At 39.5% G+C, this 70,530-nt stretch overlaps 8 protein-coding genes across 8 annotated transcripts in view; 6 read left to right on the top strand and 2 right to left on the bottom strand.

Moving 5' to 3' along the window:
- Window positions 1-569: 569 nt before the first annotated feature.
- On the bottom strand, window positions 570-6,273 carry LOC149104002 (uncharacterized). Its single transcript, XM_089273358.1, has 5 exons — window positions 6,080-6,273; window positions 3,885-4,159; window positions 3,422-3,536; window positions 1,792-2,042; window positions 570-1,199 (listed from the first exon to the last, which is right to left on the bottom strand). Exons 1-5 carry the CDS (start codon window positions 6,177-6,179, stop codon window positions 831-833), a joined length of 1,110 nt encoding a protein of 369 aa, XP_089129484.1. The 5' UTR covers window positions 6,180-6,273; the 3' UTR covers window positions 570-830.
- An 8,531-nt stretch (window positions 6,274-14,804) lies between these two features.
- Window positions 14,805-15,909, top strand: LOC149104003 (uncharacterized). Its single transcript, XM_089273430.1, has 2 exons — window positions 14,805-15,002; window positions 15,417-15,909. The coding sequence occupies exons 1-2, from the start codon at window positions 14,808-14,810 to the stop codon at window positions 15,777-15,779; spliced, it is 558 nt and encodes a 185-aa protein (XP_089129556.1). The 5' UTR covers window positions 14,805-14,807; the 3' UTR covers window positions 15,780-15,909.
- Window positions 15,910-18,012: 2,103 nt separating this feature from the next.
- On the top strand, window positions 18,013-22,482 carry LOC110063179 (contactin-associated protein-like 4). The gene is made up of 5 exons (XM_089274216.1): window positions 18,013-18,049; window positions 18,366-18,643; window positions 19,966-20,080; window positions 20,856-21,106; window positions 21,854-22,482. The coding sequence occupies exons 1-5, from the start codon at window positions 18,013-18,015 to the stop codon at window positions 22,220-22,222; spliced, it is 1,050 nt and encodes a 349-aa protein (XP_089130342.1). The 3' UTR covers window positions 22,223-22,482.
- Window positions 22,483-27,387: 4,905 nt separating this feature from the next.
- On the top strand, window positions 27,388-28,587 carry LOC149104004 (uncharacterized). The gene is made up of 2 exons (XM_089273359.1): window positions 27,388-27,528; window positions 27,936-28,587. The coding sequence occupies exons 1-2, from the start codon at window positions 27,418-27,420 to the stop codon at window positions 28,293-28,295; spliced, it is 471 nt and encodes a 156-aa protein (XP_089129485.1). The 5' UTR covers window positions 27,388-27,417; the 3' UTR covers window positions 28,296-28,587.
- Window positions 28,588-32,990: 4,403 nt separating this feature from the next.
- On the top strand, window positions 32,991-42,035 carry LOC110063171 (uncharacterized). The gene is made up of 5 exons (XM_089273141.1): window positions 32,991-33,122; window positions 35,247-35,506; window positions 37,071-37,185; window positions 37,915-38,165; window positions 38,796-42,035. The coding sequence occupies exons 1-5, from the start codon at window positions 33,044-33,046 to the stop codon at window positions 39,162-39,164; spliced, it is 1,074 nt and encodes a 357-aa protein (XP_089129267.1). The 5' UTR covers window positions 32,991-33,043; the 3' UTR covers window positions 39,165-42,035.
- A 6,195-nt stretch (window positions 42,036-48,230) lies between these two features.
- On the bottom strand, window positions 48,231-55,231 carry LOC149104005 (uncharacterized). Its single transcript, XM_089273140.1, has 5 exons — window positions 55,057-55,231; window positions 52,964-53,238; window positions 52,502-52,616; window positions 50,862-51,112; window positions 48,231-50,259 (listed from the first exon to the last, which is right to left on the bottom strand). Exons 1-5 carry the CDS (start codon window positions 55,154-55,156, stop codon window positions 49,891-49,893), a joined length of 1,110 nt encoding a protein of 369 aa, XP_089129266.1. The 5' UTR covers window positions 55,157-55,231; the 3' UTR covers window positions 48,231-49,890.
- Window positions 55,232-61,009: 5,778 nt separating this feature from the next.
- Window positions 61,010-64,791, top strand: LOC149104006 (uncharacterized). The gene is made up of 5 exons (XM_089273523.1): window positions 61,010-61,085; window positions 62,006-62,277; window positions 63,037-63,151; window positions 63,758-64,014; window positions 64,429-64,791. Exons 1-5 carry the CDS (start codon window positions 61,010-61,012, stop codon window positions 64,789-64,791), a joined length of 1,083 nt encoding a protein of 360 aa, XP_089129649.1.
- A 2,103-nt stretch (window positions 64,792-66,894) lies between these two features.
- LOC110063178 (uncharacterized) overlaps window positions 66,895-70,530 on the top strand; it is a 3,754-nt gene continuing 118 nt past the window's right edge. The window contains exons 1-5 of the mRNA XM_089273599.1: window positions 66,895-67,065; window positions 67,382-67,659; window positions 68,250-68,364; window positions 68,876-69,120; window positions 69,870-70,530. The exon at window positions 69,870-70,530 is cut by the window's right edge and continues 118 nt beyond it. Coding sequence (XP_089129725.1) covers window positions 66,984-67,065; window positions 67,382-67,659; window positions 68,250-68,364; window positions 68,876-69,120; window positions 69,870-70,238 — 1,089 coding nt within the window. The 5' untranslated portion in view covers window positions 66,895-66,983 and the 3' untranslated portion in view covers window positions 70,239-70,530. The remainder of the gene's footprint in view (window positions 67,066-67,381; window positions 67,660-68,249; window positions 68,365-68,875; window positions 69,121-69,869) is intronic.

The raw sequence follows: 70,530 nt of genomic DNA on the forward strand, positions 1-70,530 counted from the left end.
ATAGCTCGTATCAATAATACAAAGAAGTCTCAATTGCTGCCTTGGGCGGGAAATATCCTTTGCAAGATCTGAATTCCATCGCTCGTGTGCCCAGGTTGGTGAGAATATAATTTTCGCTTGTTTCTTTCTTTCGATTTTTAATACGCCTTAGCTTAGTTTGAGATGCTGCAGACAACGAAAGAGCGCACTCGTAAACAACGTGAAGGAAACCCACGAGATACCGATTGAGTTGAAATGTTACTGTTACCGCTTCGAACGGAGAAAGCGCAGCCAAAGAAGCGATGCTTAGAGAATATCAAACATCCTCCTCATCCAGGGCAAGCAACTTTTCCTGCTTGAAGCAGGAACCTTTGTCGCTAGCAGCCAACGCATCAGCCCTATTCTGATGGAATGTTTTTGAAACCTTTTCCCTCTGACTTTTTCCTCCGTGGTAATTCCTTGGCACTTGCAAATGGACATGAACTTTTGCCCTTCTTCCACGACATATCAGCAATCTACAAACTGAGAACACTCAGAACAGCTCATCGACTACCAAACACAAACGTTTGACAATCGTACGTACGCGGCAATCTGTGAAGCAAGTTTTTAATGCAAATTTATTCCTCATGACAACTTGTTGACAGCTATCAATTAGAGGTAATAATGCAAAGAAAAGTTTTTCGTATATAACTTTGCTTAGAATCAATCCTTTTTCATATTTTTTTTTCGCTGAAGCGCTAACTATGGCCGAAGCGCCTACCAAAAGGAAAATTTGGCGGTTAAAAGATTTGTCATGATTTTTGCTAGCGCCAAACAAAGTTCATCAGCTTTGTCTGGGGTGTTAACGGGACTTATCGCAGACCAACGCTAATGAGTCTGTTGCTAAGGGGGCGATGACCATTCGTGTTGAAAGCCACGCCCAGGTAACCTGCACTAGTTGACGCCGTACGGAAGTAAGGCGAGTTTCCATCACCGCACCAGGAATTGCAGTCCTTGTAACAATTCTGCGTGTGACCTGAAACGAAAAATCCAGCGTAGAACGAGGTATGGCAGATCAACAGCTGGTAATCGTAAGCGTTATTTGCTCCCACGCTGTTCCACTTTCCATAGGTGCCAGCATTTTTCCCATAGTTATCAGCGGCCGTTATGGACTGGTTGACTAATCGCTTGAAGTAGGTCTTGTTTCCAGTTTGATGATCAACAAAAATAATTTCTGTAAACTGAAACAATACCAACAAAAACAAGTTGTTCCTTATTGTTTTTAAACTTGTTTACACGTCCGAGAGAGAGATTTTGAGCTTGTAAAACCAACAGTTTCCAAATTTACTTTCTAAGCAGTGAAATAAGTTCCAGTTGGCGGTACGAAAGGAACATACATAGATTTCTTATCAAATTTTGACCATTTTGTTGTTCATCCGCTGAGTGAGTCTTTGCATAGAAATGTGTTTCAGAAGTGATTTCGCATCCCTGTCTCAGGCTAAGAATTTTAAGACAAAGAAGTGTAATTTTTGCAATTTTATTTCTTCTTTTTCTCTTCAGGTTTGGTTTCAACTGAGAAGATATGTCAAAAACTGGAGAAAGAGTCTCATCACATTTCCAAACACCTGCAAGTTTATCAAAAATATTTCGACTCGCTTCTCCGTGTTTTGAAATGCGATGAAACGCTCTCTTTCGTGGTTGGTACATTATGGCAAGGAGAAGAGTAGTGCATAACCATTTTAGGTCGTTCGGTTTTATCGCTTTAAACTTGCCAAGATAAAATGTACTGATAGTAAATAATATGTTGTTACTGAAAGAAATATATTAACTTACCGGGATGTTGTTACAGTTGGTCCTGTAGCCGTCACTTCCATAAGGAAACCGAGCGCTGTGTGTGACTTCAGTCTTGGGTTTGACATATTCATCAGTAGTGTAACACATGGTCCATCCTCCATTGTATGACGTCATGTCACAGTAGGCCAGAAATGCATTTGAATGGCTTCCTCCATCCGGATCCAACCAGTACATGCCATCTCCCTCGGATTTCCCCCGGTTCTTGATCTCCTCACAGGTAACTCCGACACCTGGTCACAAAACAAATATAACACGACTGCAACGAGATCATCAAGGAAGAGTTGTGAGAGCCCTATCCTTCATTAAAAATTAAGTTACAACACATGCAGAGAGGAAGCCACATCTGCCTTAGCTGGGCTACATACGGGCCCTTTATCCAGCTCTATCGGAATTTGGAAATGCTAGTTTTTCAGGGGGGAGGTAAACCGGAATATCGGGAGAGAAACCCACGGGGCAAGCGAGAACCAACAATAAACTCAACGAACATATGATATTGATAGTTCGTATAGAGTGATCGTCCGTGTAACCTACAGCTACGTTACGACACACACTTACTGACCAACGTGAAAGACAGAGACGAACCTAACAACAGACAGGGAGCAGTTTACAAGATCAAATGCTCCGACTGCCAGGCTTCCTACATTGGTGAGACTGGCAGAAACCTTAACACGAGACTGACTGAACACAAACGAGCCACGAGAAATGGTGACGCCAACAGTCACATTGTTGTACATCATCAACTAACAAACCACAACATTGACTGGGAATCTGCTGAGTGCTTAACTTACAGTACAAACTATTTTCAACGACTGACTCTGGAAGGCTGGTACACTAACCTAGAACAAACGCCTCTTAACAGATGTCAACAACTACCGGCGCCTTACAAACGACTTATCCATGACGGAAACGAAACCGACAAACGGACTTCTAACAGACCGACTTAACAATACACGGACCAAAACCCGACCTATTTGACTACAATAGACGGATCGAAACCCACCAATGACTGATGACAAACTTTACACGAGTCTTTCAGCCAATACCATCATGGCTATACTGACCAATCACGTTCAACGGACCAGACTTATAACATCACCGACTGACAAACACTATTCACTTGACTCTGAAGATGACTTCCGCTCAGGTTGTCGAAACGTCAGTCACCAACAACAGTTCTTTTCAGAACTACACTCACCCGGACGATCACTCTATACGAACTACTGATACTCCTGGGTTCAAACCATTTACTATGATATGACATTGAGCTGGAAATTGAACTAAGGTCACCCTGATAGGTGGCGAGGGCTCTCACCACTGCCTTATCGCTGCTGCCCAATGATGAAAAGACTGTTTACTAAGTGTCGCTCCTTCTTAGTCAGATTTGACTGGTCACCGTATCTGTTACAGGCACGATAGTTTGCGGAGCAGACCTCGAAAATTAAGGAGTCTTGCCTTGTAATATAATAGCAAGCGAAATTAATGAACAAGTTTTCGATCTACAAAATGACGATGACGCATACCGAGGGTGAGCTGGGATGAAGTGAGGTGATATGATATAACATGAAATAATATTAAATATAACACGTCAATGTGTTACGTGTTAAAATACCCGTTTCGCAGTGTTTTCCAAAATATCTTGGAGCGCATGCGCACTGATAATCGCCATCTTCGTACTTGGCCACACAAGTTGCATTGTTCATACAAGGATTACCGGAACAAGGACTCTGTTTTCAGGGGGAAAAAAAACATGGTGTTGACATGTAAGCGCTAATAGTCTGTTTTTAGATTAGATTTACGCCAGTTGAGTAAATCCAGTTTACGCCAGTTTATATCAACTGACATGACTTCAGTCATCCATGAAGACGTTTTGTAAAAACTGTTTGTAAGTGTCCAATTTAGAGAAACTATCATCTTATGGATAATCACAATTTTCAATCATTAAACCTGTGAACATCTTCCATTGCAAGAAACTTTTTCGCAGATCTGCGAAAGTTTACGAACTTATTTAGACCGTTCGCGTTTCTCTGAATGCATGTTGTTTAATATAAAAACAGAATCAATTCTTCGCTTACCGAAATACTGAAGTGATGGTAAAACGGACTGCCGGTAAAATTGTCCGAGTTGTTGAACTTGTCAGATGGGAGCAGTTCACACAAAAATTTTCCGTTGATATCGGAGAATGCAACCACGTTATATGAAAAACACGACGGAATTTCTAAACAGGTAAACCCGCAGTCGATGCTGTCGTCGACGAGGTCAGAACCAAGACTGGTAATGTTCAAGAAACTGAACATGTGAAGCTTGTAGTTAACAAACGCCACACCTGGTGGAGAGCCTCGGCTGAGACCTAAGAAAAAAATTCAGGTGTTCTAAGTGGCTAATACTTCTCTCGTTGGAGGCGTGGTGGCCTCATGGTTAGTGTGCTCGTCTTCGGATCGAGCGGTCCGGGTTCGAGCCCTGGCCGGAGACATTGTGTTGTGTTTTTGGGCAAGAGACTTTACTCTCACAGTGCCTCTGTCCACCCAGGTGTATAAATGGTTACCGGCAAACTTAATGCTGGGAGTAACCCTGCGATGGTAAACCGGGATACTGCTCCGGCCTAATGGGCCCCTTAGCTCTTATACAGACTTTATATGCTATTATTGTAAATTTAATTCTAAACCTCGGATATGTAATTCTTGTTTTTTCATTGGTTCGACAAATCTCGCTTACACAACTGTGTTTGACCTTACATGGAAAATTGGTGGCAGCAAGTTTCGCTAAGCTTAAAAAGCAAAAATTGCTTCGGGGAGCTTTTTACCGCATAAATACAAGAAATAAAAAGCAGCGCAATTCCGAAAACTACAGAAAAGCTACAGAATTTCAAAATTAACTTGGTAACGTAGAGTTTTATACGCAATGTTACCGCATAAATATAAGAAATAAAAAGTAACGCAATTCCGAAAACTACAGAAAAGCAACAGAATTTCAAAATTAACTTGGTAACGTAGAGTTTTATACGCAATGTTTAATGCGAAAGGCTTGAAAAGGTACGACAAAAGCGACTGAATGAAGAAGAAAGGGAGCTAAATCTATGGGAAGATCAAATTTCGTAAGTAAGTTTAGCATTTCAGTAAGTCTGTTAGCTTACATTTGGGCCTTATCCATTCATATTTCATAGAATACTGAATAACATCAGTGAACTGAAATTAAATTGATGGATTCTGAGCAACACAACTGCTGGCTATTGATGATGACAGACGCGTAAACAAGGAAATTTTCGATTCCGCCGTTTCAACGACTTGCACAGGACGTACAAATTTAATCAAGGCTATTATTTCGGATCTATTCGTAAACCCTTCTCGTTTGTCACAATTTCTTAAAATATCGCCGAGTTAAGAGGATATGGTGCGAGGAATATTGCAGAAGAAAGCTCTATTTCGCTCGCTTTACTGACATGCTTCATTCAGCACAAAAAGTGAACAACGCGAGGGAAATTTTCACGCCTTCTTCTCTTCTCTCTTCTTCTTAAGTCCACATTTTCCAGTCGATTGAAGAATTAAGAAAACAGTTATTCCATTGGCTCTTTTGGACATGAGAAGATTATAATAAACTCGACGCTACGCGCTTCGCTTGTTATTTAATATCTCATATCGCGCGAGTATCGTGAAATACTTGTTAAATATCCTTTTAGAGCGGAGCGCATATGACTAACTTTAATTCAGTAATCAATGTTTTCAACAGTTCCTCATTAAGCAACTGAGATATGCCAACCAAATAAGCTAGCACTTTCCAGGGTTAATTAATTTACTATAATCATTCTTTCCTTATGAGGAAAGCGTTAGTCTCTTGCTTTAAGACACCTTTGATTTAGAAGTGTTTGAAGTCCACTATTGCAATAGCAAATTCTGTAACAAAAACTAGAGTACCAGTTTGATTATCTCCCGGCAGACGAGTTGTATGTTCGCTCGCTTTCTTGTGACGTTTGCCAACTTTTATATGAAAAGTTAATAATATATAGAGCGTATGAATTAAAAATATAAGCAACCACAATTGTAAGGTTTAATTTTCATGGAAGAGTTTTTTCTACCCGGAACCCAATAACTGCTCTTATATATCATACCCTAATTTCTAGCATTCCCTGAGTTACCGTACACTTACAACATCTACTGTTACAAAATTTGTGAAAAGTTCTGGGAGTAATAACAAATTATAACAGCGAGTTCCTCTGTAATAGAAGTTAATACAGACAATGACAGTTATAATAACATAGCAAAATCCTACGTACCTGAAGAATGCTTTAAGGAAAAGGCTAATACCATCATTGCAACAATACGTCTGCTTAACACTGGGAGCCCAAGCTCCCAAGCCCAAGCTCCATTCTCCATTCTTCCAAGCTGAACGGTATCAAATAAATCTTCTCTTATCTCTTAGCAAGCTTTTGTGTTTTCTTTAATACTCTATATTGGAGTTCCCGTTAGAAATTAAATTAAAATTTCAGAACTCTGAACATCTGCCAAGTTTATTTGTTTGCTTGAGGTGCATAGGATAAAAAAGCTAGAAACGCTATTGGTTATTTTGAAAAATATATCGTATAACCAAATGACATGTTTTTCCTGATATAAAAACATTGCATTAACGAACGTTTCTAAATGTTAGCAATTGCTATTATGTCTGTTGCTGTCCATCAGAGCAATCGTCATACATTTTGTTTTAATGCATGAGCGTATGGTAACGCTTCAAATTGGAAATTCAGATTATCCTCACTGCAAATATATATTAGGTCGTTAATAATTTAACAAAAATGAGTTGTAACCAAACATTTACTCATCACAAACCTTGCAGGAAATAAATCTGGCTCATGATTTTTCGATAGAGAACAGTCTTATGGGCATCTCAAACAGTTTACATGTTTCATGGGTAACTCATCCTTCTTCCACATTTTTTGTCCGATTAGTGTAACTGAAGACTACTGCGACAAATTTGGCTTTGGTGCTGTCATTTTCCGCTTTTGTCTCGATGATCATTTATAATTCATCCCACTAAGTAAATTCCGCCCAACCGCAATAACAAAATAGCAAAATACATTCGCTCTGTTTTGCAAATAACACCTTCATGTTATCAGTATAAATTTTGTAAATTATAATAACAATAATAATAATAATAATAATAAGAGTTTTGTAGATTGCTGTTAACCACAGAACAACCCTCACATGTGGGAGGGCTTGGCAAAGTCTGGGTGTTCTGCGAACAATTCACTGCAGTTGACTCATTTGAGGCCGCGAGCGGACATTGCTGAGTGTCACAGCTCGGTTGAAGAGTAAGCAGGTTTTCCTTCGATGCAATGAAGTTGCCTAGTTTTTCTCGCAAGGTAGCGTAAACAGACCCTTGGGTTTGGACGGTATGAGTTGAAGAATACCACTTCTCTATGATATCACCAGCCTTGAATGAAAACATTTTATGGGCTGGACCTTCTGAGATTTCGCCATCTTCCGTAAACTCGAGTAATGTCTCGACCAGGCAAATCAAATCTTTAAAATCCCCATACCACTTGAATTGATTCTTCTTGTCCAAGTACTTGAGTCGACTAGTCAAAGATGCAATTCATGATGAATTCTCGTTTGCAGGGGCATTTTTAATGAATTGAAAACCGGCTAGAATACAAAATAGCGGAGGGCGATAAAATACGTGAGAACTCTCTGAGAGTAGACAAGGGAAAAGAACCTGATCTCCAAAGATTACAGAAGAAATACATTATAACCGTCACTAAAGCACATCCTCCGATGTCCATTTTCTGTAATCTTAATTGTTCTAAATCTGCCGAATATCACATGCTACATGTAGCGACCGTCGCGGAAGTAGTATGTGTCAGGTGAATAGCCCGCTTGGTTCCACATGAACTGATTTAACGAGAAATGGTTGCAGAACCGATTTAATGAGATGCGTTATCATTATTAGCTCATTCAAGAGACCGGTGACATACCCTGGTATTCGATAATGCAAATTTTTAACAAAACGAGCGGCTTGTCGTTGTGCACCTTAGATCTGGATGTCACGGATTTCCTTTTAGGTATGCGAATCACATACCCTGGTATTCGATAATAAATTGTATACCCAAGATCTGGATGTCATCAATTTCCTTTTGGGTAGGTGAATCCCACACAGGTGGCCTGTTACTAATGAATAACAAGAGTTTTCTTAAATGTGTTCCAGATTCCCTCGGATAAATGCAACACAATAAAGTAAAACTTTATTTAGCCACCGGGTCAGCCTTCATGATAATGCTAGTAACATATAAAGAATATAAAACTTGATCGAGGTCTGTAAAGAGTTCCACTTCTAAATATTTATTTTGTTTACGGTGTTTATTTGTTGTGCATTTCTCCTTTGCGCGGGACCTCCTTCGACTTTTTCCTCTTTGGACTCATTGAAGAGCGCCGTCTGATAATTGACTTCATTAGGAGCCTAGGAAGCTTAAGCCCAGTCGTCCACACTACACCGGAGGAATTTAAAAACGCATTAATCATCGGTCGGTTTTTTTTTTTCTTTTTTTTTTTTTTCAGGAAATCTCGGCTAGGGAAATCACGTGGTTTTCCTGATCCTATCGAAAAGGCCCGTTTTATATGTTTCCGTCCACACGAAAACTCAAAGCCGGCGTTTTCAAATTCCTCCGGTTTGAAGAGCGTTTTCGAAAAGCTCCGTTTTCGTGACGGATTACTCTGGACCGTTGGCCAAACCGTGGAAATAAAGCTGTATGCGTTTTACAATTCCTCCGGCGTAGTGTGGACGGAGTCTGGAGCAAACCATGACGTCAATGAGCACCACCAAACAGAAGGTTTAATGAGCAAAACAAAGGCTGCACAAGTGTGTTCAGTAAACCTTTGTACATTTCATAGCCGTCCTCTGCAAAACAACAACGCAAAATGACCGCGAACGCGAACGATGAGTCGAACTGCTAATTTTTCGTATTTCCATTTAGAATTGAACGCAGTTATTACATATTTAGCCTGACGGAGGTTTTAAAAGCCATAGGCATCCCGGACAAATTCAATTTTACAAGGCGTTGTCCTCGGCGTCGCCGTCGTCATTGTTAAGATCCCAATATTTGCATCTCGGATGCTGGAAGGTCTATACACTTGTTTAACGCGGGGTCTGTAATTCTAAGTGGCTGCTTTGTGCTTTTATCCCAAGACCAGTCGAACGCAGATGACAGTGTTGTGTAAAAACCGTAAAAAATCACATAAATTGCCGTTCTTTGCCAAGGTTCTTTTTAATTCAGCGATTAAGTTGTCGAGCGTTTCGGTAGGAAGTTTTTCCCTCCTGCTGAAACAATCTCGTTTACATGTACGTTTACTTGGCCGCTGCAATACCTTCTCATCTTCCCCATTACCACACGGCGATCGTTTGCATCTTCTTCTTCTTCAGTATAGCTTAAGGCTTTGAATACTTAAAGGCCATCGTCATCAATAACGTCCTTGAACATTGCGAGTTCATACTCGGAGCTTTCCCGCCCCAAACCAAGTAATTATTACCGTATTTCTCTTTCCATAGCTTCCAGTTCTCGTGGATCTCGCTACTTAATTGACCTCAAATCTAAATGTTGCGGAGACAATGATATCTGGTGAAATTACGTTGAAAATTGTGATGCTTTAGGCGGCGAGGCACCGGAAGTTGTTTTCGCTCGTACTTATTCGTAGACGGTAGACGTTGTCGACGAATTTGAACTACCCTTTCGCTGCAACATGTAATATTAGATAGCAGAGAAAACTTTAAACGAACGTCACCAATCAAGGCTTAATCTGACTACTGTAAATCAAGGTACACAAGGTGAACGCGTATTTTAATATATAACAGTATGTATAGCATAAATTACAAAGCCGTTACAGAACATAAGGAGACATAAGCGTGCGTATAAAGAATGTTTGACAAATTAGCATATGATAACCTTAAATTAAGGTATGTCCGCCATTTTGAATAATCAAATCCAGCCGGTGTCAGAAACTCGTTGTCCAGTTTGGCTATGACGTCAGTGCTTTGTCATTGGCTCACAGCCAAGCCTCTTGTTCTTTCGCTTTATAAGTGCGACACCACCCGGATGGTTGGGCGGTCACTTAACTCCACTGTAATGTACACATCTCTCTTAATCTCTCTTAAAACAATACCTCCTGGATATCATATAATTAAGTATTCTTCCTCTACCACCCCCTAAATATTCCCCCAAGATCCCTTAAAATACCCCCGCATTTCATAAATCCCCTAGACAGCCCACTTCTCATTAATCCCACACATATACCTACACAGCCTGCATCTCATTAATCCCCCACATATATACCTACAAAGCCTACATCTCATTACATACGTAGACAGCCTACATCTCATTAATCCCCCACATATACCTACACAGCCTACATCTCATTAATTCCCTACATATACCTACACAGCATACATCTCATTAATCCTCTACATATACCTACACATTCTACATTTCATTAATCCCCCACATATACCTACACAGCCTACATCTCATTTATCCCCTACATATACTTACACAGCCTTCATCTCATTAATCCCCCACATATACCTACACAGCTTTCATCGTGTTAATTCCCAACATATATCTACACTGTCCACATCTCATGAATCTCTCACATTTACCTTCACACTTTACATTTCACTAAATCGTTTCTAAAGTCATCTCATCATCTCATGTAGAACCAAGTGGTCTTAAGATATCTTAGAACAAATAAACTGACTATCGCTATGCAAATTGTCCGTTCACTTGTAGCCTGCGGACAGGCTCCCGGAATGGTGACGAGGGGGAGCGCAATTCGCGGAATTCTTTTTTTCGCGCTTAACGGTTCGCTTTGCTCGCCGGATTTTTTTTTTCCGCCCCCGCCGGATTTTTTTTTCCGCCCCCGCCGGATTTTTTTTTCCGCCCCCGCCGGATTTTTTTTCCGCCCAGGCTGGAAGCCTCTTCGCAGGCTGTTTCACTTGCCGTGCGTTCAGCTATTCGAACGCATACCGTAAAGAACGTTTTCGCGTGAGAGGTCACATATTTGCCGATGCATTTTTGTGGTTGAATCGGCATAGCTCTTCTTTTAACGACGCTTTCCGGGTCGAAAAAGTAAAATCGACGATCTACTTTTTACGTGACGCGTGATTGGTGAAAAGAATTTTTTGTGATATGTAGTTTAATAGAAAAATTCAGCGTGATGCTTCATTGATACCCCACCTTTGCCACCCTCCCATAACTTAAATAACGATAAATCAAAGCATAGTATATATGTTTCAGCATATGAAAGCCAAGATAATGTCTCAGATTCTAGAGAATACCAATATTTTTAGCTATTTTACTATTTATATGTTGCAACTGTGGTTACCAGTTGGGATGCTTGTAAATATAAACTCCTAAATATTTAATACAATTCAGTTTTCTTCTAAATTGTCAATATTTATCCTAGGGTGATACCTAGGCGGTGAAACCAACATATAGTCAGTCTTTCAAAATTAATTGATAACCTAATTACAAATACTTGCAGATAAGTTTAGACTCACAATAATAGATAGCTTGTCAATTTTGTTTCTCTTTCAATGTGTTGACAAAAGATACGCGTATTTCTGTTACGTTCGTCTTCCGGGAAGCATTAAGTGGGACACCCTTGACTCTATTGGTTTTGGCATTTGACTGTATCAATTTCCCGCTCTTTATATAGATTATAGATGATCGAAACTCCAGCAGAACAATAGCTTGTAAGAAAACTTAATTTTCAGAACTTCACCTTTAAAAATATTACGTAATCAGCCAAGGTGGTACTTCCTTTCAGGCTGGATTAAAGCAATATATATAATTTCCTCGCGATCTTTGGCATTTGGGTGATTATTACTTCTTTTGAATATATATAACTTTCAAAAGCTCTAGCCCAAAAGAAAATGTAGCAAGACTTCTCCGACTTCGTTACAAATGCAAAATTAAAAAAAAAAAATTCAGTCATTTTATTAGCATTGCTGGAGGCCTCAGACACCAACCAATAGCATTGCAGACTCCCTGTAATACCACAGTAAACAATCACCTTAACAAATATCACAGGTGCAAAAGGCTTTGAAACAGACTCTAGAATTTCACACGAAAATCTAACAAAGTAATCAAGCTAGGAATTGCTTCAGTCACACGTCAAGTCTTTCAACATCGAAATTAGTAGCAACCAAAAATGGGACTTGGCCAACTGAGCGAATGTCTGATTTCAGCGGTGATAATCTTAGCCTTCCTTTCAAAGACTTCTCAAGGTACATTTTATGGGCTATTGGTAAATTTTTGTTTTTCTTCCTCTTTCCTGTAATTATTTTTTGCAACATGAAAAATCTTTAGTATTACCGCAATTTCTGTTCCTGCTCGATCCTAAGCTGTACGCCATTTCACCCTGTTAACTACAGTCCGGTTAAGGTTGCCATGCCTTACACCGCTAGAAAACGCTGTATCGTATCATCTTGGAAAACAGGAAGACCAGAAAAAGCCATCACCTTAAAACATTCAGACTAACGAACAAATACCAACTTTGAGCCAAAATGTGCTCGGATATTTGTCTTTGGACATTAACTGTTCCTCAAAGCTCACAATGCTTCGAGCTACGCTTTCGGAAAACTGTTCGCTTCTCGAAACAGGTAATGTCCGTGGACAAATATTCGAGCATATTTTCGCGCAAAATGGAGGCTATTGTTTATATCAAGCCATGCTTGGTGACTCGAGCTGCGCCCTCGTCAACTATCACGCAATAGAAATCTCGAGCCTATAATACAGTTGTTAAATATGGTGAGTCTCAGATTTCAGCTATCAATTAATTTCGAGTTATTTATCAGCAGACACCAAGAGATTATCAAGGTAAGAGGGTCAATCCACCATATAAGCCTCATACCCAAGGTAATTCCCCTTAAGTTATTTTTAGCAAGGTACCCTAGTCCTCCACGGATGGTACTCGCGCGTTCCGTGGATGTTTTAGTGGAGGATTTATTTCTGTTTCGCTTCGTTTCGTTTCGTTTCATTTCAAAGCCAAGGAAAACCTTAAACGCTAGGAGAACGTCTTCTAATTTAATTTCCTTTTGACATTTAATATTTTGACCGCTAGCCATCATTTAAACCCCATCCAGACGCATTAAGTGGAGTTTTTCTTGTTTTACGGGTCACTGACTTTCTAGTTTTGTTTTAAAGGTCTCAGCCGGACTCCTAAAGGCGTGTCATTTATCAACTTCAAGGCCGAAGAGTTTTCGTACCTGAATATCACCAGCCTTGGCTTAGAGCATGTCCTAAACGACACTGAGTGTGGGTTTGCCTGTTTAGGAATCACCTCATGCTTTTCTTATAACCTGGCTGCATTCTCTGATATCAACGGGAAACTGTTGTGTGAACTGCTACCATCTGACAAGTTCAACAACTCGGACAAATTCACCAGCAGTCCGTTTTACCATCACTTCAGTATTCCAGTGAGTGCAAACTGATTATTGCTCTCGCTTTTATTCCAAAGGGATCAATATTTTCCTTAAAATTCGAAAGCCAGAAGTGCCATTGTTTTTTACTCACGGCAGTTTGTGCACGATGTTTTATTGCTCAGAATCAGGCTCGGAAAATACACCGAGTGTCATATTCAACTCTGAGGTTGTGTAAAGGAATTATCTCATTAGGTTGATGCCGAGGAAAAACGCTATGATTTTATCAAACAGGGTCTTGAAAAAAGGTTTTTTAAACACATATATGTTAGCATATCACTCTCGGGTGAAGTAGGTATCCTCAATTAAGATTTACTCAATCTTTGATTACCAAACCAGTACAAGACAAACGTAAAACGATAAAATCCAAATAAAATGCTTCTTCCACCTTTTTGATACACTAAAACTGTAAACTTTTACAAAATTGCTCCTTCTTAACTGGTTGAAACCAGCGGAATAACAAATAACGAGTACCTGATACCTAATACTTCGGCGGCATGTCTGTGCACGTGAGTTTGGTCGAATCATTGTTCGCATTTTTACGAGACGAAGTCAAGACGAATTACTCATTTAATCTACTTAAATCCGGTCATATCAGGGCTGTCTCTTTAGTTTTTTAACTTTCTTGCCCTAACTAGAGCTTAATTATAATCATGACCGGACCAGGTGATGCCGATTAAGAGATTTAACCTTTGTCTCTTAGAACTGACTTTTCCCAGTTTAACAAGTATGAAATATTTTTGGTAAAAACAGAATCCCTGCTCCAGTGCTCCTTGTATAAATAGTGCAACATGTGTGGCCAAGTACGAAGATGGTGATTATCAGTGCGCATGCGCTGCAGGATATGTTGGAAGGCACTGTGAAATAGGTATTTCAACGCATTAGTTTGCCATACTTGACTTTTTTTTATCGTTTCTTACTGTTATACCTTATCTAGAGTCATCTCGTGCGTCTTACATGACCTCCTCTATAGCCCACCCCATTTTATTAGATATATTTAGGACCACATACTCTCCAATTAGGAAATAATTGGATAAACAAATTTCGAGGACTGCTTAAGCTCGACAAACCCTCGAGCCAATTGTAACTTGGCAGTCAAAGGAAAAGGCCACTACCGAGTTGCCTTTTGCCTCGGTTTCAAAACGAGTCTTCGTGCGAAACCATTCATGATCATATTAAAAAGTGTTCCGTCTACATGTTCATTTTCATGTAAATCCTAACACATTTTCTTTTCAAAGGTTTTGCACTAAGACCCGTTTTGAGACAGAGGCACAACGTCACTCTAATGTGGCTTATTAATTGGATTCAATTACTACCAACTTGGACTAGAGCGCAGTCGTAATATCTGTTATTTATACTGCCCTCAGAGCGGTCCAAATGCACTTTGTTAATTTATATTTGAACACTGTCCACATTAAGGAGTAATCTAGACATCTTAGGGTTTTGGGATTATAACATTTTTATCCATGTTATCAGGTGTGGGAGTTCACACCAACTGCCAGGATATCTTGACATTAGGACATTCTAGAGGAAATGGAATGTACTGGTTGGACCCGGATGAAGGAAGCCATTCAAATGCATTCCTGGCCTACTGTGACATGACGTCATACAATGGAGGATGGACCATGTGTTACACTACTGATGAATATGTCAAACCCAAGACTGAAGTCACATACAGCGCTCAGTTTCCATATGGAAGTGACGGCTACAGGACTAACTGTAACAACATTCCGGTAAGTTGATAGAATTCTCCTCCTTTATGAAATTTTAAACAAATGGCTAAGGCGGTATTTATATTTTGTCTTACCGTGTCCAAATTAGCCAATCAGAAGCCGTGTCTACTGATATGCTGATATCCTGCGATACCAAGTCACTGACCTGATATTTGAAACCAAACTGATATCTGAAAACCATGGCAAGACCAAACTCGCCTGATATGACATCGAAGCGTAACAAAAAGGTACACTTCGCAGTCATATTAGGCAAGTTTGTCTTAGCTATAATTGGTAATATGGCGAAACACAGTCGAGCTGAAATATTTGAGGAAGACACCAGACAACCCTGATATATCCCCGAAGCGTGCCAGTGTGGATTGAACAAGCTTGAATAAATTGGAAACCATTCAGTTCATTTGCTTTTTCGTTCAGTTCACAGAAATTATCTTTGTTGATCACCAAACTGGAAGCAAGGTTTACTTTAGGCGACGAGTCAACCAGGCCATAACGGCCGCTGATAACTATGGGAATGCTGCCGGCACCTATGGATTGTGGGACGGTTTTGGAACAAACAACGCTTACTCCTATCAACTGTTGATCTGTGATCATTCTCGCTACTACGGCTTCCTCATTTCCGGTTACACGGGTAAATGTTACAAGCACTGCAACAATTGGTGCTCGGATCATGTTTCACCTTACTTCCGCACGGCTACCTCCAGTTATACGGGCGTGGCTTTCAACAGCAATGGCCGCCGCACCCACAGCAAGAGGGTTATGAGTGTTGGTTTGCGTTAGGGTATAACTTTGACTAAACAGTGTCCCAGAGAAGTACTTTCTCATATAAGTTGTCTTTATATGTGCGGCACCAAAGAGTATGGTTTCTTGAGCCGTTCTGGTCTGAAAGATGGTATCGATCATTTGACCATGTTGCTTTTGAGTTGGGTCGCCCTAAGTTTGAATTCGGGATGGGTTTTTTTAGGCTCGATTACCAGCCGCTGTTCGAGAAAGGAGCCCGCGTTTCTCTAAGAGGGATGTTGACCAGACTCAAGTGAGTGGCGGAAATCGAGCCTAAAGTTTTTGAAGAAATTATAAACTGTATTTCAATCATTAATCTAACGATTATTTGATCAACATTCAATTGACGAGGTTCTTTAAATCATGTTCAAAATTTCAAACTGATGTAAACTTGATTCTTATCTCCGTTTTTTAATTGCATTACTGTTATTTCTTGTTTTGTTAAGTTGCACACTTTTGCGATACTGTAACATTCATGGTCACGCAAATACAGCTGCTTGTTGTTGAGAAGTCCGATCTGAAATTGGGTATCGAAAATCCCATATCTTAATCTGAATTAGAGGGTAATGATTAAAAAGAAGCCCCCTATATACCCCCACCAAAATTTTTCGGGGAGAGCCCCTTACCCCCACAAGTTTACTCAACCTCTTCCAAATGAGGAGGGGTAAGCGCACAAATCCAATGGGTCACCCTGGATAGCATAAAATTAAAAATAAAAGCATCGTATAAACCAGTACACAATAGGCCACGATCGATATCAATATTCCAACGTTGCTCCGAGACTTTCGGGTCAAAATTGGCAATTGTTTTGTCTCTCAATACCCAAAAGAGACTTGGATACAAAGAAAACAACACCAAATATAGAAGTTTGTCCTGAAAGCCTCAGAGCCATGTTAGAATATTGATACATCGAACGTGGCCCATTACGGTCGCTTATATTTACTCACTAATAAAAGGAGTTTAATTTATTGCTAGTAGCTTGAATAAAACAACGATAACAGTCATCTTTAAAAAGTTACACACAAAACAAGGCAGAAATCTATTCAGCAATTTTCGCAATAATTGGGTGAAGGAATCTCAGTTAAACTTTCGGTGAGTTGTTGCAGGCTGTACCGCTGTTTCAAAATTTCGTTCAAGGGTCTTTTTTAGCTCACAAGACAAAACTTGTTGTTTCTTGCCGAAACAATTTCTTCATGCCTTTTCAGCGTTAAAAAATCTCACATATCCATGACCCTGATAAATATTGCATTTTTCATTTTTCATACAGCCGACTTGTAGACTTCTCCGCGATCGGAGATACCCATGGAACCCATAATAATTTAGTTTTACCTTTCGTATCTAATTAAGTCGGAGTATTTTTTTGATAATTGCAAGGTAGCAGTGGGTAACTACTTTATATTTCACATCATATGATCACATCCACACTCTGGAAAACAACCGCGTGAAATAATAAAATCCTGCATTTTGTAGAGAATACATAATTTATTATGGCGATAACATTTTCCGTGTTTCAATCTGAAGTGCCTTTAAATATTAAGATATAGGATAACCCCAGAAACCTAATACAAGTCCTCCATTTCTTTGTTACTTGAGGCCTGATAGTGTTCCTGGTGTTATTAGAATCTTTGGAAGCTCGTAGCGGACTTTCTCATATCTTCGATCAAACACTTTTGCATTGTTTCTTAACATCCATTTTTCCTTTGTTATTTTAATTTAAATCAACCTGCACGTCACACTTTTTCGCTGGCGCGGGCGAATATAATTAAGCAGGCAAGCAAGAAAAAATTAAGCAAACGGATGAAAAATAGTAATGTCTACTTTCTTGAAAGTAAAAAAAAACTGGTCTTAAAGAAGACATGCTTATGAATTGTACCCAGGCGTTGTGTGTATAATCCATAACTTGTTCTGCAACCAAAAAGAATGGCTAGTTATATTTTAAATATTATTATTATGAGTTTCACCTGTTTCATCTTTGTTTGTTTTTCTATTGAAAACACAATATTGGCCCAGTTGAGCCCACATCAAGCCGTAAACCAATATCATTGCTAGCAGTCTGTAACTCTATCCTAGAACTTATAACCAGCTTCGACAGACATTACAGGTGGCAGTTTCAGCTTGATTTAAAACACACCAATACTTGACATTAAGAATTACTTAGAAGGTTGAAGCCACGACGACAAATGCATGCATGGAGCTCGGCCCCCAAAAGCGAAAGAACTGTCTGGTTCTTACAATGGTCCTAGCCTCTTTTGGATCACAGTTTATTAACGGTAGGCCTCAAATTAATTCATGTATACAAAAAGAAGTGAATTCACGGCTTATAATCGCTATAACTTGCCACTGTTAAAGCGAAAAACCGCCAACAACACAGACTAACAGTTTAAAAGCACGCTTTCCGTTTTCTGCAGCAAAATAAAAACAATTCATAGCACCATGTCAAATCCTTAACAAACGTTGAAGAGCTCGGACGAGAGATAAAACGTGAATTTCTTGGAAATTTCTAAATGAGCAAAGCATGCATTAATAAAGTACTATCTGACCGAAAATGTTAACAAAACTCGGTTTTCTGTAAACTTATTTCACAAGGTTTCAGCTGGAGTTCTTCTGAAGATGCAGTGAGCTTCATCAACTTCAAGGCCTACGAGTTTTCGTTCCTGAACATCACCAACATTGGTTCAGAACTTGTCCAAAGTGATACCGAGTGTGGCTTTGCCTGTTTAGGAATCACTTCATGCTTTTCTTATAACCTGGCTGCATTTTCTGACATCAACGGAAAGCTGTTGTGTGAACTGCTCCCATCTGATAAGTTCAACAACTCGGACAACTTTACCAGCAGTCCGTTTTATCATCACTTCAGTATTCCGGTAAGTACAACATTGAAGTCAGATATCAAACTATTTTTGAAGGACTGGTCTACATTTTTCCATGATTTAGAAGAACTTATAGGAGTAAAGATGATGTAATCAATTGCTCTTTCTATACAAGAGTCGAACAAAAAAGTCAGTTTACTTTCGTTTTCTCTGAGCCTACAAAAATAAAAAAAAAAGCATGCATACTCATTAAGTAGAATCATTAAGCCTGAACGTTTTGTTTTTCTTCTTCTTCTTTTTTTTGTTTCCTCTTCATGAACTTTTTCTGCAAATAATAGGATAACGCCTTCCGCAACCCTATTTCACCTTCACGGCGAATTTTGGAGAAACCTTGGGCGCTTACCATTCGACCACAAATTCCGAAATTTTCAGGAAAAGCTCCAGAAAATCCGGAAATTGTTGAATTTCCGAAAAGCGAACCATTCAACCGAAAATTCAGGAAATTCCGGGATGAAAATCAAATGGAACAGAAATTTCCAGGAAAAATTTATCGAAAATTTGGGTATACCTCAAGAGGTTGTCCTCTTTTCGGAAATTATGTAAATTCGCAATTTTCTCTTCAGCGCTAGTTCTTTTGGCCGCGATCACCACGATCATCCCAGACAAAGATGACGGCGACGTTCTATTCGAAAATGGATTAATATTTTACTTGCCACTTGTCGGTCGATAAATACTAACTTAAATTCGTCAAGGAAGCGTTTAATTCCAACAAAAATAAAGCCCCCGTGTGTACTTGTTTGTTTTGTATAGGTTGGCTAAGAAATGTACAAAGACTTATAACTCGTGCAGAGCCATTGTACAACTCATTAAATCCTTCGTTTTGCGACGTTTTCGCTGCGTTGTGGTTTGTATAAGGTCCCTGCCGTCATGGGCGATAAAAAGTCACTGTGTCGACGTATCAGTCCTTTGTACGCTTCTAAAAAAAAAATTTGAAGCGAACAAAAGTGTGAGGGCGCTTTCCACTCTGGCGCAGCCACCAGAAAAGTCTGTCCCATTCGCCCTAGAAAATATTCGGAAATTCATACCGGAAGTTTTGGTCGAATGGAAAGCGCCCCTTATCCCTGTTTTTTCACTGCACCCTGGACTCTACCAATCACTAGGCGGAAACTAAAAGAGCTGTTAAATAAATTATGACCCTAAAAATCATTATGCAACTGACAAGATTATCATACATTAATAATTTAAGAAACAGCAGATGGCGCACGTGTAAACAAACACGCGAGGCTTTACCATGGGACACGGCTAGTTGACCCATCAGAGAACACAATCTACAGTTCTACAGATATATCTTAAAGGAATGCTTATTGTTGAAACAGACTCCATGTTCCAGTAACCCTTGTGTGAACAATGCAACTTGTGTGGCCAAGTACGAAGATGGCGATTACCAGTGCGCATGCGCTGCAGGATTTATTGGAAAACACTGTGAAACAGGTATTTTAGCTGAATTTGCCTTGATTTTTCTTCTTTTTAATGGCATCTCTCGATTCAAAAGAGACATGTTATTCATTCCTTCAATTCCATGCTGGAGTAATAATCTTACATTGCTTTCCATTAAACCCTTAGTAAATATGTCAGTTCTAAAATGCCTTCGAAGAAAATTTACAATTACGTTTTTGCGCCGAAGATTTCGATTAACCCCATGTAAAAAGAAAACTCTGAAAATAACGTTCTCAGTAAGCCTAGATGCAATTCACAGGCACAATTGCAAAACCAATTTCGTTGGTGAGGAAGATGCAAATTTGACGATGTGATAGTCAGGAAATTCTTTAAGTAGGCTGTTGTTGTTGTTGTTTTTATGCTCCCTACAGCTGTAGCGTCTATCTACATTCGAAGCGAAGGTTGCGATGATCCAGGAACGACTCCTTAGGGAGATAACTGTGGTACTGCAGTATATCTTCGTAAATGGAAAGGATCATTCACCTGGTGATAGGGGACATAATGTTGTCATTGTGGATGCCTAAAAGATGCATTGACCGCTAAGAATAGTGGCGTTTCACCCTAATTAAGTGCCACCAAAATCCGTGATTTAAGACCCTAAGCGAGACGTTGAGCATCCCCGTCCTTCTCACATGGGTGTCCCCCTCCCGGGCTCGTATGCTTGTTTTTCTACGGCAACGGGGTTTGTGGCGATACCTAGGGTGAATCCTTATGGAAGAGGTGAGGATGTCTTTGCAGGCATGTGATGATAATTTTTCTTTGTTATCAGTTTTAGGCACTGATTGTCAGGATATTGTGAAACGAGGACAATCTCAGGGAGACGGAATGTATTGGTTGGACCCGGATGGAGGAAGCCATTCAAATCCATTCCTGGCCTACTGTAACATGACGTCATACAATGGAGGATGGACCATGTGTTACACTGCTGATGAATATGTCAAACCCAAGACTGAAGTCACATACAGCACTAAGCTTCCTTATGGAAGTGACGGCTACAGGACCAACTGTAACAGCATCTCTGTAAGTTGACTAATGTTTTTCAGTAGTAGCAGTGAGATTATGTGCCATGATAATTCGATTTATGGCCAGGGGCGCTAATTTACTCTTGGTAGCTCAAGGAAGGGCGCTGCTTGGAGAAGAGCGCTTGTTAGGGACTGGGTCCTTATTAAGTTTTCAACACATACATCGATATCTAAACGATACTTAAATGAAAAACAACGGATACTGTAACTCAACGCTTGTAACAACAGGGGCTCGAAAGCAGACATCATAATTCATTTGTCTCATCAGTTTATTCTATACTAATATTATTAATGATATAATGATAATGTTTACCTTTTTGTATGTCACTGTCATGAACGTGTTGAATCTCACTTTCGCTAGGGGGTGCTTATTATAAAAACGGCACTCGATGGGAAGGGGACCTTTTTGGATGGAGGGCGCTAAATCAAATCATCACCATACTTTCTTTCATTTTCTCCCTAAAAACTCAAAATGTAAACGAAAAAAACACTCCAAATTAGTTATTTTCCCATAAGACGATACAGGAATAAACTGCGACAGAGAGGTCTAGATTTATGTGTGCGTATTTGAACTCTCTGTATGTGTACTGATGTTACCAAGGGCAACTACTTCTCCGCAGTTAAACTTCCTCGGGCAAATACACGTTGAAGATCGAAGACGGGGAAATCTCAAAGTTGTGATAAATTCACCAACAATGGAATAACCCACAGTGACTTCATATGCTGTTTGTTACTGATCTTTCAGTTCACAGAAATTATGTTTGTTGATCACCAAACTGGAAACAAGATCTACTTTAAGCGATTAGTCAACCAGTCCATAACGGCCGCTGATAACTATGGGAAAAATGCTGGCACCTATGGAAAGTGGAACAGCGTGGGAGCAAATAACGCTTACCATTACCAGCTGTTGATCTGCCATACCTCGTTCTACGCTGGATTCTTCGTTTCAGGTCACACGCAGAATTGTTACAAGGACTGCAATTCCTGGTGCAGTGATGGAAACTCGCCTTACTTCCGTACGGCGTCAACTAGTGCAGGTTACCTGGGCGTGGCTTTCAACACGAATGGTCATCGCACCCTTAGCAACAGACTCATTAGCGTTGGTCTGCGATAAGTCCCGTTAACACTCCAGACAAAGCTGATGAACTTTGTTTGGCGCTACCAAAAATCATGACAAATCTTGTAACCACCAAATTTTCATTTTGGTAGGCGCTTCAGCCATAGTTAGCGCTTCAGCGAAAAAAAGTATGAAAAAAGATTGATTCTAAGCAAAGTTATATACGAAAAACGTTTCTTTGCATTATTACCTCTAATTGATAGCTGTCAACGAGTTGTCATGAGGAATAAATTTGCATTAAAAACTTGCTACACAGATTGCCGCGTACGTACGATTGTCAAACGTTTGTGTTTGGCGGTCGACGAGCTGTTCTGAGTGTTCTCAGTTTGTAGATTGTTGATATGTCGTCGAAGAAGGGCAAAAGTTCATGTCCATTTGCAAGTGCCAAGGAAGCAGCACGGAGGAAAAAGTCAGAGGGAAAAGGTTTCAAAAACATTCCATCAGAATAGGGCTGATTCGTTGGCTGCTAGCGACAAAGGTTCCTGCTTCAAGCAGGAAAAGTTGCTTGCACTGGATGAAGAGGATGTTCGATATTCTCTAAGCATCGCTTCTTTGGCTGCGCTTTCCCCGTTCGAAGCGGTAACAGTAACATTTCAACTCAATCGGTATCTCGTGGGTTTCCTTCACGTTGTTTACGAGTGCGCTCTTTCGTTGTCTGCAGCATCTCAAACTAAGCTAAGGCGTTTTAAAAATCGAAAGAAACAAACAAGCGAAAATTATATTCTCACCAACCTGGGCATACGAGCGATGGATTTCAGTTCTTGCAAAGGACATTTCCCGCCGAAGGCAGCAATTGACACTTCTTTGTATTATTGATACGAGCTATATTTTGTTAAAGTAAAATGAGCCGTCACTTTATCGGTCAAGGCGTCATTATTTTCCCACGTTTTGTGTACTTATCTCATTAAAACGGAGGAACACCCCCAACTATAGTTTTGTCGTATCTCGAAAAGAAGATTTCAGCGAGTGAAGCGTACATTTTGACTATAAAATGTTTAAGCAAGCAACCGGAACGATGATCCTGCTGGTATACGTTGGATCAATACTGATCTAATCGGCTTTACATATAAAATGAAGAATACAAAAACAAAAACCGACACAACGTAGGATGATTTTTTGAAGGTGTAATATATTTCGGCCGGCCAAACCAGCCTTCGTCAGGTACAATGGAAAATTTTACATTGGTACGTGTTTTTATGTAGCCGATATTTACGTAACACCGGAAATACGCAAAAGTAATTGATACTGTAAATTAAAGATAAGCATACGGTAAAATAAAATAACGTGATAAAAGAACATAATAAAAGAAAACAAATGGAAACAATTAATATGTTTCTTCGCGGATGTTCAGACCATTAGGATCAATTGTTCTGCCTTTTTGAATTAAGAAAGCTTCCCTGGCCTTACGGATAGAGTCTCGGTTAGAAACGATTTTTTCGATGGGGATTAATTGCATGTCGTTAGCAGTGTGGTTAGGAGAGGACAGGAAATGTTCGGCGGCTGTAGTAGGTTTAGATTTGTTGTTAGGGTTATCTATGGTACGGCGGTGTTCATTAAATCGGGGCGCGTTTCCCCGGTAGAAAAGAAGGTATATGTAGTAAGTCCGTGAGAAATGTAGCGACAAGTAGCAAAGTTTTTGCCACAACGGAAAGAACCAGAAGGGAGTTGGGGATCAGAAGAATTAGAAGAGAGTTTAGCTGTAACTAGTAAGTCACGAAGGTTAGGGGAGCGTCTGAAGGCTACAACAGGCAAATGCTGAAAAACGTTTTTGCAACGGTTGGAAGAGAACACCGCCGTACCATAGATAACCCTAACAACAAATCTAAACCTACTACAGCCGCCGAACATTTCCTGTCCTCTCCTAACCACACTGCTAACGACATGCCGTCGAAGTATTAGGTGACAGGTACTCGTTATTTGATATTTCTTTACTTTCAACCAGTTCAGTAAGAAGGAGCAATTTTATAAAAGTTTACAGTTTTAGTGTGTCAAAAAGGTGGAAGAGGCATTTTCTTCTGATTTTATCGTTTTACGTTTGTCTTGTATCGGTTTGGTAATCAAAGATAGAGTAAATCGTAATTGAGGATACCTACTTCACCCGAGAGTGATATGCTAAAGGTCCTAAAATATGTGTTTAAATAACCTTTTTTCAAGACTCTGTTTGACGAAACCATTACGTTTTCCCTCGGCATCAACCTAATGAGATACTTCCTCCACACAACCTCAGAGTTGAACATGACACTCGGTGTATTTTCCGAGCCTGATTCTGAGCAATAAAACATCGTGCACAAACTGCCGTAAGTAAAAAACCAATGGCACTTCTGGCTTTCGAATTTTAAGGAAAATATTGATCCCTTTGGAATAAAAGCGAGAGCAATAATCAGTTTGCACTCACTGGAATACCAAAGTAATGGTAAAACGGACTGCTGGTGAATTTGTCCGAGTTGTTGAACTTGTCAGATGGTAGCAGTTCACACAACAGTTTCCCGTTGATATCAGAGAATGCAGCCAGGTTATAAGAAAAGCATGAAGTGATTGCTAAACAGGCAAACCCACACTCGGTGTTGTTTTGGACATGCTCTAAGCCAAGGCTGGTGATGTTCAGGTACGAAAAGTCTTCGGCCTTGAAGCTGATAAAAACCTTGAGGAGTCCGCCTGAGACCTATAAAACAAAAATAAGTCAGGAAAACAAGAAAAAACTCCACTTAATGTGTCTGGATGGGGTTTAAGGAAGTTCGCGCTAAAGTTTTCCAACATTGATTTTTTTTCTGAGACTTTTAACTGTAAGATGATGAGTTAGTTACATCAGAAATGTAAAAAAAAAAATGGGGGGTCATCGACTTTGTTTTGGGGAGAACATGCTCGGAAGAACACCCTAAATCTGAAAAAAATCGGGCTTCGCTAGCGAATAAGGACACAGTGTCTGTAAGCTCAAAATTTTTGCAATGAGATCTTTGAAGTGAAATATTTCCTGCCAAATATTGCTTAAGTGGACCTATTAAGTGAATTTAGTCAACTGGTGAGGTTCCTTAAAGAACAAGTTCACATAGCGGCCATAGTTTCACGCGCCTTGCAGCCTCAAGATGGCATGATTCGATGTCCCGTGGAATACAATCTCGCAATTTTTTAAAACTTCCCTCATTAAAGTTTTGTTCATTTTTGGACAACGGGGAGATAATTGTAAACAAAATCTGTTTCTGGAAAGAAAAGTAGGGGTCACCGAACTTCCAAGATCGTTAAATCCAAGCAAAGCTATAGCAATGGCCATCTGCCCTATCATTGTTCTGCTCTGGTTGGGAAAATTGAAAAATAATAAGGGCAATCCATTACAACTGAAATGGCTACATAACCCGGTTAAAATCTTAGGAATCCATGTTTCGTACGACGAAAAGGGAAATAACCAACATAATTTCAACCACAAGTTACAAAAATTGCAAACAAATCTGGACCTATGGAGGACACGTGACCTTACACTATTTGGGAGAGTACTAATCATAAAATCTCTGGCGCTATCACAACTCGTTTACTCAGCATCAAATCTCAATGTACCTCAAGAAACAATACCAATAATCAAAACAAAACTGTTTAGATTTCTATGGAAAAACAAAAAAGACAAAATAAAAAGAGAAGGGCTCTATCAAGATCGAGATAAAGGGGGTATACGTATGATCGATGTAGAAACTATGATAAAGGCACTGAGGTTAGCTTGGATTCCGAGACTTTTCGCATCGGGAAGAAAAAACTGGAAAACTGTTCCAGACCATTTTCTAGGAAAATACGGCGGTCTGAGCTTTCTTTTAAGATGTAACTACGACACAAAATATATCGACGGTTTGCCATCATTTTATGAAGACATTTTAAAGTTTTTTAATGAATTGAAAACCTTGTATAACTATGACAGAGGACAGGATATGATCGTATTCAGTAACAAAGAAATCCTCGTTGGAGGGAAACCCATTTTCATCAGTGAATGGCTTAACAACATTCTTTTTATACAAGACCTGTTGAACAGCAATGGCCAGTTTATGTCTTATCAAGAATTTAAAAACAAATTCGCTTGCAAAACAAACTTTCTCCAATTTTATCAAGTTTTAAGTGCGATACCGAAGCATCCAGCCACAAAAGCGAAAAACACATTACCACCAGAAAGCGAACCATACATCGAGAACAACCCCCTTTTCCAACTAGACGACTTGACACAAATTAACTTAGTCAAAGCCAAAACTAGGGACTTCTATTGTTTAATTAACAAAAAAATTCACACGAGGTGTCAAACTGGCCCAACGAAATGGAATCAAACCATGCAGTTGGATGGGGAGACATGGAAAAAAATCTTTTCCTCGCTGAAAAACATTTGTAAGGAAACAAAATTAAAAGAATTTCAATTCAAACTTATCCATAGAATTGTTGTAACCAAAAAGGAACTTTTTAGATACGGAATCAAAACGGATGATGAATGCCTCTATTGCGCTGAACATGATTCAATTGATCACACATTTAATGATTTGTCATCGACTGGTTTAATGCTGTCAATAATTCGACTTTTAGTCCAACAATAGAAGAAAAACTATTTGGCATCATGCCCGGCCCATACGACATTATTAAAGAAATTTAATTATACGATCTTGTTTATGAGATTCTACATCTACACTTGTAAGATGCAAAACAAAGCTATTCACCTCTCAACTTTCGTTGATAAAGTGTTAACCAAATACAGAATAGAACATCTTTCTTAATAATTAAATAGGAAAAAACACCCCTCCTCCAAAGCGTTATAAGTGACATGCACTTGTATACACACCTATTCCACTTAAACATTATAATTGGCACTAGTAACAATGTAAATACTGTACTTGTAAACACACTTATATTATATTAGATTAGATTAGATTAGATTAGATTATATTATATTACTTACATATTATAATTAGCACTTGTAATAATGTAAATACTGCTCTTGTAACAATGTAAACACACTTATATTACCTATACACAATAATTAGCAGTTGTAACAATGTAAATACGGTACTTGTAATCACACTTATATTACCTATACACAATAACAAGCAGTGTAACAATTGGTGTGCGGATTATTCGTCCCCGTACTTCCGTACAGCATCCAATGATTCCAATTAGTGTCGGTCTGCGCTAAGTGTCAAGAGATCAAGAACCGGGGTATTTATCACGATGGAATGTATTGGTTGGTTGGAGGATGGATGGATGATGAAGTCACTGAAGTCACCTACAGCGCTCAGTTTCCTTATGGAAGTGACGGCTACAGAACCAACTGTAACAACATCCCGGTGAGTCGATTTCTAAGTCCTCTTTAGTGCGAATTCTCAGCCTCTCCCAGCCGGCGTCCAGTTAGTTGTAATTGGGACGCAGCGCAAAAAAACAGCGCACGACAGAAAACTGGGTTGAAACGCGACGCGGATTAGGGTCGTGATTTACTTCATTTACAAAACTGTATATTTTAAAATTGAATGTAAGAATATCACAAGTAAGCTGATTGACTATGGCTTGGTGCAGTGCTTTTTCGGGTTAACATTTTCAAGTTTTAATAATAACTGATCCACTTAAATATCTACATGGACTGGGGACGAGACTATCACAATCAGTCGTGGACAGTTTCCCCAAAAACCTGACCTCAGTGATCCTTTCAACATTCAGGTTTGTTGGTCTATTAGTTTTCCATTTTCGTTCATTCAAGTTCACAGAGATCATCTTCATCGATCACCAGACTGGAAACAAGGCCTACTTCAGGCGAAAATTCAGCCAGTCTATAACCGCCGCTGGGAACTATGGGAAGACTGCTAGTACCTATGGATTGTGGGATGGTGTGGATACAAGCGACAGTTACTCCTACCAGCTGCTGATCTGCGATCATTCTTTTCTCCGTGGCTTCTTCGTGTCTGGTTACACGAGTAATTGTTACAAGGTGTGTAATGATTGGTGTGGCGATAGATCCTCGCCGTTCTTCCGTACAGCCTCGAGCTACAGGGGCGTGGCATTCAACACCAATGGTCATAACCATATGAGTAACAGGCTCATTAGTGTGGGGCTGCGCTAAATTGCACTGAACTTTTTGGACTCGTCGTGTGGTTATTATTGAATGTGACGTTCAGCCATGGAATGTTGTTCTTTAAGGAAAATATTACTTTTTATCCTACAATACCCTTAGATCAATCAGTGACATTACTCAGTGAAAGTAAGCCAATAGATGCCATAGTCAAGTTAGGGGAATGAAATTTCATACAAGCGTAGTACGTAATTACCTTAACACACTTTAGCCAACTAACGTAACTTCCAACGTTGATGTCAAAGGAGGCTCCTTCAATATACAAATATGTATTGTCTGTCGATATCTTATGGTCATTAGTCACGTGATTAGTAGATGTTCTCGTCTCGTCCTTTCTCAAATACTTTTGTTTCAGCGAAACCCAGCTTGCGGTGCAGCTGAACGTGTCATAAAATCTTCGACACAGGCCGTATGGGAAATGGCTCCCAAAAACCTGTTCTGATATCCCACAGGTTTGCACGGATATGTGTATCCATTTCTGATTGGCTAGTTTCTTGCCCGCTTTCTAGTTAGACATTCGTAGTATCAGGAGCCACAATCGGGGACGGAGACCGTACATCTTGGGATCCGCGCGCACCTATGATATGGGACAATTTTTCTATTTTTAGAACAAATTGCGCCATCCTGACGTCAAATATCCGCGCGGATTCACGCACATGTCGGGGGCTCTCGCGTGGATGTTGTCACGTTGCATGATCAAATGTTGAGAGTTGAGAGACCTTGAGAGATTCTCCTGCGTATTTTTCACAGCGATGATAGGGAATCAGGCAGGGAATACGAACCAGGGCGCCTATATGTAGTTTTATGCTCTGAGCTAACGGAAAAGGTGGGTTTTTCAGGGTCGAAAACAAGACTTCAATCTCGCGCTGGGAATGAATAATAAGATCTGCTCTCGCTAGTTGTAAGCTTACGCGTATGTTTTTGCGTTTGTTCTGACTTCAGAATATAGCAAGAAAACTCTCTACTCTGGTATCGAGTTAATTTGTGAGTTTCTCAGACAATGGTTAATCATAACCAAAACCTGTGTTGATGATTTCTTATTGTTTCTGCTTGTTTGGTGAGTTTGCAAAAGTTTTTGAAAGGAAAGTCTGACGCGTACAATTACCTCATTTGCATAGTGCAGCTCGTGCACTTTCAAGTCCGAGTCGATGTTTTCAATTGTCAACAAATCTTGACAAAGATTTCTTTCGTTATCTTTTGTGCTGAGATGCTGCAACAAATTTCACGAACGCAAAAAAGGCTACTAACATCATGTGTGTTTCTTCAACATAAGCATAGTGAAGTTTTACACTGCGAAAATGAAAATAAACAAGGAGTTTTGATGACTCGATCAACAAAATCGAAATCGTTATTCGTCATCGTAACTTTGCCGAACAGTTCCGTTTTTCTTGTGCTTATGCTTATGCTTATGTCGAGCGCGTTACTAGTGAAACCTGCACAAGACAAATAAGTGGGTTCGTTCTTCTTATGTTTCTGCTTATGCTTATGTTTATGTCGTGGCTGTTTTCACTTGTGCTTATGCTTATGCTTGTGCTTGTGCTTATGCTCTGGTGAAAACCAGCCTTTAAGCATCCGTCAGAACACAACTTGGTCAGCGATATATATAAGCTTAAAGCGGAACATACCTAACTTCGACACTGTCTTACTTCACTCAAACTGGAGCAGCTTACGACGAAAATACTTAAGCAAAATTCCAACAGAAGTAAACGCGTTGAGTTGTGGGCCAAAAACATGAAATATTTCGGGAATTTCGGACGCTATTTCCCCCGCGCGACATCCGCAAAAATCCTCGCAGCATGTACGCGCGTGTGCCGCAGGCGATGGTGCAATTTGTTCTAAAAATAGAATTATTGTCCCATATCATGGGGACAACACCAATACTAGAAATGGCGCGCGCTTACGGTCTCCGTCCCCGATTATGGCTCCTGGTAGTATTTAATATATTTTTGATCCACTTCTAGTCCATACAATGGAGAATGGACCATGTACAGTTACTTAACAAATTGACATCAGTTTTTCATCCGTCTGTCCTGTTATTGATCATGAATTTCGTCATAACATTTTCAAAGTAGCTGTGGATCCGCAGAGTACTTTGACAATGTTGTGACGAAATTCATTGTCAATAACAGGACAGACGCATGAAAAACGGACGTCAATTTAGTGTTTTTTACAAGGACAAGTTGTCAAATTCTCCGTTCTCGCTCGTTCACGCATGCATCACATAAATTATAAATTCAAGTGTCTGTCCGGTTATTGACAATGAAAATTAGCCAATGAGCGCGCAAGAATTTCTGAAGATATCGTAAAATAGTTAGTTGACGGAAGGGGTTTCTCCATGATGAAAAGGTCTTACAAGACAGAAACTTATTCAGGAGTCTTTACTGTCTCTGAAAAGTTAAGGAAACGCGACTCTCCGTACGCTGTTTTCTGCAAATACATTCTACTGAACTGAACTCGGGAGCTCTCGGTGGGGGTCGCATTAGTTTGCTGAAGATGATACGATGTACAACAACTGATCAACTCATGGATTGGCATTTCTTGGCCGCTTAAATACTGAGGCGGTGATAATTAAATTATCATTTTCAGCAAAGATGAGGAAGATGGCGGTAAGGGAGCGGAGGGAGGGAAATTTTTAACGCCAAGAGATATACTCGCTGTGATGGTCAAAGCAAAAAGAAATATTTGAGAACGCAACAATTCCTTTGTATAGACTTATTTATCATATGACTAGCTCCATGAGCGGCCAAGATCAACCAAATCCTGCGTTGTGATTGGCTACCCGAGTGGGCAAGATCGCGCCATCCTGCCCGCTCGGGACTATCCGCTGTGTCCCGCAAGAAAAAATTATCCTAAAGTCAGATTAAGAAGCTCAGGCTTCAACATGATTATTGGCTGTTATGACAGACCACCATCGGACTACCGAAGGTGTGCCTGGACTACAACAGGTCAAAGTATCGACATGAATATCATTATGCCTTGGTTTGATCGTTTTGTTTTTAAAGTTCTCTTCCCTTGTCATTTTATAGGCAGAAAATGTTTGTAATGCGCACAAGGCCGAATGATGGAGGGTCTGCATGTGGCTTAACTGATTAATTTGGGCAAAGTTACTGTCATCTGACGGAATGACGCGTTAGGCCTAGCTCACACTAACGACACAACGACATAACGACCGCATAATGACATGCCGACATAATAGCTTATAACGCAATGTGAACATCGACATAAAAGCAGAAGGAAAAGATCATTGTTTTTCCTGATGTCGTTATGTTCCTGTTATGTTGCTACTATGTCATCTTTGTCGGAATGTTCACACTGCAAACTAAACGACATAAGTAACGTGCTTCTTTTGTGGTTATGTTTATGTCGTGGTGTTGTTATGTCGCGAGTGTGAACTAGGCCTTAGAAGCGACACGATAGCTAAGATTCGAGATTTGCAAAATTTACTCATAGCTGAGAAATGGCCCAGAATCTGAGAGTTAAGAAATCGCCCAAAACATTATACTAGATATTATTATTTAAACACGGTTGAAAATTCGTCAGCTGAAACTACTAATAACTAATAGTAAAAAGTGTAATTAAGTAATAAAACTGCTTTCCGCGAATGCCGTGTCTTATACATCTCTTTTGAGTAGGCGTTTAAACTGCCTCAGGGACTCTGCTTCCCTTAAGTCACAAGGGAGACTGTTCCAAAGAACTGATAACTTAGATTCTAGCAACCTTATCCAGGACATCGAAACCTGAGAAGCCAGCTAAGCTCCCTCCATATATCTCCGTTTAGACAAACAAGCCAGTGTAGAACATGACAAAAAAACTCGTTTTTTCCTTGAATGTTCGGAATTAATTTCGGTCTCCCGACAAGCGAAGGCTAAGGGCGGTATTTTTATGGATAACAAAACAAAAAGCCCAAGTTTCTTTTCTGCAGGAGCCATTGACACTTTTCCATCTCTCTTCTCCTTAGAACGACTCTCTCCAAAATTATTATGGAGCTTTAATGATAATGGTTAACCAGTCTGTCTGTCATAATTTACAGGCCTGAAGGTTTATTTTTTAAAACACACGGATGTATTTTGCTATTTTGTCATTGCGGTTAGGTGGCAGTTACTTAGTGGGATGAATTATTAATTGTCGACAGCACCAAAGCCAAATTTGTCTCGGTAGTCTTCATTTACACTAACCGGGGAAAAATATGGAAGAAAGGGGAGTTACCCATGAGACATGTAAACTGTTTGAGATGCCATATTCTCTCTCGAAAAATCATGAGCCAGATTTATTTTCAGCAAGGTTTATGATGAGTAAATATTTGGTTGCAATTCCTTTTTTCTTAAATTATTAATGACCTAAGTTAATATATATTTGCAGTGCGGATAATCTGAATTTCCAATTTGTAGTGTTACCTTCCGTTCATGCATTAAACAAGAGTGCAGACAATTGGTCTAATGGACGAGGATAGACATAATAGCAATTGTTAACATGAGGAAACGTTCGTTAGAAATTCAATGTTTGTATATCAGTAAAAACATTTCATATGGTTGTTCGACATTTTTTTTAAAAAACTAACCAATCGAATTGCTAGCTTTTTAAATCCTACGCACTCTAGCAAGCAAATAAGCTTAGCAGATGTTCAGAGTTCTGAGGCTTTAATTCAATTATCTAACGGGAACTCCAATATAGAGTGTTTACGGAAAACACAAAAGCGAGAAGATTATATTGATAACGTTTAGCTCGGAAATACATCAAAAATGGAGCTTGGGCTCCCAGTATTAAGCGGATGTATTGTTGCAATGATGATATTAGCCTTTTCCTTAAAGTATTCTTCAGGTACGTAGGATTTTGCTATGTTATTATAACTGTCATTGTCTGTATTAACTTCTATTACAAAGGAACTCTCTGTTATACTTTGTTACTACTCCTGGAACCTTTCACAAATTTTGTTTGTGATAGTTGAGTAGGTTTTGTAAGTGTAGGATAACTCAGGAAATGCTATCAAAGTGAACTAGAATATGATATATAAGTGCAGTAACTGGGTTCCGGGTAGAAAAACCTCCCAGGGAACCCTTCCACGGACTGTGAAGGAGTAGACAAGACTTGTCTCAAACAAGTGGTTTCTCTAGAACTCCATTTCCAATTGCAGCGATCTCTCAATCGAAAATTAAACCTTACAAGCGTGGTTGCTCATATGTCTAATTCATTTTGGTCTATATATTATTAAATTTTCATTTAAAAGTTGACAAACGTTACAAGAAAGCGAGGGAACCTACAACTCGTTTGCTCGGATATGATCAAATTAGACTTCGTGTAGTCCCTCTTTCACTTAGTCCGTCGTGATTTCGCGCGGCCATTTTTTTCTCGTGGTTTTCTTTCGCGTCACGCACGACGGACTAGGCGAAAGAGGGACTACTCGTAGTCTATGATCAAATTGGTACCCTAGTTTTTGTTACCAAAGTTCTATTGCGATGGTAGACTTCAAACACTTCTAAAGCAAAGGTGTCTTATACTAGGAAACTAACTCTTTCCTCATATAGTAAATTAATTGACCCTGGAAAGTGTTAACTAATTTGGCTGGCATATCTCAGTTGCTTAAGGGTCCTTAAGGAACTATTTAAAAGATTGCCTTATGCTGTCCGCTCTAAAAGCTGTCACTCTACTCGAAGGATATTTAACGCGTTTTCCACTATCCACGCGTGTTGAGCTGGATATGAGATGTAAATAACAAGCGAGGCGCGTAGCGTCGAGTTCATTATAATCTTCTCATGTCCAACAAGAGCGAATGAAGTAATTGTTTTTTCAATCAACTGGATTATGTGGACATTAGAAGAAGAGAGGAGAGAAGAAGGCGCGAAAAATTGTCGCGCGTTGTTCACTTTTTGTGCTGAATGAACCATGTCAGGAAAGCGAGCGAAAAAGAGTTTTCTTCCGCAATATTCCTCGCACTATATCCTCTTAACCCGTCGATATTCTGAAAAATTGTGGAAAAAGAGAAGGGTTAACGAATAGATCCGAAAGAATAGCCTTGATTAAATTTGTACGCCTGTGCAAGTCAGTGAAATGGCGGAATCGAGAATTTCTTTGTTTACGCGTCTGAGAACAGTTGTGTTGCTCAGAATCCATCAATTTAATTTCAGTTCACTGATGTTATTTAGTGTTCTATGAAATATAGATTGATAAGGCCTAAATGAAAGCTAACAGATTTTACTGAAACGCTAAACTTACTTGACACAGAAAATCTGTTTTCGCCTTTTGATCGAAATTTTTTTCGGTTTAAATCCTCTAGATAAATTTTGTTTGCTTTCTTCTTCATTCAGTCGCTTTTGTCGTACACGCCTTTTTTTATTAAATATTGCGTATCAAACTCTACGGAACTAAGTTAATTGTGAAATTCTGTTGCTTTTTTGTAGTTTTCGGGATAGCATACCCATTATTTCTTGTATTAAACTTATGCAGCAGTAATAAGCTCACCAAGGAACTTTTGTTTATCGACGAAACTAAGCTAAAGGGCTCTTGCCCAACCTCCACCCCCAGCCCCCCAATTTCTAATGGCTGGTAAGCAAGATTCAATAAACCAATCAGAAAATGAGAATTATGTATCCGAGGTTTAGAATTTAACAACAGCGGATATGCCACTCGAAAGAAGTATTGGTAAAGTCTGCATACGAGCCAAGGGACCCATCAGGCCGGCGCTTATCCCGTTTTTTGCAGCATGACGTTTCTACTCCCGCCTGGATGGGATGCAAGTCCATCGCAGGGTTACCGCCAGCATTAAGTTCGCCAGCAACCATTTATACACCTGGCCCCAGTTGTTCGAAAGTTAGACAGCGCTATCCACCGGATAAATCGCTATCCAGCCGATAAGTGTTAGCCAAACAAACCACGGCTATCCACTGGATAGTGATTTATCCGGTGGATAACGTACCTTTTGAACAACCCGAGTCTGGGTGGAAAGAGGCACTGTGAGAGTAACGTTTGTTAACTTCAAGCTTGACATGTTCAGTTTCTTGAACATTACCAGTCTTGGTTCTGACCTCGTTGACGACAACATCAACTGTGGGTTTACATGTTTAGAAATTCCGTCGTGTTTTTCATATAACCTGGCGGCATTCCCTGATATCAACGGAAAACTATTGTGTGAACTGCTCCCATCTGACAAGTTCAACAACTCGGACAATTTTACCGACAGTCCGTTTTACCATCACTTCAGTACTCTGGTAAGCGAAGAATTGATGCTGTTTTTATAATCATAACATGCATTCAGAGAAACGTGAATTGTTTCTAAAAGATAGTACTGCTGCGGCACATTCTGTTGATAGTGACATATTTAACGCAGTAATTCATCTATCTGCGCGTTCCAAGATTTACATTAACCTTTATTTCTTAAAGTAGCGTCAAATCGTGGTGTGTAACTTCAAATCTGTCCTTGTATACATCAACCTCATGCATGATGACGCATCGATGGCGAGGAGTGACAAGGGATCAAGACAAAAAAGCACATAATCTAAAATATGTTTGGACAATAACGATACACATCAACCTCCCCTTTACCAGATCGCAAAAATTGAAAGATGTGGAAATTGTTGGAGCAGAAGTCTAACTTACAAATTCTGTACTGATACGCATTAAATATCTCTAGAATGTTGACAGACTGTGTTGAGGACGCGTCCATCGAGATGTGTGAAAATGCCCAAGCTTTAGCTTAAATTCATGTTTGGATGAAAAGGAAGAGATCGCAGCATATATGAAATTAGCGCGTTCTACGGGTTTTCCTTTGTTTTAATTATGCTACAGGCTTTCAGTAGTAACGACGATTTCTCTTCATTTAAGAATTCGACCGAGGAGGCGAGACTGCTAAGAAATGATATACTAAGTTTGAGATTAAGATGTCACAATTAACCGTCCAAACTTACAAACTTTCACATACTGTATTAAGAACAAAAACAAGAGTTGTGAAAGTCAAGCACGATCTCTTTCACATTGCTTTTACAAGTAAATCAGACCAAACTTCCTCACTGGAATCCACCCCGGAGGGGTACTCCCAGAAAAATTGGGTGGGGTTGTGCGGCCCGCTTACCAAAACCCTTACCCAATTTATGACCAAAATCTGCGATATTCCCTACCCTATTTATGACCTGGCCAAAAATTCGAAACCCTATTTATGACCTGACCCTTAAATCAAAACCCTGTTTCAGACCTGCGTTATAATTAGTTCCCTAGTTCAGACCGTAAACATAATTTGTAATTTGTGTAATTTGTGATTTTCTTTTCGATAATTATGAAAAAGTGGCTTCTTCTTTAAACCATACCCATATCAAGGCTAGAGTGCAAAAACCATGCCCTATTTATGACCAAACTGGTCAAAATCAGCTAAAATCGATACCCTATTTATGACCAAAACGGCTGAGAAACCATACCCTTTGGGACCGTTCTTACCTATATAGCCCATATAAGGGAGCACCCCCCCCCCCCCGGGTAATCCACGCGAAAACGGACGACAGCTCGACGGTGTGACATCCTCGTACGCCTGCTGTTCGTGGTGTAATGCACTCTTGTAAAAATTAGCGTAATGCACTCTGGTGAAATGCAATGCATTCTGGTAAAAAGTGATGAATTCGAGAATCGTAGCCCCCTGTATGTATTCTTCTTAAATCCTGATTATGTTGCTGCTTGCTCGCTACGCAGCATGTAATATATTACTAAACCAGCGTAAATCGAATCTTAAAACAATCGATTAGGGCTTACAAGTCAACGTCATGTTTTTTTTGTCCCTGGAAACAGAGCCCTTGCTCCGGTAATCCTTGTATGAACAGTGCAACTTGTGTGGCCAAGTACGAAGATGATGATTATCAGTGCGCATGCGCTCCAGGATATTTTGGAAAACACTGCGAAATGGGTATTTAAAGACGTAACATATTGACGGTTATATTTAATATTACTTCATGTCATATCATGCAACCTCACTTAATCACAGCGCACCCTCGGCATGTTTCATCGTCATTCTGTAGATCGAAAACTTGCTTATTTCGTTTGCTGTTATAAATCAAACTCTTTAAACTAGTAACACCAAAATATCCCGACAACTGTTTACAGTTATTACAAGGCAAGACTCCTTAATTTTCAAGGTCACCTTCTCTAACTATTATGCCTGTGACAGATACGGTGACCAGTCTTCTAAAGCAGGTTGGCTGAGTTCAATCATGACCAAAAGTCCTTAATATAGGCTGTTAATACATTATTCAGATGTGGCTAAAATCGGCATTCTGCGATAGACAAGAATTTGACTAAGAAGGAGTGAAAGAACTTACTTGTAAACTGTCTGGCAGCAGGGATAGCGCGGTGGTGAGAGCCTTCACACCCACCAATGTGACCTTCGCTCAATTTCCAGCTCAATGTCATACGAGGCTTGAGTTTGTTGCTGGTTCTCGCTTGCCCCGTGTGTTTTTCTCCGGGTACTCCAGTTTTCCTCTCTCCTGAAAAATCAGCATTTTCAAATTCCAATTCGACCAGGATATAGGGCCCTCTCGACTGTATGGTAACATTTAATTTTATTTATGGAGAAGACTCTCCACGACTCTTTCTTGATAATCTCGTTGCAGTCGTGTTATATTTGTCTTGTGACCAGGTGTTGGAGTTACCTGTGAGGAGATTAAGAACCGGGGGAAATCCGAGGGAGATGGCATGTACTGGTTGGACCCGGATGGCGGAAGCCATTCAAATGCATTTCTGGCCTACTGTGACATGACTTCGTACAATGGAGGATGGACCATGTGTTACACTACCGATGAATATGTCAAACCCAAGACTGAAGTCACATACAGCGCTCAACTTCCTTATGGAAGTGACGGCTACAGGACCAACTGTAACAACATCCCTGTAAGTTGATATATTTCTTTCAGTAGCTATATGTTATCTACCATCGGTACATTTTACCGTGGCAAGTTTTAAGCGACAAAACCGAACGACATGAAATGGTTATGCACTACTCTTCTCCTTGCTATAATGTACCAAACACGAGGGAGAATGTTCCATCACATTTCTAATCACGGGGAAGCGAGTTAAAATATTTTTGATAAACATCGAGGTGTTTGGAAATGTGATGAGACTCTTTTCCCAGTTTTTGACATATTTTCTCAATTTAAATCAAACCTGAGGAGATATCGAAGAAAAAAAAAATTGCAAAAACTCAACTCTAAGCCAATTAAAGTTTGAGAAACTGCACTTCTTTGTCTTGAAATTCTTAGCCTGACAAAGAGATGCGAAACCACTTCTGAAACATATTTCTATGCAGACTCACTCAGTGGATGAACAACGAAGTGGTCAAAATTTGATTAGAAACCTATATATGTTTCCTTTGTGCCGCCAACTGGAACTTATTTCGCTGCTTAGAAAACAAAATTAAGAAACTGTGTGTTATACAAGCTCAAAATCTTTCTCTCAGAGGTATAAATAAGTTTAAACAACAATAGCGTAAGAAATAATTTGTTTTTACTGCTATTGTTTCAGTTTACAGGAATTATTTTTGTTGATCACCAAACTGGAAACAAGATCTACTTTAAACGACAAGTCAACCAGTCCATAACGGCCACTGATAACTATGGGAAAAATGCTGGCACCTATGGATTGTGGGACGGTGTGGGAGTAGATAACGCTTACGATTACCAGCTGTTGATCTGCCATACCTCGTTCTACGCTGGATTCTTCGTTTCAGGTCACACGCAGAATTGTTACAAGGACTGCAATTCCTGGTGCGTTGATGGAAACTCGCCTTACTTCCGTACGGCGTCAACTAGTGCAGGTTACCTGGGCGTGGTTTTCAACACGAATGGTCATCGCCCCCTTAGCAACAGACTCATTAGCGTTGGTCTGCGATAAGTCCCGTTCACACTCCAGACAAGGCTGATGAACTTTGTTTGGCGCTACCAAAAATCAAGACAAATCTTGTAACCACCAAATTTTCATTTTGGTAAACGCTTCAGTCCTTAAAGGGTATATCACAGATATTTTTTAATTTGCTTAATTAAATCTACATGAGGTAATACTATGGAAATCGAAAAAGAAAATTGGGTATCGCTTTACTCTTCACTAATCTTATTGGTCTTAAACCGTGAAAGTTCACTTCCAGTCTGGTAAGAAATCGACGGGGTGCGGATCTGGGACTAGTCAGCCCGTGAAGTCAAACCAAGATCAAAATTGGAATTACGCGTGATTGTCAAATAGGCCATTTCCGAGTTGCATTTTGCCTCTGTGTCAAAACGAGTCTTCGATCGTGCGAAACCATTCATATGAAAATGTGTTCCACCTATACATGTTCAGGATTTTCATGCAAATCAAACTCATTCTCGGGCTTCCATAGGAAAGCCCGGGTTTAAAAACGGGAATGTTTTTTTTTTTTTTTTTAAACGCGTGTCACAGATTAGTTATAAATCGTAATGATTCGATTTAGCGCCATCCTTCCAATATAAAGCTGTCTATAGCGAAAGCATATAATAAACCCGTTAAAGGCATTACTAACACAGAAAAGACTGATTATAAGAAAGAATTCTGAAGTCTGCATAGCTTTTCCTCTCAACGTAATATTGAACATTATGACTATCAGAGTCCATATTGTTAACAGTTGTGACTTAAAGTTACTGTTGTTTTTCATTTAACAAATTGACGTCACTTTTTCGTGCGTCTGTCTTGTTATTGATCATGAATTTCGTCATAACATTGTCAAAGTAGCTGTGGATCCACGAGGCGATAGCCGAGTGGATCCGCAGACTACTTTGACAATGTTATAACGAAATTCATTGTCAATAACAGGACAGACGCATTACAAACTGACGTCAATTTGTTTTTTACGATAACAAATTGTCAAATTGTCCGCCCTCGCTCGCTGACGCATCGCATAAATTATAAATTAATGCCCTGTCCACTTATCGACAATAAAAATTAGCCGATGAGCGCAGTTATCGTAAAATTTAATATTGAATCACATTTAGATGTATATGATCAACCCATCACCCAAAGTATTTCTAGAGCGCTAAACAGTCACAAGAAAGACGGAGTCGGAAGCAGTTTTGTTGTTAGGCACTGGAGGACTATCGCCAGATATATTTATTTACGTAAACCAAGTTTATTTCCATAAGAGAAACCCGAGTACACGTAGTTATGCCTCTAGTTTTCATATGAAAGGTTTTGTACAAGGTCTTTTTTTTGAGACAGAGGCTCAAGGTAACTCGGAAATTGTCTGTTCGTGGTATATCTTTTTAAGTTTTGCTTTGGTTCAAAAGATATGTAATCCTACGATCATGTTTTGACATCACAGCCTGACAAGTCCCAGGTTTTAACCTACCGTGATTTTTGACCCAGTCAGAAGAGAAATTCTACGTTTTCAGACGGTTAAAGCGAGGTAAAGGGAAGAAAAAAAACGATATGATAGATACAACTTGTTTTTTCGATTTCCTTATCAAGTACATTTTCAAAAAAAAAAATCTGTCATATACACTCAATAGCAACAAATCGTTTCCTATAAACCGCAAAATGTCAATCTTAACTAGGCTTGTAATTAAGAAGATTTCCGCAGAACATTCGTGCAATAATGACAGATTTTAAGTTACAAAAAAAAAACTCATGGCATGGTAATATTTTGAATATGGTTAAGAAGAATTTATTTAGACTTAAGCTCTCAAGCTGACCCCGTGAGAGAAAATTGGACTTGAAGTTATCAATATTTCAATAAAAACAGGCGTTTTGCATTAGTTAAAAACACAATAACACACGCTTTAAGCATTCTTACGAGGTTTGTCATTAAGTTTCTCGAGAATGCTTGAGGATCTAATCGCGGGGTGAATTAGAGAAATGAACTAAAGTGAGTTGTTTGAAACAGTATTCCAAAAGTTACCGTGCTATAAGTAGATTTTTAGTAAATAACTTTTGCACTCATTAATCGAACTTTGAGAGTAATCCGTCTTAAAGTGTTTTGCCGTAAGTTTAATCGCGGGCTAGTCTTTTCGTATTATATAATTTGTAAGCATTAATTTTCTTTCAAAAAAAACTAGTATCACTCAGTTTGCTCTTCGTTGTCACCTTCTCAATTCCTGAGTACAAATTTGTGGAACTCTTAGAAGAGGCACATTTATCCAGGATTTCGATACGGTTTGAGATAGCAGTAGCAATAATAGTGCATAATTTTGTTTTGTTTTATGTATTTTCCGAACTTAATGTTTGTAACTTTAATAATTATAAATACCTTCCTATAAGGGACGCACCATCATTTTTTGGGAGGGAGGGGGGAGGGGGTTGGTTGGACAGTTTCCAAACAAAACTCCTGCGCAGCAAAAACTGTTTAAAAAAATCGAGCAAGTGCTTTCTACCATCCTATTGCCCACCAAAAAATGTCATGCACAACCTAAAGGTGAGAAAAATTTCCATGCCTCAGAAAATTGCCTAACCCCCGCTACCCTCAAAAATTAATGGTTCATCTCTAATGTAAATGTCATGGATCTATTTGTTTTCAATAGCGCATATATCGACATGATAACTATAACTGTGACTATAATGATTTTTACATGTAATGTAAAACATTTGTAGTACTAATTTTACAAAAAGCACAACAAAAAAGACAAGATAAAACACTAATAACAATAGTTCATTCTACAGATCTACCAGGCTTTGCCCTTCTCTTCTATTTACAACTTTATAATTACTAGATTACGAATACGTTTTTGACAAAAATGGAATAAATAATGTAGAAAATGTATGAAATTATGTGAGCTATATTATTGTACGTGTAATTTCCTGATGAGTTGAATGGCTCCCTGGGATTCGTTTTATTATATCTTATCCTGATACGCAGTTCAAATATATGACTTTCATATATTCACTTGTAATCTTCACCATCTACGGGTATATTACGAACTCACAATGTGACCAGCTCCCAGTTGGCTTGATAGCTCAGTTGGTGGAGCACTGCACCGGTATCGCAGAGGTCATGGGTTCGAATTTCGTTCAGGCCTGGATTTTTTTCAGGCTTTAATTTCACATCTGCTTAAGGCGTGTGTATAACTGCGATGATCAGTCTTCCTTTTTCCGCAGTTCAAATATATAAATTTCATATATTCACTTGTAAAATGAACAATGATAGGGCAGATGGACACCGCGGAAATACTTTTTTGGGGGTGCGATACAGTATTTTGCTGGTCAGCGGTACACCTTAACAAAACTACAAAATGTCTGCAACTTTTACATTGTTTTCACAGCGAGTCTTGTCGACAGTCAAAAAGATACAAAACTTAGAGCGCACACTGTAAACTTAGCTTTTAAACTCCGCTCATTTGTTGGATAGTTCTCAGTTAATATTATATATTGTGCCAAAGACAAACTGAACTTGCACACGGTGTGAAATTGTTGTTGTTTCGTGAGAGTACATGCTCGCAAGTGGCGAGCCAGTGGCAATTTACGTTACGATGTGCGCTAAGGCTAAAACTGGGCAGCTTTTATGTTGCTGTAGCGGTATTCTGAGCACATCAACTTCTCAAGTTTGTTGAATTGATGGGCTTTAACCGTATGAATCGGTATCTAAACGGCATTTCGATCAAATTCGTCGGGAAGACATGCTCGTGTTCGATTGGGGGCACTCGCGTAAGTAAACACGGTCATCCTGTCCTCACTCGGTATCACCGAATTATAGACCAAGTTGGCCGAAATCGAAGCAGTACTTCGTATAAATCTTAGACACGTTGGTGTAACAAGTGTAGGACTGAATCCCCAAAAGGGTTCAAAATTTGGCCTCAACTCGAGGAAGAATTCACCAAGGTATGTTTCATCATAAAATATCCAATTTTAATCATACTGTACTTCAGGAAGCTTGAGGCTGACGAAAATAAAATTTTAAATTTTCATGTTTATTATTGTTTCTTTGTTTCTTGTCATAATTTCGAATTGTTGCAGTTCTGTATTTTGCTTATAGCGCCTCTAAAGTGTGAAAATTATTTTAAACTAGTTGCATAGCTATTAGAGTTTAGAAAAAAAAGCTATTTAGCTATTAGAAAAAACCACAAGAAGTACATGACATCTGATTATCTTAAGATGGCAGAAGACATGGAATACAAAGCTGTTTAAAGGATAATTAAAAATACATGCATATGTTATTGTAAGACAATAAAAATACCATAAAATCTGGGTAATGACAACTTCCAGTTAAAACTCAATAAATGAATTTCATTTTTAGTTATAAATAGGCTATCCCCCCTGTATTCACACAACAATCTTCTGATTATAAGGCCACCCAGACAATTTCTGACCACATTACCTTAGAGCCTGAGACTCTGTATAACTTTCTAAAATAAATATTTGTTTACATATTACTATTATCTGGATTTCCCAATAGAAAACTTCTTCTATTGTACATTTTTTTCTATTCTAGCTCAGCAAAAGTCCTTTTAGATACTGTCCATGGATGATTTCCACAACATCAATGCTGTAAAAACACCAACTGAGAGAACACTGACCAATGCTCTCCATATGGCAACTCCTCTCCTGACCATTCAGCCATCTGTTGATGGTGGGGAGAGGCAGGGGGCAGGAATCCGGAGAGAAATGCAAAATGCTAATTTGTCATTCATTAAGGCTTCAAATATTTTCAAAAACAAGAACTGAAAATGTTACTTGACTTTCATTTAGTGTCTTTGGAGACTTCTAGGCCGACGGGCAAAGAAAAATTCACCCTTGGGCTCAAAATGAGGCTCAAAATGAAACCCTTTGACAGTGGTTACGTCATAGGTCATTCACTTGAAAGACGTGGGTAAGAGTAGCAAGGCTGAAAATGAAGGAAAAAAAGAAAAGGAAATGCCTAAGGACTGTGCAGCTAAATGACTAGGATGTGTTTTGAGTCTCTTAATTTACAGGGGACAGGAGCAGGACGAACAAGGGTGGGAGTAGAGAGATAGAGGTATGGAAAGTGGGAGAACAGGGTATGGAAAGTGGGAGGTTCTGACTCCACTGTCCCTTCCCCCACTTGATGCAGTACCTTGTCCCTAAGTAAAAGGTAAAGTCTGCATAGAGCCAAGTGGCCCATCAGGCCAGGCTTATCTTGGTTTCTGTAGCATGAACCGACTAGGAGTATTTCTACTACCCCCTGGATAGGATGCTAGTTGATCACAGAGTTACCCCCAGGATTAAATTCACCCGTACCCATATGTACACCTTTGTGGAGAGAGACACCGTGAGAGTAAAAGTGTCTTGCCCAAAAACACAACACAATGTCCTTGACCAGGGCTCAAACACGGACTGCTCGATCCATTGCTGAGCGCACTAACCACAAGGCCACCGCACCTGCCACCTTGTCCCTTAGGCCTAACCTTAACCCTAAACCTAAAAAAAAGGAGTCTGTAGATTTCACTCAACTTTACCTCTTTTATCACTTGTGTATTTGAGACAATTTCTAATTTCCTCGCTTTCTGCCATTCAGTTTACTGTACCAAAGCCTGATTTTAAGTGATTCGCAACTACTGACGGAACTTGTTTTTGCAACTTACAACTTCAGACTTTGCACAAAATTTCTCACTGGAGAAAAGCAATGTTGTAGAACTTAAGTGATGAACTAAATGTAATAAATATTAATTTGTAAGAAATGTATCTGTTCTTTAATACATGCTTTTGTGTCTAGTATCTGAGTTAGATGCAGCGAAGATATATTACCAATGGTTTGTAGACGACAGTAAGCCAATTCAGAGACACAGTGGCATAAACAAACCCACTTGTTAGCCAATTTATCACAGGAAAAAAAATAAATACATATAATTACATATATATAATTTATTGCCATCAGGTGCTATAATGTCTTGTAATAAAGTGGTTACAAGTTAAGTAAGAATCTTACAGAAGGGAGGATGATACAATATTATTACTAAGGGGATCATAATTAATTTCATATTGATTCAAAGCATGTGATATGTACATGTATGATTGCAATGTAAAAATTATTTTGTAGTGATTGAGCAAAGCTCATCTGAATTAAATTAAATGAAAGGAAAAACAACAACAGTCAAATATATATAAGATGATACACTGCACATGTAAGATAGGGAAATAGAAATCGAAAAGCTTCAAATGACTGAGTAAACAAAATAAACTAGTGGGTTTCATTGAGGAGTTGATTACTGCCTCTCTGAAATGTTGAATGTCTTTTCAGCATCAAAAGAAGTGAAACTTGACCACATTCCATAAGTGGAAGCGGTTTCTTGTAAAAAAATACAGGTGTTTGGGCATTTTAAAATATTTAGTTACATGTGCATACATGTACAAGGAAACGGTCTTGAAAATTTCCATGTACTATCAACATTTAATCGATGTAAACAAAAAAGACCTCAAGCAAGGAAAAATTGTCATTGAACCGAACATATTGAGCGGTCTTAAATGTTTTCAGTATTTCTAGCGTTCACTGCGGCCAACAAATCACAATATTTTCGATTTCTACTCCCTTCGCAAACACCACCATTATATGAATGTAGGCTTAAACAATCTTTAATGATACAGAAATATCTTGTGAATGAAATGAACAAATGTAACAAATGTTTTATTCTGACAGCAAACGACAGGTACAAAAAATTTATTTCACCCGTTCCAAAAGGCGCAGAAAGTCAGAAAGGTGATAGAAACGCCAAAACGCCAGTCTTTAAAGACAAATTCTTATCAAAGTTTCTTGGACGCGTTCCGAAATATAATCTCAATGAACAAGCACCACACGTCGGCGAAAAGTGAGTGTGAATAAAACGGTCCCGACTTACATGTAGTACCTCAACCATTTCGCGCAAATTACACTTTAAATCCAACCAGTCTTCAAAATCCTTGCAAAACCTGCATACAGGCCCAATCTTCTGCTTTGCTGGATACCCATCGTTGATTTTGACAATTCTGAGGCGAGGGCGGCTGAAGCAACGCGATCCACGCTTCGTCCGCTCGAGCTGGCTCGAGTCAGCAAACTACACATTACTCCACACAAAATGACTCCCCTGTACCACTATTCTTTACGAACATTGCTTGAGTATTAAAAACCCATTTAAGGGCGTCAAGCTCACCAATAACGAGAAGTATCAAGGATATTTTCAACCTTAAAACGAAGCAAAACACCGATCTCAGAGAACTGATCGATCGAAGGACAACACAGCCCGATGGTGATGACCACTGACCAGTTACTGTGACGTCAAAAAACGTATTTCCGCGGTGTTGGGCAGATGGCCATTGCTATAGCTTTGCTTGGATTTAACGATCTTGGAAGTTCGGTGACCCCTACTTTTCTTTCCAGAAACAGATTTTGTTTACAATTATCTCCCCATTGTCCAAAAATGAACAAAAATTCAATGAGAGAAGTTTTGAAAAATTGCGAGATTGCATTCCACGGGACATCGAATCATGCCATCTTGGGGTTCCAAGGCGCGTGAAACTATGGTCGCTAAATGTGAACTTGTTCTTTAAGGAACCTCACCAGTTGACTAAATTCACTTAATAGGTCCACTTAAGCAATATTTGGCAGGGAATACTTCACTTCAAAGATCTAATTGCAAAACTTTTGGGCTTACAGACACTGTGGCCTTATTCGCTAGCGAAGCCCGATTTTTTCAGATTTAGGGTGTTCTTCCGGGCATGTTCTCCCCGAAACAAAGTCGATGACCCCCCATTTTTTTTTACATTTCTGATGTAACTAACCCATCATCTTACAGTTAAAAGTCTCAGAAAAAAATCGTTGTTGGGAAACTTTAGCGCGAACTTCCTTAAACCCCATCCAGACACATTAAGTGGAGTTTTTTCTTGTTTTCCTGACTTATTTTTGTTTTAAAGGTCTCAGGCGGACTCCTGAAGGTTTTTATCAGCTTCAAGGCCGAAGAGTTTTCGTACCTGAACATCACCAGCTTTGGCTTAGAGCATGTCCAAAACAACACCGAGTGTGGGTTTGCCTGTTTAGGAATCACTTCATGCTTTTCTTATAACCTGGCTGCATCCTCTGATATCAACGGGAAACTGTTCTGTGAACTGCTACCATCTGACAAGTTCAACAACTCGGACAAATTCACCAGCAGTCCGTTTTACCATCACTTTGGTATTCCAGTGAGTGCAAACTGATTATTGCTCTCGCTTTTATTCCAAAGGGATCAATATTTTCCTTAAAATTCGAAAGCCAGAAGTGTCATTGTTTTTTTACTCACGGCAGTTTGTGCACGATGTTTTATTGCTCAGAATCAGGCTCGGAAAATACATCGAGTGTCATGTTCAACTCTGAGGTTGTGTGGAGGAAGTATCTCATTAGGTTGATGCCGAGGGAAAACGCAATGGTTTCGTCGAACAGAGTCTTGAAAAAAGGTTATTTAAACACATATTTTAGGACCTTTAGCATATCACTCTCGGGTGAAGTAGGTATCCTCAATTACGATCTTTGATTACCAAACTGATACAAGACAAACGTAAAACGATAAAATCAGAAGAAAATGCTTCTTCCACCTTTTTGACACACTAAAACTGTAAACTTTTGTAAAATTATTCCTTCTTACTGAACTGGTTGAAACTAAAGAAATATCAAATAACGAGTACCTGTTACCTAATACTTCGACGGCATGTCGTTAGCAGTGTGGTTAGGAGAGGACAGGAAATGTTCGGCGGCTGTAGTAGGTTTAGATTTGTTGTTAGGGTTATCTATGGTACGGCGGTGTTCTCTTCTAACCGCTGCAAAAACGTTTTTCAGCATTTGCCTGTTGTAGCCTTCAGACGCTCCCCTAACCTTCGTGACTTACTAGTTACAGCTAAACTCTCTTCTAATTCTTCTAATCCCCAACTCCCTTCTGGTTCTTTCCGTTGTGGCAAAAACTTTGCTACTTGTCCCTACATTTCTCACGGACTTACTACACACACCTTCTTTTCTACCGGGGAAACGCGCCCCATAAAATCTAACCTGACCTGTCACACTAAAAACCTCATCTACATGATTCAATGTAACCGCTGTAATTTACAATACATAGGAGAGACGAAACGACGATTAAAAGACCGATTTAATGAACACCGCCGTACCATAGATAACTCTAACAACAAATCTAAACCTACTACAGCCGCCGAACATTGCCTGTCCTCTCCTAACCACACTGCTAACGACCAATTAATCCCCATCGAAAAAATCATTTCTAACCGAGACTCTATCCGTTAGGCGAGGGAAGCTTTTTTAATTCAAAAAGGCAGAACAATTGATCCTAATGGTCTGAACATCCGCGAAGAAACAGATTAATTGTTTCCATTTGTTTTCTTTAATTATATTCTTTTATCACGTTATTTTATTTTACCGTACCGTATGCTTATCTTTAATTTACACTATCAATTACTTTTGCGTATTTCCGGTATTACGTAAATATCGGCTACATAAAAACACGTACCAATGTAAAATTTTCCATTGTACCTGAAGAAGGCTGGTTTGGCCAGCCGAAATATAGTACACCTTCAAAAACTCATCCTACGTTGTGTCGGTTTTTGCTTTTGTATTCTTCATTTTATATGTAAAGCCGATTAGATCACTATTGATCCAACGTATAACAGCAGGATCATCGTTCCGGTTGCTTGCTTAAACATTTTATAGTCAAAATGTACGCTTCACTCGCTGATATCTTCTTTTCGAGATACGAAAAAACTATAGTTTGGGGTGTTCCTCCGTTTTAATGAGATAAGTACACAAAACGTGGGAAAATAATGACGCCTTGACCGATAAAATGACGGCTCATTTTACTTTAACAAACTATAGCTCGTATCAATAATACAAAGAAGTCTCAATTGCTGCCTTGGGCGGGAAATATCCTTTGCAAGATCTGAATTCCATCGCTCGTGCGCCCAGGTTGGTGAGAATATAATTTTCGCTTCTTTCTTTCTTTCGATTTTTAAAACGCCTAAGCTTAGTCTGAGATGCTGCAGACAACGAAAGAGCGCACTCGTAAACAACGTGAAGGAAACCCACGAGATACCGATTGAGTTGAGATGTTACTGTTACCGCTTCGAACGGAGAAAGCGCAGCCAAAAAAGCGATGCTTGGAGAATATCAAACATCTTCCTCAACCAGTGCAAGCAGCTTCTCCTGCTCGAAGCAGGAACCTTTGTCGCTAGCAGCCAACGCATCAGCCCTATTCTGATAGAATGTTTTTGAAACCTTTTCCCTCTGACTTTTTCCTCCGTGGAGCTTCCTTGGCACTTGCAAATGGACATGAACTTTTGCCCTTCTTCGACGACATATTTAAGCTTATATCAACAATCTACAAACTGAGAACACTCAGAACAGCTCGTCGGCTACCAAACACAAACGTTTGACGATCGTACGTGCGCGGCAATCTGTGAAACAAGTTTTTAATGCAAATTTATTCCTCATGACAACTCGTTGACAGCTATCAATTAGAGGTGATTAATGCAAAGAAACGTTTTTCGTATATAACTTTGTTTAGAATCAATCTTTTTTCACATTTTTTTTTTCGCTGAAGCGCTAATTATGGCTGAAGTGCTTACCAAAATGAAAATTTGGTGGTTACAAGATTTGTCTTGATTTTTGGTAGCGCCAAACAAAGTTCATCAGCCTTGTCTGGAGTGTGAATGGGACTTATCGCAGACCAACGCTAATGAGTCTGTTGCTAAGGGGGCGATGACCATTCGTGTTGAAAGCCACGCCCAAGTAACCTGCATCAGGTGACGCCGTACGGAAGTAAGGCGAGTCTCTATCACCGCACCAGGAATTGCAGTCCTTGTAACAATTCCGCGTGTGACCCGAAACGAAGAATCCAGCGTAGAACGAGGTATGGCAGATCAACAGCTGGTAATGGTACGCGTTATTTGCTCCCACGCTGTTCCACTTTCCATAGGTGCCAGCATTTTTCCCATAGTTATCAGCGGCCATTATGGACTGGTTGACTAATCGCTTGAAGTAGGTCTTGTTTCCAGTTTGGTGATCAACAAAAATAATTTCTGTAAACTGAAACAATAACAACAAAAACAAGTTGTTCCTTATGTTATTGTTTCTTAAACTTGTTCATACGTCTGAGAGAGAGATTTTGAGCTGGTAAAAGCAACAGTTTCGATTCCAAATTTACTTTCTAAGCAGTGAAATAAATTCCAGTTGGCGGTACGAAAGGAACATATATAGATGTCTTATCAAATTTTGACCATTGTGTTGTTCATCCGCTGAGTGGGTCTTTGCATAGAAATGTGTTTCAGAAGTGCTTTCGCATCCCAGTCTCAGGCTAAGAATTTCAAGACAAAGAAGTGTCATTTCTCAAACTTTAATTCCAATAGATTTTTGTAATTTTATTTCTTCTTTTTCTCTTCAGGTTTGGTTTCAACTGAGAAGATATGTCAAAAAATGGAGAAAGAGTCTCATCACATTTCCAAACACCTGCAAGTTTATCAAAAACATTTCGACTCGCTTCTCCGTGTTTTGAAATGGTACATTATAGCAAGGAGAAGAGTAGTGCATAACCATTTTATGTCGTTCGGTTTTATCGCTTTAAACTTGCCACGATAAAATGTACTGATAGTAAATAATATGTTGTTACTGAAAGAAATATATTAACTTACCGGGATGTTGTTACAGTTGGTCCTGTAGCCGTCACTTCCATAAGGAAACCGAGCGCTGTGTGTGACTTCAGTCTTGGGTTTGACATATTCATCAGTAGTGTAACACATGGTCCATCCTCCATTGTATGACGTCATGTCACAGTAGGCCAGAAATGCATTTGAATGGCTTCCTCCATCCGGGTCCAACCAGTACATGCCATCTCCCTCGGATTTACCCCGGTTCTTGATCTCCTCACAGGTAACTCCAACACCTGGTCACAAAACAAATATAACACAACTGCAACGAGATCATCAAGGAAGAGTTGTGACAGCCCTATCCTTCATTTAAAATTAAGTTACAACACATGCAGAGAGGAAGCCACATCCGCCTTAGCTGGGTTACATACGGGTCCTTTATCCAGCGCTATCCAGGTCGAATTGGAATTTGGAAGTGCTAGTTTTTCAGGGGGGAGGCAAACCGGAATATCGGGAGAGAAACCCACGGGGCAAGCGAGAACCAACAATAAACTCAACCAACATATGACATTGATAGTTCGTATAGAGTGATCGTCCGTGTAACCTACAACTACGTTACGACACACACTTACTGACCAACGTGAAAGACAGAGACGAACCTAACAACAGACAGGGAGCAGTTTACAAGATCAAATGCTCCGACTGCCAGGCTTCCTACATTGGTGAGACTGGCAGAAACCTTAACACGAGACTGACTGAACACAAACGAGCCACGAGAATGGTGATGCCAACAATCACATTGCTGTACATCATCAACTAACAAACCACAACATTGACTGGGAATCTGCTGAGTGCTTAACTTACAGTACAAACTATTTTCAACGACTGACTCTGGAAGGCTGGTACACTAACCTAGAACAAACGCCTCTTAACAGATGTCAACAACTACCGGCGCCTTACAAACGACTTATCCATGACGGAAACGAAACCGACAAACGGACTTCTAACAGACCGACTTAACTATACACGGACCAAAACCCGACCTATTTGACTACAATAGACGGATCGAAACCCACCAATGACTGATGACAAACTTTACACGAGTCTTTCAGCCAATACCATCATGGCTATACTGACCAATCACGTTCAACGGACCAGACTTATAACATCATCGACTGACAAACACTGTTCACTTGACTCTGAAGATGACTTCCGCTCAGGTTGTCGAAACGTCAGTCACCAACAACAGTTCTTTTTAGAACTACACTCACCCGAACGATCACTCTATACGAACTACTGATACTCCTGGGTTCAAACCATTTACTATGATATGACATTGAGCTGGAAATTGAACTAAGGTCACCCTGATAGGTGGCGAGGGCTCTCACCACTGCCTTATCGCTGCTGCCCAATGATGAAAAGACTGTTTACTAAGTGTCACTCCTTCTTAGTCAGATTTGACTGGTCACCGTATCTGTCACAGGCACGATAGTTTGTGGAGCAGACCTCGAAAATTAAGGAGTCTTGCCTTGTAATATAATAGCAAGCGAAATTAATGAACAAGTTTTCGATCTACAAAATGACGATGACACATACCGAGGGTGAGCTGGGATGAAGTGAGGTGATATGATATAACATGAAATAATATTAAATATAACACGTCAATGTGTTACGTGTTAAAATACCCGTTTCGCAGTGTTTTCCAAAATATCCTGGAGCGCATGCGCACTGATAATCATCACCTTCGTACTTGGCCACACAAGTTGCATTGTTCATACAAGGATTACTGGAACAAGAACTCTGTTTTCAGGGAAAAAAAAACATGGTGTTGACATGTAAGCGCTAATAGTTTGTTTTTAGATTAGATTTACGCCAGTTGAGTAAATCCAGTTTACGCCAGTTTATATCAACTGACATGACTTCAGTCATCCATGAAAAAGTTTTGTAAAAATTGTTTGTAAGTGTCCAATTTAGAGAAACTATCATCTTATGGATAATCACAATTTTCAATCATTAAACCTGTGAACATCTTCCATTGCAAGAAACTTTTTCGCAGATCTGCGAAACTTTACGAACTTATTTACACCGTTCGCCTTTCTCTGAATGCGTGTTGTTTAATTTAGAAACAGAATCAATTCTTCGCTTACCGAAATACTGAAGTGATGGTAAAACGGACTGCCGGTAAAATTGTCCGAGTTGCTGAACTTGTCAGATGGGAGCAGTTCACACAAAAATTTTCCGTTGATATCGGGGAATGCAACCACGTTATATGAAAAACACGACGGAATTTCTAAACAGGTAAACCCGCAGTCGATGCTGTCGTCGACGAGGTCAGAACCAAGACTGGTAATGTTCAAGAAACTGAACATGTGAGGCTTGAAGTTAACAAACGCCACACCTGGTGGAGAGCCTCGGCTGAGACCTAAGAAAAAAATTCAGGTGTTCTAAGTGGCTAATACTTCTCTCGTTGGAGGCGTGGTGGCCTCATGGTTAGTGTGCTCGTCTTCGGATCGAGCGGTCCGGGTTCGAGCCCTGGCCGGAGACATTGTGTTGTGTTCTTGGACAAGAGACTTTACTCTCACAGTGCCTCTGTCCACCCAGGTGTATAAATGGTTACCGGCAAACTTAATGCTGGGAGTAACCCTGCGATGGTAAACCGGGATACTGCTCCGGCCTAATGGGCCCCTTAGCTCGTATACAGACTTTATCTGCTATTATTGTAAATTTAATTCTAAACCTCGGATATGTAATTCTTGTTTTTTCATTGGTTCAACAAATCTCACTTACACAACTGTGTTTGACCTTACATGGAAAATTGGTGGCAGCAAGTGTCGCTAAGCTTAAAAAGCAAAAATTGCTTCGGGGAGCTTTTTACCGCATAAATACAAGAAATAAAAAGCAACGCAATTCCGAAAACTACAGAAAAGCAACAGAATTTCAAAATTAACTTGGTAACGTAGAGTTTTATACACAATGTTTAATGCGAAAGGCTTGAAAAGGTACGACAAAAGCGACTGAATGAAGAAGAAAGGAAGCTAAATCTATGGGAAGATCAAATTTCGTAAGTAAGTTTAGCGTTTCAGTAAAAGTCTGTTAGCTTACATTTGGGCCTTATCCATTCATATTTCATAGAATACTGAATAACATCAGTGAACTGAAATTAAATTGATGGATTCTGAGCAACACAACTGCTGGCTATTGATGATGACAGACGCGCAAACAAGGAAATTTTCGACTCCGCCATTTCAACGACTTGCACAGGACGTACAAATTTAATCAAGGCCATTATTTCGGATCTATTCGTAAACCCTTCTCGTTTGTCACAATTTCTTAAAATATCGCCGAGTTAAGAGGATATGGTGCGAGGAATATTGCAGAAGAAAGCTCTCTTTCGCTCGCTTTACTGACATGCTTCATTCAGCACAAAAAGTGAACAACGCAAGGGAAATTTTCGCGCCTTCTTTTCTTCTCTCTTCTTCTTAAGTCCACATTTTCCAGTCGATTGAAGAATTAAGAAAACATTTATTCCATTCGCTCTTTTGGACATGAGAAGATTATAATAAACTCGACGCTACGCGCTTCGCTTGTTATTTAATATCTCATATCGCGCGAGTATCGTGAAATACTTGTTAAATATCCTTTTAGAGCGGAGCGCATATGACTAACTTTTAATTCAGTAATCAATGTTTTCAACAGTTCCTCATTAAGCAACTGAGATATGCCAACCAAATAAGCTAGCACTTTCCAGGGTTAATTAATTTACTATAATCATTCTTTCCTTATGAGGAAAGCGTTAGTCTCTTGCTTTAAGACACCTTCGATTTAGAAGTGTTTGAAGTCTACTATTGCAATAGCAAATTCTGTAACAAAAACTAGAGTACCAGTTTGATTATCTCCCGGCAGACGAGTTGTATGTTCCCTCGCTTTCTTATGACGTTTGCCAACTTTTATATGAAAAGTTAATAATATATAGAGCGTATGAATTAAAAATATAAGCAACCACAATTGTAAGGTTTAATTTTCATGGAAGAGTTTTTTCTACCCGGAACCCAATAACTGCTCTTATATATCATACCCTAATTTCTAGCATTCCCTGAGTTACCGTACACTTACAACATCTACTGTTACAAAATTTGTGAAAAGTTCTGGGAGTAATAACAAATTATAACAGAGAGTTCCTCTGTAATAGAAGTTAATACAGACAATGACAGTTATAATAACATAGCAAAATCCTACGTACCCGAAGAATGCTTTAAGGAAAAGGCTAATACCATCATTGCAACAATACGTCTGCTTAACACTGGGAGCCCAAGCTCCCAAGCCCAAGCTCCGTTCTCCATTCTTCCAAGCTGAACGGTATCAAATAAATCTTCTCTTATCTCTTAGCAAGCTTTTGTGTTTTCTTTAATACTCTATATTGGAGTTCCCGTTAGAAATTAAATTAAAATTTCAGAACTCTGAACATGTGCCAAGTTTATTTGTTTGCTTGAGGTGCATAGGATAAAAAAGCTAGAAACGCTATTGGTTATTTTGAAAAATATATCGTATAACCAAATGACATGTTTTTCCTGATATAAAAACATTGCATTACTAACGAACGTTTCTAAATGTTAGCAATTGCTATTATGTCTGTTGCTGTCCATCAGAGCAATCGTCATACATTTTGTTTTAATGCATGAGCGGATGGTAACGCTTCAAATTGGAAATTCAGATTATCCTCACTGCAAATATATATTAGGTCGTTAATAATTTAACAAAAATTAAGTTGTAACCAAACATTTACTCATCACAAACCTTGCAGGAAATAAATCTGGCTCATGATTTTTCGATAGAGAACAGTCTTATGGGCATCTCAAACAGTTTACATGTCTCATGGGTAACTCATCCTTCTTCCACATTTTTTGTCCGATTAGTGTAACTGAAGACTACTGCGACAAATTTGGCTTTGGTGCTGTTATTTTCCGCTTTTGTCTCGATGATCATTTATAATTCATCCCACTAAGTAAATTCCGCCCAACCGCAATAACAAAATAGCAAAATACATCCGCTCTGTTTTGCAAATAACACCTTCATGTTATCAGTATAAATTTTGTAAATTATAATAATAATAATAATAATAATAATAATTTTGTAGATTGCTGTTAACCACAGAACAACCCTCACATGTGGGAGGGCTTGGCAAAGTCTGGGTGTTCTGCGAACAATTCACTGCAGTTGACTCATTTGAGGCCGCGAGCGGACATTGCTGAGTGTCACAGCTCCGTTGAAGAGCAAGCAGGTTTTCCTTCGATGCAATGAAGTTGCCTAGTTTTTCTCGCAAGGTAGCGTAAACAGACCCTTGGGTTTGGACGGTATGAGTTGAAGAATACCACTTCTCTATGATATCACCAGCCTTGAATGAAAACATTTTATGGGCTGGACCTTCTGAGATTTCGCCATCTTCCGTAAACTCGAGTAATGTCTCGACCAGACAAATCAAATCTTTAAAATCCCCATACCACTTGAATTGATTCTTCTTGTCCAAGTACTTGAGTCGACTAGTCAAAGATGCAATTCATGATGAATTCTCGTTTGCAAGAGGCATTTTTAATGAATTGAAAACCGATTAGAATACAAAATAGCGGAGGGCGATAAAATACGTGAGAACTCTCTGAGAGTAGACAAGGGAAAAGAACCTGATCTCCAAAGATTACAGAAGAAATACATTATAACCGTCACTAGAGCACATCCTCCGATGTCCATTTTCTGTAATCTTAATTGTTCTAAATCTGCCGAATATCACATGTTACATGTAGCGACCGTCGCGGAAGTAGTATGTGTCAGGTGAATAGCCCGCTTGGTTCCACATGAACTGATTTAACGAGAAATGGTTGCAGAACCGATTTAATGAGATGCGTTATCATTATTAGCTCATTCAAGAGACCGGTGACATACCCTGGTATTCGATAATGCAAATTTTTAACAAAACGAGCGGCTTGTCGTTGTGCACCTTAGATCTGGATGTCACGGATTTCCTTTTAGGTATGCGAATCACATACCCTGGTATTCGATAATAAATTGTATACCCAAGATCTGGATGTCATCAATTTCCTTTTGGGTAGGTGAATCCCACACAGATGGCCTGTTACTAATGAATAACAAGAGTTTTCTTAAATGTTTTCCAGGTTCCCTCGGATAAATGCGACAAAGTAAAGTAAAACTTTATTTAGCCACCGGGTCAGCCTTCGTGATAATGCTAGTAACATATAAAGAATATAAAACTTGATCGAGGTCTGTAAAGAGTTCCACTTCTAAATATTTATTTTGTTTACGGCATTTATTTGTTGTGCATTTCTCCTTTGCGCGGGACCTCCTTCGACTTTTTCCTCTTTGGACTCATTGAAGAGCGCCGTCTGATAATTGACTTCATTAGGAGCCTAGGAAGCTTAAGCCCAGTCGTCCACACTACACCGGAGGAATTTAAAAACGCATTAATCACCGGTCGGTTTTTTTTTTCTTTTTTTTTTTCAGGAAATCTCGGCTAGGGAAATCACGTGGTTTTCCTGATCCTATCGAAAAGGCCCGTTTTATATGTTTCCGTCCACACGAAAACTCAAAGCCGGCGTTTTCAAATTCCTCCGGTTTGAAGAGCGTTTTCGAAAAGCTCCGTTTTCGTGACGGATTACTCTGGACCGTTGGCCAAACCGTGGAAATAAAGCTGTATGCGTTTTTCAATTCCTCCGGCGTAGTGTGGACGGGGTCTGGAGCAAACCATGACGTCAATGAGCACCACCAAACAAAAGGTTTAATGAGCAAAACAAAAGCTGTACAAGTGTGTTCAGTAAACCTTTGTACATTTCATAGCCGTCCTCTGCAAAACAACAACGCAAAATGACCGGGAACGCGAACGATGAGTCGAACTGCTAATGTTTCGTATTTCCATTTAGAATTGAACGCAGTTATTACATATTTAGCCTGAGGGAGGTTTTATAAGCCATAGGCATCCCGGACAAATTCAATTTTACATGGCGTTGTCCTCGGCGTCGCCGTCGTCATTGTTAAGATCCCAATATTTGCATCTCGGATGCTGGAAGGTCTATACACTTGTTTAACGCGGGGTCTCTAATTCTAAGTGGCTGCTTTGTGCTTTTATCCCAAGACCAGTCGAACGCAGATGACAGTGTTGTGTAAAAACCGTAAAAAATCACGTAAATTGCAGTTCTTTGCCAAGGTTCCTTTTAATTCAGCGATTAAGTTGTCGAGCGTTTCGGTAGGAAGTTTTTCCCTCCTGCTAAAACAATCTCGTTTACATGTACGTTACTTGGCCGCTGCAATACCTTTTCATCTTCCCCATTACCACACGGCGATCGTTTGCATCTTCTTCTTCTTCAGTATAGCTTAAGGCTTTGAATACTTAAAGGCCATCGTCATCAATAACGTCCTTGAACATGGCGAGTTCATACTCGGAGCTTTCCCGCCCCAAACCAAGTAATTATTACCGTATTTCTCTTTCCATAGCTTCCAGTTCTCGTGGATCTCGCTACTTAATTGACCTCAAATCTAAATGTTGCGGAGACAATGATATCTGGTGAAATTACATTGAAAATTGTGATGCTTTAGGCGGCGAGGCACCGGAAGTTGTTTTCGCTCGTACTTATTCGTAGACGGTAGACGTTGTCGACGAATTTGAACTACCCTTTCGCTGCAACATGTAATATTAGATGGCAGAGGAAACCTCAAACGAACGTCACCAATCAAGGCTTAATCTGACTACTGTAAATCAAGGTACACAAGGTGAACGCGTATTTTAATATATAACAGTATGTATAGCATAAATTACAAAGTCGTTACAGAACATAAGGAGACATAAGCGTGCGTATAAAGAATGTTTGGCAAATTAGCATATGATAACCTTAAATTAAGGTATTCCGCCATTTTGAATAATCAAATCCAGCCGGTGTCAGAAACTCGTTGTCCAGTTTGGCTATGACGTCAGTGCTTTGTCATTGGCTCACAGCCAAGCCTTTTGTTCTTTCGCTTTATAAGTGCGAAACCACCCGGATGGTTGGGCGGTCACTTAACTCCACCGTAATGTACACATCTCTCTTAATCTCTCTTAAAACAATACCACCTGGATATCATATAATTAAGTATTCTTCCTCTACCACCCCCCCTAAATATTCCCCCAAGATCCCTTAAAATACCCCCGCATTTCATAAATCCCCTAGACAGCCCACTTCTCATTAATCCCCCACATATACCCACACAACCTACATCTCATTAATCCCCCACATATACCTACACAGCCCACATCTCATTAATCCTTTACATATACCTACACAGCATACAACTCATTAATTCCCCACATATACCTACACAGCCTACATCTCATTAATCCCCCACTTATGCCTAGACAGTATACATCTCGTTATACATTTCATTAAACCCCAACATATACCTACGCAGCCTACATCTCATTAATCCTCTACATATACCTACACATTCTACATCTCATTAATCCCCCACATATACCTAGAGAGTATACATTTCATTAATCCACCACATATACCTACACAGCCTACATCTCATTTATCCCCTACATATACTTACACAGCCTTCATCTCATTAATCCCCCACATATACCTATACACAGCTTTCATCGTGTTAATTCCCAACATGTAGCTACACAGCCCACATCTCGTGAACCCCTCACATTTACCTTCACAATTTACATTTCACTAAATCGTTTCCAAAGTCATCTCATCATCTCATGTAGAACCAAGTGGTCTGAAGATATCTTGGAACAAATAAATTGACTATCGCTATGCAAATTATCCATTCACTTGTAGCCTGCGGACAGGCTCCCGGGATGGTGACGAGGGGGAGCGCAATTCGCGGAATTCTTTTTTTCGCTTTGCTCGCCGGATTTTTTTTTTTCCGTCCCCGCCGGATCTTTTTTCCGCCCTCGCTGGGAGCCTCTCCGCAGGCTGGTTCACTTTCCGTACGTTCAGCTATTCGAACGGATACCGTAAAGAACGTTTTCGCGTGAGAGGTCACATATTTGCCGATGCATTTTTGTGGTTGAATCGGCAAAGCTCTTCTTTTAACGACGCTCTCCAGGTCGAAAAAGTAAAATCGATGATCTACTTTTTACGTGGCGCGTGATTGGTGAAAAGAATTTTCTGTGATACGTAGTTTAACAGAAAAATTCAGCGTGATGCTTGATTGGTACCCCACCTTTGCCACCCTCCCATAACTTAAATAACGATAAATCAAAGCATAGTATACATGTTTCAGCATATGAAAGTCAAGATAATGTCTCAGATTCTAGAGAATACCAATATTTTTAGCTATTTTACTATTTATATGTTGCAACTGTGGTTACCAGCTGGGATGCTTGTAAATATAAACTCCTAAATATTTAATACAATTCAGTTTTCTTCTAAATTGTCAATATTTATCCTAGGGTGATACCTAGGCGGTGAAACCAACATATAGTCAGTCTTTCAAAATTAATTGACAACTTAATTACAAATACTTGTAGATAAGTTTAGGCTCACAATAATAGGTAGCTTGTCAATTTTGTTTCTCTTTCAATGTGTTGACAAAAGATACGCGTATTTCTGTTACGTTCGTCATCCGGGAAGCATTAAGTGGGACACCCTTGACTCTATTGGTTTTGGCATTTGACTGTATCAATTTCCCGCTCTTTATATAGATTATAGATGATCGAAACTCCAGCAAAACAATAGCTTGTGAGAAAACTTAATTTTCAGAACTTCACCTTTAAAAATATTACGTAATCAGCCAAGGTGGTACTTCCTTTCAGGCTGGATTAAAGCAATATATATAATTTCCTCGCGATCTTTGGCATTTGGGTGATTATTACTTCTTTTGAATATATATAGCTTTCAAAAGTTCTAGCCCAAAAGAAAATGTAGCAAGACTTCTCCGACTTCGTTACACATGCAAAATTTAAAAAAAAAAAATTCACTCATTTTATTAGCATTGCTGGAGGCCTCAGACACCAACCAACAGCATTGCAGACTCCCTGTAATACCACAGTAAACAATCACCTTAACAAATATCACAGGTGCAAAAGGCTTTGAAACAGACTCTAGAATTTCACACGAAAATCTAACAAAGTAATCAAGCTAGAAATTGCTTCAGTCACACGTCAAGTCTTTCAACATCGAAATTCGTAGCAACCAAAAATGGGACTTGGCCAACTGAGCGAATGTCTGATTTCAGCGGTGATAATCTTAGCCTTCCTTTCAAAGACTTCTCAAGGTACATTTTATGGGCAATTGGTAAATTTCTGTTTTTCTTCCTCTTTCCTGTAATTACTTTTTTGCAACATGAAAAATCTTTAGTATCACCGCAATTTCTGTTCCTGCTCGATCCTCAGCTGTACGCCATTTCACCCTGTTAACTATAGTCCGGTTAAGGTCGCCATGCCTTACACCGCTAAAAAACGCTATATCGTATCATCTTGGAAAACAGGAAGACCAGAAAAAGCCATCACCTTAAAACATTCAGACTAACGAACAAATAACAACTTTGAGCCAAAATGTGTTCGGATATTTGTCTTTGGACATTAACTGTTCCTCAAAGCTCACAATGCCTCGAGCTACGCTTTCGGAAAACTGTTCGCTTCTCGAAACAGGTAATGTCCGTGAACAAATATTCGAGCATATTTTCGCGCAAAATGGAGGCTATTGTTTATATCAAGTCATACTTGGTGACTCGAGCTGCGCCCTCGTCAACTATCGCGCAATAGAAATCTCGAGCTTATAATACAGTTGTTAAATATGGTGAGTCTCAGATTTCAGCTATCAATTAATTTCGAGTTATTTATCAGCAGACAACAAGAGATTATCAAGGTAAGAGGGTCAATCCCCCATATAAGCCTCATACCCAAGGTAATTCCCCTTAAGTTATTTTTAGCAAGGTACCCTGGTCCTCCACGGCTGGTAGTCGCGCGTTCCGTGGATGTTTTAGTGGAGGATTCGTTTCTGTTTCGCTTCGTTTCGTTTCGTTTCATTTCAAAGCCAAGGAAAACCTTAAACGCCAGAAGAATGTCTTCTAACTTAATTTCCTTTTGACATTTAATATTTTGACCGCTAGCCATCATTTAAACCCCATCCAGACGCATTAAGTGGAGTTTTTCTTGTTTTACGGGTCACTGACTTTCTAGTTTTGTTTTTAAGGTCTCAGCCGGACTCCTAAAGGCGTGTCATTTATCAACTTCAAGGCCGAAGAGTTTTCTTACCTGAACATCACCAGCCTTGGCTTAGAGCATGTCCTAAACGATACTGTGTGTGGGTTTGCCTGTTTAGGAATCACTTCATGCTTTTCTTATAACCTGGCTGCATTCTCTGATATCAACGGGAAACTGTTGTGTGAACTGCTACCATCTGACAAGTTCAACAACTCGGACAAATTTACCAGCAGTCCGTTTTACCATCACTTCAGTATTCCAGTGAGTGCAAACTGATTATTGCTCTCGCTTTTATTCCAAAGAGAACAATATTTTCCTTAAAATTCGAAAGCCAGAACTGCCATTGTTTTTTTACTCGCGGCAGTTTGGGCACGATGTTTTATTACTCAGAATCAGGCTCGGAAAATACACCGAGTGTCATATTCAACTCTGAGGTTGTCGGTAAAGAAATTATCTCATTGGGTTGATGCCGAGAAAAAACACTATGACTTTATCAAACAGGGTCTTGAAGAAAGGTTATTTAAACACATATATGTTAGCATATCACTCTCGGGTGAAGTAGGTATCCTCAATTAAGATTTACTCAATCTTTGATTACCAAAGCAGTACAGGACAAACGTAAAACGATAAAATCCAAATAAAATGCTTCTTCCACCTTTTTGATACACTAAAACTGTAAACTTTTACAAAATTGCTCCTTCTTAACTGATTGAAACCAGCGGAATAACAAATAACGAGTACCTGGTACCTAATACTTCGGCGGCATGTCTGTGCACGTGAGTTTGGTCGAATCATGGTTCGCATTTTTACGAGACGAAGTCAAGACGAATTACTCATTTAACCTACTTAAATCCGGTCACATCAGGGCTGTCTCTTTAGTTTTTTAACTTTCTTGCCCTAGCTAGAGCTGAATTATAATCATGACCGGACCAGGTGATGTCGATTAAGAGATTTAACCTTTGTCTCTTAGAACTGACTTTTTCCAGTTTAACAAGTATGAAATATTTTTGGTAAAAACAGAATCCCTGCTCCAGTGCTCCTTGTATAAACAGTGCAACATGTGTGGCCAAGTACGAAGATGGTGATTATCAGTGTGCTTGCGCTGCAGGATATGTTGGAAGGCACTGTGAAATAGGTATTTCAACGCATTAGTTTGCCATACTTGACTTTTTTATCGTTTCTTATTGTTACACCTTATCTAGAGTCATCTCGTGCGTCTTGCATGACCTCCTCTATAGCCCATCCCATTTTATTAGATATATTTAGGACCACATACCCTCCAATTAGGAAATAATTGGAAAAACAAATTTCGAGGACTGCTTAAGTTCGACAAACCCTCGAGCCAATTGTAACTTGGCATTCAAAGGAAAAGGCCACTACCGAGTTGCCTTTTGCCTCGGTTTCAAGATGAGTCTTCTTGCGAAACCATTCATGATCATATTAAAATGTGTTCCGTCTACATGTTCATTTTCACGTAAATCCTAACACATTTTCTTATCAAAGGTTTTGCACTAAGACTCGTTCTGAGACAGAGGTACAACGTCACTCTAATGTGGCCTATTAATTGGATTCAATTACTACCAAATTGGACTAGAGCGCATTTGTAATATCTGTTATTTATACTGCCCTCAGAGCGGTCCAAGTGCACTTTGTTAATTTATATTTGAACACTGTCCACATTAAGGACTAATCTAGACATCTTAGGGTTTTGGGATTATAACATTTTTATCCATGTTATCAGATGTGGGAGTTCACACCAACTGCCAGGATATCTTGACATTAGGACATTCTAGAGGAAATGGAATGTACTGGTTGGACCCGGATGAAGGAAGCCATTCAAATGCATTCCTGGCCTACTGTGACATGACGTCATACAATGGAGGATGGACCATGTGTTACACTACTGATGAATATGTCAAACCCAAGACTGAAGTCACATACAGCGCTCAATTTCCATATGGAAGTGACGGCTACAGGACCAACTGTAACAACATTCCGGTAAGTTGATAGAATTCTCCTCCTTTATGAAATTTTAAACAAATGGCTCAGGCGGTATTTATATTTTGTCTTACCGTGCCCAAATTAGCCAATCAGAAGCCGTGTCTACTGATATCCTGATATCCTGCGATACCAAGTCACTGACCTGATATCTGAGACCAAACTGATATCTGAAAACCATGGCAAGACCAAACTCGCCTGATATGACATCGAAGCGTAACAAAAAGGTACACTTCGCAGTCATATTAGGCAAGTTTGTCTTAGCTATAATTGGTAATATGGCGAAACACAGTCGAGCTGAAATATTTGAGGAAGACACCAGACAACCCTGATATATCCCCGAAGCGTGCCAGTGTGGATTGAACAAGCTTGAATAAATTGGAAACCATTCAGTTCATTTGCTTTTTCGTTCAGTTCACAGAAATTATCTTTGTTGATCACCAAACTGGAAGCAAGGTTTACTTTAGGCGACGAGTCAACCAGGCCATAACGGCCGCTGATAACTATGGGAATGCTGCCGGCACCTATGGATTGTGGGACGGTTTTGGAACAAACAACGCTTACTCCTACCAACTGTTGATCTGTGATCATTCTCGCTACTACGGCTTCCTCATTTCCGGTTACACGGGTAAATGTTACAAGGACTGCAACAATTGGTGCTTGGATCATGTTTCACCTTACTTCCGCACGGCTACCTCCAGTTACACGGGCGTGGCTTTCAACAGCAATGGCCGCCGCTCCCACAGCAAGAGGGCTATGAGTGTTGGTTTGCGTTAGGATATAACTTTGACTAAACAGTGTCCCAGAGAAGTACTTTCTCATATAAGTTGTCCAAGTTATATGTGCGGCACCAAAGACTATGGTTTCTTGAGCCGCTCTGGTCTGAAAGATGGTATCGATCATTTGACCATGTTGCTTTTAAATTGGGTCGCCCTAAGTTTGAATTCGGGATGGGTTTTTTTAGGCTCGATTACCAGCCGCTGTTCGAGAAAGGAGCCCGCGTTTCTCTAAGAGGGATGTAGACCAGACTCAAGTGAGTGGCGGAAATCGAGCCTAAAGTTTTTGAAGAAATTATAAACTGTATTTCAATCATTAATCTAACGATTATTTGATCAATATTCAATTGACGAGGTTCTTTAAGTCATGCTCAAAATTTCAAACTGATGTAAACTTGATTCTTATCTCCGTTTTTTAATTGCATTACTGTTATTTCTTGTTTTGTTAAGTTGCACACTTTTGCGATACTGTAACATTCATGGTCACGCAAATACAGCTGCTTGTTGTTGAGAAGTCCGATCTGAAATTGGGTAACGAAAATCCCATATCTTAATCTGAATTAGAGGGTAATGATTAAAAAGAAGCCCCCTATATATACCCCCACCGAAATTTTTCGGGGAGTACCCCTTACCCCCACAACTTTACTCAACCTCTTCCAAATAAGGAGGGGTAAGTGCACAAATCCAATGGGTCACCCTGGATAGCTTAAAATTTAAAATAAAAGCATCGTATAAACCAGTGCACAATAGGCCACGATCGATATCAATATTCCAACGTTGCTCCGAGGCTTTCGGGTCAAAATTGGCAATTGTTTTGTCTCTCAATTCCCAAAAGAGACTTGGATACAAAGAAAACAACACCAAAAATAGAAGTTTGTCCTGAAAGCTTCGGAACCATGTTAAAATATTGATATATCGAACGTGGCCCATTACGGCCGCTTATATTTACTCACTAATAAAAGGACTTTAATTTATTGCTAGTAGCTTGAATAAAGCAATGATAACAGTCATCTTTAAAAAGTTACACACAACACAAGGCAGAAGTCTATTCAGCAATTTTCGCAATAATTAGGTGATGGAATCTCAGTTAAACTTTCGGTGAGTTGTTGCAGGCTGTACCGCTGTTTCAAAATTTCGTTGAAGGGTCTTTTTAAGCTCAGAAGACAAAGCTTGTTGTTTCTCGTCGAAATAATTTTTTCATGCCTTGTCAGCATTAAAAAATCTCACGTATCCATGACCCTGATAAATATTGCATTTTTCATTTTTCATACAGCCGACTTGTAGACTTCTCCGCGATCGGAGATACCCATGGAACCCATAATAATTTAGTTTTACCTTTCGTATCTAAGTCGGAGTATTTTTTTGATAATTGCAAGGTAGCAGGGCGGTAACTACTTTATATTTCACATCATATGATCACATCCACACTCTGGAAAACAACCGCGTGAAATAATAAAATCCTGCATTTTGTAGAGAATACATAATTTATTATGGCGATAACATTTTCCGTGTTTCAGTCTGAAGTGCCTTTAAATATTAAGATATAGGATAACCCCAGAAACCTGGTACAAGTCCCCCCATTTCTTTGTTTCTTGAGGCCTGATAGTGTTCCTGGTGTTATTAGAATCTTTGGAAGCTCGAAGCGGACTTTCTCATATCGTCGTGCAAACACTTTCGCATTGTTTCTTAACATCCATTTTTCCTCTGTTATTTTAATTTAAATCAACCTGCCCGTCACACTTTTTTTGCTGGCGCGGGCGAATATAATTAAGCAGGCAAGCAAGAAAAAATTAAGCAAACGGATGAAAAATAGTAATCTCTACTTCCTTGAAAGTAAAAAAAACACTGGTCTTAAAGAAGACATGCTTATGAATTGTACCCAGGCGTTGTGTGTATAATCCATAACTTGTTCCCCAACCAAAAAAATGGCTAGTTATATTTTAAATATTATTATTATGAGTTTCACCTGCTTCATCTTTGTATGTTTTTCTATTGAAAACACAATATTGGCCCAGTTGAGCCCACATCAAGCCGTAAACCAATATCATTGCTAGCAGCCTGTAACTCTATCTTAGGACTTATAACCAGCTTTGACAGAAATTACAGGTGGCAGTTTCAGCGTGATTTAAAACACACCAATACTTGACATTAAGAATTACTTAGAAGATTGAAGCCACGACGACAAATGCATGCATGGAGCTCGGCCCCCAAAAGCGAAAGAACTGTCTGGTTCTTACAATGGTCCTAGCCTCTTTTGGATCACAGTTTATTAACGGTAGGCCTCAAATTAATTCATGTATACAAAAGGAAGTGAATTCACGACTTATAATCGCTATAACTTGCCACTGTTAAAGCGAAAAACCGCCAACAACACAGACTAACAGTTTAAAAGCACGCTTTCCGTTTTCTGCAGCAAAATAAAAACAATTCATAGCACCATGTCAAATCCTTAACAAACGTTGAAGAGCTCGGACGAGAGATAAAACGTGAATTTCTTGGAAATTTCTAAATGAGCAAAGCATGCATTAATAAAGTACTATCTGACCGAAAATGTTAACAAAACTCGGTTATCTGTAAACTTATTTCACAAGGTTTCCGCCGGAGTTCTTCTGAAGATGCAGTGAGCTTTATCAACTTCAACGCCTACGAGTTTTCGTACCTGAACATCACCAATATTGGTTCAGAACTTGTCCAAAGTGATACCGAGTGTGGCTTTGCCTGTTTAGGAATCACTTCATGCTTTTCTTATAACCTGGCTGCATTTTCTGATATCAACGGAAAGCTGTTGTGTGAACTGCTCCCATCTGATAAGTTCAACAACTCGGACAATTTTACCAGCAGTCCGTTTTATCATCACTTCAGTATTCCGGTAAGTACAACATTGAATTCAGATATCAAACTATTTTTGAAGGACAGGTATTCATTTGTACATGATTCAGAAGAACATATAGGTGCAAAGATGAAATAATCAATTGCTCTTTCTATACAAGAGTCAAACAAAAAAGTCAGTTTACTTTCGTTTTCTTTGAGCCTACAAAAATTAAAAAATGCATGCATACTCATTAAGTAGAATCATTAAGCCTGAACGTTTTGTTTTTCTTCTTCTTCTTTTCTTTGTTTCGTCTTCATGATCTTTTTCCCCAAATAATAGAATAATGTTTTCCACCATCCTGTTCGCCTTCACCGCGAATTTTGGAGAAACCTTATACCTGTTTTTTCACTGCACCCTGGACTCTACCAATCACTAGGCGGAAACTAAAAGAGCTGTTAAATAAATTATGACCCTAAAAGTCATTATGCAACTGGCAAGTTTATCACACATTAATAATTTAAGAAACAGCAGATGGCGCACGTGTAAACAAACACGCGCAGCTTTACGATGCCACACGGCTTGTTGAACCATCAGAGAACACAACCTACAGTTCAATAGATATATCTTAATGCTTATTGTTGAAACAGACTCCATGCTCCAGTAATCCTTGTATGAACAATGCACCGTGTGTGGCCAAGTACGAAGATGGCGGTTACCAGTGCGCATGCGCTGCAGGATTTATTGGAAAACACTGTGAAATAGGTATTTTAGCTGAATTTGTCTTGATTTTTCTTCTTCGATTCAAAAGAGACATGCTATTCATTCCTTCAATTCCATGCTGGAGTAGTAATCTTACATTCATTTGCTGTCCATTACACCCTTAGTAAGTATGTCAGTTCTAAAATGCCTTGGACGAAGATTTACAATTATATCTTTGCGCCAAAGACTTCGATTAACCCCTTGTGAAAAGAAAACTCTGATGTTTTGTATCCTTCTGCAAATGAGGCTAGCCCTCGTTGTTTGAAGTAATACATCTAACTGCACCCTGAATAGTCACATTTCTGTAAGTTTAATTTGACACTCCGAAAATAACGTTCTCAGTAAGCTTAGATGCAATTCACGGGCACAGTTGCAGAACTAATTTCGTTGGTGAGGAAGATGCAAATTTGACGATGTGATAGTCAGGAAATCCCCTAAGGGGAATCCTTATGGAACGGAGGTGGGAATGTCTTGGTAGGAATGTGATAATGTTTTTTCTTTGTTATCCTTTTAGGCCTTGATTGTCAGCATATTGTGAAACGAGGACAATCTCAGGGAGATGGTCTGTACTTGTTGGACCCGGGCGGAGGAAGCCATTCAAATGCATTTCTGGCCTACTGTGACATGACGTCATACAATGGAGGATGGACCATGTGTTACACTACTGATGAATATGTCAAACCCAAGACTGAAGTCACATACAGCGTTCAGTTTCCTTATGGAAGTGACGGCTACAGGACCAACTGTAACAACATCTCTGTAAGTTGACTAATGTTTTCTAGTAGTAGCAGTGAGATTATGTACCATGATAATTCGATTTAGAGCCAGGGGCGCTAAGTTACTTTTGGTAGCTCAAGGAAGAGCGCTGCTTGGAGAAGAGCGCTTGTTAAGGACTTGGTGCTTATTAAGTTTTCAAAATATACATCGATATCTAAACGATACTTAAATGAAAAACAACGGATACTGTAGCTCAACGCTTGTAACAATAGGGACTCGAAAGCGGACTTCATAATTCATTTGTCCCATCAGTTTATTCTATAATAATATTATTAATGATATAATAATAATGTTTACCTTTTTGTATGTCACTGTCATGAACGTGTTGAATCTCACTTTCGCTAGGGGGTGCTTATTATAAAAACGGCACTCGATGGGAACGGGAACTTTTTGGATGGAGGGCGCTAAATCAAATCATTACCATACTTTCTTTCATTTTCTCCCTAAAAACTCAAAATGTAAAACGAAAAAAACACTCCAAATTACTTATTTTCCCAGAAGACGATACAGTGAAAAAACTGCGACAGAGAGGTCTAGATTTATGTGTGCGTATTTTAACTCTCTGTATGTGTACTGATGTTACCAAGGGCAACTACTTCTCCGCAGTTAAACTTCCTCGGGCAAATACACGTTGAAGATCGAAGACGGGGAAATCTCAAAGTTGTGATAAATTCACCAGCAATGGAATAACCCACAGTGACTTCATATGCTGTTTGTTACTGATCTTTCAGTTCACAGAAATTATGTTTGTTGATCACCAAACTGGAAACAAGATCTACTTTAAGCGATTAGTCAACCAGTCCATAACGGCCGCTGATAACTATGGGAAAAATGCTGGCACCTATGGAAAGTGGAACAGCGTGGGAGCAAATAACGCTTACGATTACCAGCTGTTGATCTGCCATACTTCGTTCTACGCTGGATTCTTCGTTTCAGGTCACACGCAGAATTGTTACAAGGACTGCAATTCCTGGTGCAGTGATGGAAACTCGCCTTACTTCCGTACGGCGTCACCTGATGCAGGTTACTTGGGCGTGGCTTTCAACACGAATGGTCATCGCCCCCTTAGCAACAGACTCATTAGCGTTGGTCTGCGATAAATCCCATTAACACTCCAGACAAAGCTGACCAACTTTGTTTGGCGCTACCAAAAATCAAGACAAATCTTGTAACCACCAAATTTTCATTTTGGTAGGCGCTTCAGCCATAGTTAGCGCTTCAGCGAAAAAAAGTATGAAAAAAGATTGATTCTAAGCAAAGTTATATACGAAAAACGTTTCTTTGCATTATTACCTCTAATTGATAGCTGTCAACGAGTTGAGGGTCCACAATAGGGTTCTCAGATCCCGCTTTCCCGCCCATTTTTTCCTGTTAATCCCGCCATCCCGCCCT

This window comes from Orbicella faveolata, unplaced genomic scaffold, assembly GCF_042242905.1.
Source record: "Orbicella faveolata isolate gen_17 unplaced genomic scaffold, um_ofav_v1 contig_35, whole genome shotgun sequence".
NCBI lineage: Eukaryota > Metazoa > Cnidaria > Anthozoa > Scleractinia > Merulinidae > Orbicella > Orbicella faveolata.

Bases quoted from the DNA above. Each gene is read 5' to 3' on its own strand.
- LOC149104002 (XM_089273358.1), bottom strand. From the start codon at position 6,179: ATGGAGAATGGAGCTTGGGCTTGGGAGCTTGGGCTCCCAGTGTTAAGC. The intron at 4,160-6,079 runs GTACGTAGGATT...TTTTTTTCTTAG, and splicing joins TTCCTTAAAGCATTCTTCAG to GTCTCAGCCGAGGCTCTCCA. The intron at 3,537-3,884 runs GTAAGCGAAGAA...CCCTGAAAACAG, and splicing joins ACCATCACTTCAGTATTTCG to AGTCCTTGTTCCGGTAATCC.
- LOC149104003 (XM_089273430.1), top strand. From the start codon at position 14,808: ATGTACTGGTTGGACCCGGATGAAGGAAGCCATTCAAATGCATTCCTG. The intron at 15,003-15,416 runs GTAAGTTGATAG...TTTTTCGTTCAG, and splicing joins CTAACTGTAACAACATTCCG to TTCACAGAAATTATCTTTGT.
- LOC110063179 (XM_089274216.1), top strand. From the start codon at position 18,013: ATGGTCCTAGCCTCTTTTGGATCACAGTTTATTAACG. The intron at 18,050-18,365 runs GTAGGCCTCAAA...TTATTTCACAAG, and splicing joins TGGATCACAGTTTATTAACG to GTTTCAGCTGGAGTTCTTCT. The intron at 18,644-19,965 runs GTAAGTACAACA...TTGTTGAAACAG, and splicing joins ATCATCACTTCAGTATTCCG to ACTCCATGTTCCAGTAACCC.
- LOC149104004 (XM_089273359.1), top strand. From the start codon at position 27,418: ATGTATTGGTTGGTTGGAGGATGGATGGATGATGAAGTCACTGAAGTC. The intron at 27,529-27,935 runs GTGAGTCGATTT...CGTTCATTCAAG, and splicing joins CCAACTGTAACAACATCCCG to TTCACAGAGATCATCTTCAT.
- LOC110063171 (XM_089273141.1), top strand. From the start codon at position 33,044: ATGGAGCTTGGGCTCCCAGTATTAAGCGGATGTATTGTTGCAATGATG. The intron at 33,123-35,246 runs GTACGTAGGATT...GGGTGGAAAGAG, and splicing joins TTCCTTAAAGTATTCTTCAG to GCACTGTGAGAGTAACGTTT. The intron at 35,507-37,070 runs GTAAGCGAAGAA...CCCTGGAAACAG, and splicing joins ACCATCACTTCAGTACTCTG to AGCCCTTGCTCCGGTAATCC.
- LOC149104005 (XM_089273140.1), bottom strand. From the start codon at position 55,156: ATGGAGAACGGAGCTTGGGCTTGGGAGCTTGGGCTCCCAGTGTTAAGC. The intron at 52,617-52,963 runs GTAAGCGAAGAA...CCCTGAAAACAG, and splicing joins ACCATCACTTCAGTATTTCG to AGTTCTTGTTCCAGTAATCC. The intron at 50,260-50,861 runs GTAAGTTAATAT...TTATTGTTTCAG, and splicing joins CCAACTGTAACAACATCCCG to TTTACAGAAATTATTTTTGT.
- LOC149104006 (XM_089273523.1), top strand. From the start codon at position 61,010: ATGGGACTTGGCCAACTGAGCGAATGTCTGATTTCAGCGGTGATAATC. The intron at 62,278-63,036 runs GTGAGTGCAAAC...TGGTAAAAACAG, and splicing joins ACCATCACTTCAGTATTCCA to AATCCCTGCTCCAGTGCTCC. The intron at 63,152-63,757 runs GTATTTCAACGC...CCATGTTATCAG, and splicing joins TGGAAGGCACTGTGAAATAG to ATGTGGGAGTTCACACCAAC.